General features: G+C 40.5%; 1 protein-coding gene across 2 annotated transcripts; it reads right to left on the bottom strand.

Moving 5' to 3' along the window:
* Positions 1-1,220: 1,220 nt before the first annotated feature.
* Positions 1,221-46,712, bottom strand: AFTPH (aftiphilin). 2 transcript variants are annotated; one of them, XM_071582067.1, is made up of 10 exons: positions 46,522-46,712; positions 33,572-35,363; positions 23,777-23,928; positions 22,521-22,647; positions 22,167-22,223; positions 20,487-20,609; positions 13,516-13,576; positions 11,792-11,875; positions 8,132-8,255; positions 1,221-2,429 (listed from the first exon to the last, which is right to left on the bottom strand). In XM_071582067.1, exons 2-10 carry the CDS (start codon positions 35,330-35,332, stop codon positions 2,285-2,287), a joined length of 2,634 nt encoding a protein of 877 aa, XP_071438168.1. In that variant the 5' UTR covers positions 35,333-35,363; positions 46,522-46,712; the 3' UTR covers positions 1,221-2,284. The 2 variants fall into 2 exon arrangements, with proteins under 2 accessions (XP_071438168.1, XP_071438169.1); XM_071582068.1 differs by lacking the exon at positions 11,792-11,875.
* Positions 46,713-61,722: the final 15,010 nt, after the last annotated feature.

The following is a 61,722-nucleotide window of genomic DNA, read 5'->3' as shown; positions in this document are numbered from 1 at the left end:
TCCTTGAAACAATAGCTATAGCTCTCTGCTGCAGCTATCCCACTGCTCCGGCTCCAAGGGACACGCCACAGCCATGGAAACAAAGGGACCAATTTTAACCTACAGCAGCCCAACAGCAGAACTGAATGATATAATAAGCATGCACCAAAGAATACTATGCTAAACCTGGGAGATTAGCAGAGCTAATTTTGACATGTAACAGGCATGAAGTCAGTACTGTAATGAAAATCTGCAGGAACTGCAAGCAGAAGTGACTTTGGGGCTACACAGAAAGGCAGATGGCTTTTGCATAAACCTTTTCTGCTGTAACAGGGTGCAGTTTGATACCACAGCATTGTACACTGCAGTACTAATTAGAGGGCAAAGGAGACAATTTAGCTTTTACAAATGAATTTTATCACAGGCATAGGAGCTGCTGCTCTCTCAATTCTGAGCAGCCACCCCTCACTGAAACTCCTGAAACTCACTGAAACCCCAGCACTCGTCCCTCAAGGACATTTCAAGAAGTAAAAAGCTGCTTTTTGCAAGGACATTTCTGCTTACCCAGCTAATGACATCAAACTCGAGCTTTCCTGACCCAAGTGCTGTCAGAAAATAAAGAATTCAAAGAACAGGTAAGAAAACACACTGGAGATTTCTCAGAACTAGATGTTAAGTGATGAATTGGTGATGACTACCAAGCACTTGAAGAGTTGTGCACGCAGCAAAGGTTAGACATGGGAGAGTCTGTGTCTGTGCACCCTAAAGAAATATCAGCGCCCAGAATATGCCTTACCTGAGACCCTCTGAAGAGATGCTGCTGCCAGAGCTACAGTGCAAGCTGATCTGTTAGGGGATGTCAGCAATAGCTATGTTAACATTTTTATTTCTAGATAAGAAATAGGCAAAACCAGTTGTCCTTTCTCACCTCACCATAACTGGTGTTTGTTTTAATCCCAAATCTATTTTGAAGAAGTCTCTAACCCAAAACACCATGAGCCACACTGCCCTACAAATGCCAGAAGGCAAGCTGGAGTCAGAAATGAGAAGACTAAATCACAACAGGGTAAAGAGGATAATAAAAGGAAAGTCTGCAGGGCCCTGCCAGGTGTGGTTTGTGGGACTGAGAAACACAATTTGGAAGGTCCTACCATTAATACAGGGCATCAATTCTACAATCCACAGAAACGGGACTATGGCATACATTCTGTATAAAAAGACAGCAGGCTGTACTACATATGTATCTTTTAAATTATTTTATTTTGTGTAAGCTAAAAGGAAATTTACACACTTAAATCTCAAAAGACCTTGGGCATGCATATTGACCTTTTTAGAGGTTCTTCGACATAGCTCTCTTTTTTCCATAGGAATTTCCCCAGACATTTACAACCCATAGTTTTTTACTGTATATACAGCCTAAAACCATAGCAATCTATGATTATGTCATTTTACACTGTGCAAAATCAAACAGGAATAGTGGTACAACAGAACATAAAAATTTTTAACAGGTAAATTTCATTGTAAGACATTCATATTGTTTTGGTCCTTCTTTTCCAAATCAAACTGATTTAAAAGCAGACAACCTTCTAATGACCCCAAAAAAATCAAGTGTTCAGACAGTAATCCATAACTGGAACAAGAAGTTACTGACAGCATACCTTTCAGAAGGCTATATAGTGACAGAGCCATACTATTGAAGTTTAAGAACATAAAAACTGATCAGCCAACTAATCAAACAGGGGGAGGGGATGGGGCAAAAAAGGGAAAAACACATCTTATGCTTGTTAAAACACAAAAGAAATTACTGGGTTTTAAAGAAACAGTAACTGAGAAACCCACAAAGGGCCAACATAACCTTTTGATTTTTTTTCCAGCAAGAAGTGTTTTAATATATGCAGGAAAGAAAAAGCTGCTCAATGCAATCTGAAAGTCTTAAGGGGGAACTTCACAGATCGTGAAGATTGAAGTTTTCATTATGTGTTTATAGAACGTTTTTTTTTTAACTTTTTAAAGTTTTGTAAGAAGGACACCACCAGTGTATTTCACAAAGACATAAATGTATACAGCCCAGCACAACAAAAAGAATAGATCTTCAAAAAGATTTACCCCCAATTATTTACATTTTTCTCTAATATAAATTTAGGACTCCAGTATGTAAATAAATATACATTACTATGTATACCTTTCTAGTGCTGCTTACCAACAAATCATCTGAACTTGATTTTTTTTAATTAAAGCAAGATTGCTTTTAAGACCCACAGAGGGAAGGAAAAAAATCAATAGAAAATGTCCAATTCACATCACTTTAGTCTACCTTTTCTTGGCAGCTTGTTGAAGGTGTTAATGTGGCTGGGAACATCAACACCTTGGCATGCATGAAAGTTAAGTCAGGAAGGCTAGAAATCACCTTGGCAGCCTCTTCACTAAGATGTTCTTCCTTCTTAGGCTTCCTGTTGAGAAGAAAAGAACAAAGTGCATTAATCCAGCACCTGATATCCCTGGGATCACTGAAAGAATCACTGATTGAAACAACATTCTGTCAGCTTGTCTCCCACTGACAGGCACTCCTGTAAGCTACTTGAAGGTAGTCTAATGTTATAGTACCTACCTGCCTACCAATAATGTGTTAACATAGAAAGTCAGATAAATGTTCCTGTCTATATTGTTCCAATAAGAAAAAAAAGTCCTATTAAAATTAAAATTTTTATATATGATTTTTTTCCTTTTTTTGGCAGCTTCAAGAGTGAAGAGACTCGCTTGAAGAGACAACCATGCCATATTCTAGAGATAAAACAATAGCAGCATTAGTTCTAAACTACCTAAATCTGGCACAGCATTCAAAAATAAAGTGGAAAAATCTTAAAAGGACATTCTCAATAATTTTAAAATCAAAAAGTACTTATGCTGTGTTTCCAACATGACTGTTCTCAGACTATACATCATGCACTCTACACTGTGATCCACAAACTCACTTCTCCCTCAGGACTCAGCAGCAGCAAAAGGTGGCTCACAATGTGTAGCTACTTGCTTTGAAGTGCAGTGGGATGAGGAGCCATGATGATACATACAGCAGTTTGGGAATCATTGGGTTTGCTTTGCCTTTTGCATTATTCACAAGAATTACTGAGCACAAATGAATAAAGAGGTCTGAATCCCATGTGCTTGGTTCTCACTATTATGCAAAAACCTCACACTTCCCAAGGAAAATGAAGCCTGGCTCAGAGTGCTACAGACCCCCCTCCCTTGCCCAAACACCCAGAGTTTACAGACATCTGCCTTACCTTCCAAGAACACTGCCTCCCTACTACCAAAAATACTCCATTTGCCATCAAACATTATTCCAGTTACAGAAAGGCACCTGCTAAGTCCTACAACAACACAAGAAATTCCAGCTGAATAAGCTCCATCACCTTTGGGACAAAAAGCTGAGAGAAAAGGCTTGAATTAAATAAACTGCTTTCCCTAGAACACTTCAGAAGTTTCCTTTCTTATCTTATCTATAAACTTTAAACGGAGCCCATGAGAGGGCAATGACCACTCCAATCACGAAGCAGCATGTACTTGTATTTTCTTTGGTCAGCACCATGGGAATTGCTTCCTCAGCTGATCAGAGACCAGGGGAGAGCAAGGGGCTACAGCAGGCTCAGAATTCCCTAGCCAGGAGAAGAAAAAAAGAGCTGGAGTCAAACTCATCCTTGACATCACTGATCATTGCGTTGACACTGAGCTATCATTTTGTTTTCTACTTGAAATCTCCAGTTGATGAAAGTTCTCTAGATGAGGCCATGTAAATACTAAATCTGATTTACCTTCACCAAAATAGCCATTTTTTTTTCACTGCTGCAGTGGAATTTCATGAGCTACTGACTAGGCAGATTACCAAATTCTGGAGGATGAACAAAGCTGTGTGCTGGATTTACTGAAGGGAAAAGCAGAGAGCCAATATGTGCCTCCTCTAACAACTTCACAGTCAGCTCTGTTTGCACTCAAAGGACTATCTCTGAGCTGTTGAAATGTGGTTCTCACCCACCACTGTGTTATCAGTATCTGGTGCCACTATTAATAATCACTTACCACAAGCCTCTTAAAGGTACAAACTCCTGGTGATCAAGGACTTAGAGCTAACAAAGGAGTGTTTGACAGAGGAAGCCAAAGAAGAGGCTGACTCGGAGATGTTCCTGTAATTGTTAATCAGGCAAGATGGAGCTCATACACTCCTTGCTATTTTTATGCCTTTCCCTCCCCTGCTCAACCAGGGCATGCCAAGAAATGCCCTGCTGGGTTCCAGAGGCAGTGCTGCATTTTATTTGGTGGCCACATGCAGGACCTTTACCACAGGACAATGCTACCACTCTTGCTGTACCAACATCACTGCAGAACAGGCACACTAGTGAGCCCAGTCAGGGCTGAATCTCACCCACTTACTGAGGGCTGCCCTCCTGGCTGGAGGCCCTTTAAAAGAATTTATTTACTTAACCTGTAATGTAAAAAGTATAAAGAATGACAAGCTAACACAGTAACACAACAGACTTAACTATGTTATATGTATGTAGTTACTTAACTATGATCAAGGTAGTGGTATAGATACAACCACTTGGCCATGAGGCTCAAACCCTTTTTTGAAACCATCTCAGTGCAAAAAAAGGTGAATTCTCCATTCCTCAATGGAGAAGGGCAGGTTTCTCTGCAATACAATAAAACTGGACACTGCAAGCACCCTTCTGGGTAAGAGTCAACACTTTTGGTAGCAAATATCACCAGGGCAAACCTAAAGAATTACTAAGTCTCTGAATTTAAAAGACAAAGTAGCATCATCACTGCAGACAGATTTTAGCCTTGAAACTTCCCAAACTGCCTAACAACTGTGATGCCCTTTGATAGAGGCAAGGGAAATAAATGCATTAATTTCAGTCACCACTTGTGCTGAAGATGTTCCCATTGTCAAGAGCTTCTTTTGCTGAACCCTGGTCAGTGGAGGGGACATTGCAGAGCTTGTCCTGATCATATCCTCCTAATCTGTAGATACCATGGTTTAAAGAACAGACACCCAAGTGAGCAGAGTGTCAATGGCAGCTGCAGGACTTCTGTCTGCTTTGAAACAAGAACTTTTCATTCCTAAAACATGGAATGACCCAGCCCTCACTCAAAACAAGGTCTCTGCCTCATTCAGGTTTTAACACTATCCTCCACAGCACACTGTGTCCCCATCCACCTCTTCTCTTACACAAGGTTATGTTTTCTCCCGAGAGGACAGAAAGGATGCCCCTACACAGGCAATTGTGCCAGTGCCTCTACCTGTGGGCATTAAGTTTCATTTTAAAAGGCATGTGAACACTAAGCCACAAGAAATGAGCCAGACTGACGGGCAGGAAAGCTGTTGGAAGATGATTTAGCAAGAAATAGGGAATGCTTTGTCGATGCGTCACTCACACCTCACTGTTCTGTTTTGCATTCCAGCCCCTTCCTGCAGCATTCAAGTCTTTCAGGATTTCAGTCATCTCTCATGTTTGCAAAGGGTTTTGTGGATAGTACCAGCAAGGCCAGGCTTTATCAGCAACAAGGAGCTGATTAGAGAAACGCACTTTAAAAACACGCTGTAATTAAGAGTTAGTTTGCTCCATCCAACACCGTCCCCAAGGAGCATTTTCAGTTCACATCCAGGTTTCGGCCATTTCTTGGAAAAGTACCAGTGCTCTGCTTTCCTTCAACAAGACAGCAGATAAACTTTTGATCTCTGCCAATTCTATGGAAGCAGGCAAGGCTGCAGAGTCTCTCTGGAATGCTGCCCTGGGTCCTTGACCTTCAGCACTTACTGCTGCTGTCAAGGTTTGAGGCTCAAGCTGAGGGGGAAGTTTCCCCTTCTCTCCCAATACCTTCCTTCTGGAAAACAGACTTTCTGGTTCAAGAGATGGCTTTGCAAGAAAAAGATGGAGCTACTTTAGACAAAGATAACTCCTCACATGGCATCCTACAGCTGAACAATGCTATTTTCATTCTACACATTACCCTAAAGGTCCTGAGCTCAGGCAAGCTGCAGACATGGCAAAGTCTCAGCACAGCCCAAGTTGCCATCAAAGCCACTGGTTCCATCTTCCCCAAACAGTTACCACGGATACCTAATAGTCCATATTTCCAGGCTGCTGCATGAACATCATCCTCATTGAGTTGGCTCTACCAGCCACTCCTATTTCAAATTCTACAGTTCATTACAAGAGAATAAAAATTTTGAAAGAAAAACATCTTTATTACAAAAAGCTAACATTCTGCAAACATATTTGGCATAGTGTTCAGATGAGACCACATTATTTCTCTGAAGGCTTCTAGCTTGAAAAAACAGACTGCTTTTCTTTTGAAGAGAATGAAATCAAGAAGAAAAAGAGCACTTGATGTTTTTTAAAATTCAGAGTTGACAAAAACATATAAAATGTATTAAACACTGAATGCAGCTTCTTTAAAACAGCTAATCCCTGTATGTGTCTGAACTTCACCTCCAAGCCTGAAGTCCCCTGCCTGACATATTGCTACACCACAGATCTAGTATCTCTTCCTATTGGGAAGCAATGCTCTCCAGCACAGGGGAAGAACGCTGACATCTGGATAAAGAGCTTTAAGTGCACAAGTAAGAGCTTTCAAGTGCATTGTGGAAGCACTGGAAAAAAATATTCAAACTCCTCATACCAGAAAAAACAGCAATACAGAAAAACGAGGGTCAACACTCATTTAAGCAAAGCAGACTTCTCTGGTGCTTTTTAAGTAAAAAGTAAGCTAAGACATCTTAAAGCAAGCAGGCAGGTACAAAACTATGAATGGAAATAAATAAAGGTACATTTGGAGTTTGCATGTCCTGCTGCAGTTACTTCTAAATTAGGCTTAGAATATAATACAAAAGTATTTCAACTGTATCTATGTTTTCTAATATGTGAAAATCAAACTTTTCCACTAGTCTATCTTCAGGAAGAGCACATGGACTCCATGGATAGAAAAAGAGGCAATCCAAAAGCAGAGATCCAAAATCAGCACTGAAGTGGGGAGTTCCCTCTAGTGGTTCTCGCTGGAAATTTCAGGGTTTGTTGATCTTTTTTTATTTCATATTCACTTTCAAAATGATCACTGCAGGAAAGTACGACAGTTTTCTCAGCGAAGGAACAATTTTTTTAAAAGAGCTATTGAAAATTATAGTTCTGCTAATTCGAAGCAAGCCAGCTCTGCCCCACCATTCCCATGCCTCCTCCTGGTGCCCTGCTGCAGGAAAACACATCTATCTTAGAGTGCTGAATAAACCCTACAGCTCACTCACTTATGAGGGTATGTTACTATCTGTTTGTTGCATGTTAAGGCACACACTTCCAAAACACTAATATTTTACTTTGGTGAGCATCCCTCAGTGATTCTTTTAATGAGCACAGACATTAATTATATGTTAAGACAAAGATACACATTAAAAAAAAAGAATACAAGCTTATAAATGGAGAGACTACTCTGTACCAATTCAACAGGCCAGACTTCAAGACAGACATTTGACACCTGAAGACTTTCTACAGATTCTGCTATAAAAAAGCCCAAACTACTTCACATGTGCTCCACAGAATCAGAAAGGACATCCTAAACCAACTACATGCTTGCTCCTTAACCTGCAACATCTCAAAACTAAACTGATGTTTGGTCACTTAAGTTTCAATAGGTGCTCAAAATATTTGCGAAGGGACAAATATAGTTGCAATTATTAGTCTGTTTAATGATTTTACTTGTGGAACATTCTATATTTATAAATTACAGAGGTCCAAGGAGAGTTTTCTCTCACAGTCCTAGGGCTCTGAACTGTGTGGTTCAGTTTACCCTCCCATTCTTAGGAACCAGTTGGGGTGTACAGAGTGTCACCTTCTCCAGTTCAGTCTTTGGCTCCAGCTTTTCAACTGCTGATCTGTCTCTTTCAGCTCATGAACTTTCTCCCATCTTATTTTATAGCCCTGTTGCAATTTCAAATATGAACTACAGTACAGTGTATTTCAGAGTTAAAATTTAATTATTAAATTTAAGGCTTCTAATAATTCAGGAACTTTTGCCCTAAAACCAGCACACACATTTATACCTCACATTTCACGCCACCCTTGCAAACAGAGTTAAAATGTGCAGGGAAGAGCATTGTATTTACCTTGTGGACGTGCTTGCCTTCTCCACTGTGGACATGAGCCTTGCAAACGCATCAGTCACTCTGTTGCTTGCATTGGAAGTTTCCAGTTTTGAAGTTGTCAATTCATACAACTCAGGATCCACACCTTGTAGTACAAAACAACAATCAGTGATGGTTGGAGGCAAGTACAGTCATAATTAGTCACAGACCAACTTGCTAGAGACTAATTTCTGTAAACATCTGAATCATTTATAATTTCAAGATACATGAAAAGAACACAACAGAACATGTTTGTATTTCTGAAGCATCATCCTGTCTCCCCATCCTTTTTCAGCAGCTTTTTCAATTGTACTACAAAACACACACACTTTGGATCAAGTCTGGCATACAAGGTCTCAGTCTATGAGTAAACAAAACCAATTTGATTTACTTTTTAGTGTGAAACCTCTGTAAAGGTGTCAGCTGTGTCAAGATGGATTGTTTCAATTACTTCAACTCAACTGCCTGCATTAAAAGAACACTGCATGTTAACAGGCACCAACCCTTCACTGGGAGGTTACAAACAACACTGCATTCAGAGTGCATTCAGTGTCTTGCTTTTCACTATGGGCTGTGCTGAAATCTCAGGTGAGGAAAAGCAGCTTTTATGAAACACAGAAGTGGAATGGTATTAAAAAAGTTACACACTAATATGTATAGTACTATCAAAACTTTTAGTCTGAGCTCCCATTTAATCTCTCAAGTATTTCTAAAGCATTAAGTATCTGGATGTTTCAGCTTTGAATTCCTAGTTTCAGGTATCTAAGTCAGACACTGACTTTTGACATCACACAGGCTGGGAATGGATTTCAAATTTTATCAGCAGAGGTCATTCTGAAAACACTGCACACAATGGAAACCTGCATCCAAAAAACACACATGTATGAGTTAAATTCTACCTGTTTGGTATCAAACATCACATCTCAGCAGGAAGTAGCTCTAGGCTTTCCAGATATTATGTATTATTTCTTAAAGAAAATCTAGGAATTAGAATTATCATTATATATCAAGAGGAAAGATGCTTACAACAGATTTTGTTGCTCAGAAGGATTTTGAATAGGTGATTAGAGTTTCAGGTATGTTATGCTTTGTATGTACATGTGCTATTCACAATTTGAAGTATTTTTCAAAAACTGCACAGAACTTTTGTACACAAACCCTGTGTTTCACAAACACCTGGGCCTTAAAAAAGTGTCACGCTTGTGTTGTACTTTGGGCACAAATTAATTGTTTTATTGTAAGGAAACTAAGATGATCAAAATGTAAAACTGAGAAAATCATCTAGTTAAGCTGCAGGAGGTGGGGAGATTTGTTCCATATTACATGAATTGCTTTGAAATTAATCAGCTGTCCTTTCAATATAGATTTTTTTAAGTCAGTTTGATCCAGTTCCATGCAAAATATCAAATATGTACTGTCCTGAGACCAGCATACCAAGACTTTTAGTACTGTCAGATGTTTACAGAAGTTGGAAATAGGAAAAAGCCCAAATATTCCATAAAATATCCACTTTCAATCAGGGAGAGGAAGCCTTGAAGAAACACACTTTGACTTGCAGAAGCCGAGAAATCCCATTAAGGTACAAATAGGAAAGCTAATTGAAACGAGGAGCCCTTTGACATGCAACTCTGCAACAAACATTAAATGCAACCTTGTAAGTTACATCATTTAGATATTCTCATTTCCAGCCCTGAATTCATTTTTGCTGTAGAGATGTCACTGCTCAATTTACTGTTCTTTAGGCAGTTCTTACTCAGCTACATTTATGTTAAACTAATAACACGAAATATAAAATACACTAAATTGTGGGAATGTAGTAGAAATTAGTAACTCACTGTTCATGATGCAGAATGCAAATTTTTATTAAAAAGTTATTTTGGCTACTGAAAAATCAGACTGAGAAGAATCCAGTATTGATCTATAGCAAGTAAAACTACGGTCTTCAAAGAAAGAATAAACTTCTACTACTGACAAAAGTTTCTTCTTTAAGCCAAGGGATCTAGCAATTTGTCTTTCAATTCTTATATTTATTTTTTTAAGAGTTGCATATTCTCCATTTTATTCAAATGATGCGAGAATATTTAAGGAAAGCACTGCAAAACCTTAATGAGATAGTGAAGGAAAGTTAGTCAACCAAACCCCACACAAAGCTCCTAAACACACACACAAACACACAAGCTGCAAGCCATGAAACAAATGACTTTCCCAGAAACAAGTCAGGAGGAAAAAAAACCAAACCAAAAAAACCCAACAAAACAAACAAAAATAGGCACTATAGGGCATACCAGGGAAGGTGATAATACCTGTAACTTCATGGAACAACAACATAAAAAATAAAATGTAATAAAAGGCTAACAAAGTATTCCTCCAGAAATCCCTTCCAGTGTGCACTCCACTTGCACAAGCAATAATTCATGTACTGGTGGTGATTGTGTCAGTGACTTGCACACACAAAAAAATCTGTAAGACTCAAGCACTTTGACTTTACTAGCTATGACTCCCATGACAAACCTGACAGCTTTCATCTGATAATCACATTTCTCAAGGGTGGAATAAAAAGACAATTAGATTGCCATGCCACAAAATGGCCTTCAGTGACCAGATTTCAAAACTAAAAAAGTGTGTTTCTAAAACCAAAAAATAGTAATTATAATCACTTATTTGTTTATGTGGGAGATCCCCCAATATCTTCAGAATTGATTTTTAAAATGAAAATCACTAATAGGAAAAATATCCTTCCTATGAAAAAATTGATTATCATGGTTTCAGGCATTGTACTGAAAGAGTCTTTGCCTGATCAACTTCACATGTGCACTAGAATAAATCCCAAAAATGTTAACTTAAACTCCTGCAGAAATTTATTCAAAGTGCAGGTTTTTCACAAGCTCATGTAAAATACTCAGAGCATGTCAAAACCGTGTGATAAACGAATTCAATTCCTTTCACACATTACTCAATGAGAGAGTGGTATTTTGATCTCCTTTTTAAAGGGAGTAAGTTGCAGATAAAGTGTTTTGGCTTTACAATTAACATTCATGAACTTCTAATGTCCCATAAACATGCAATTATCTCCTTTTCTATTACAAATGCTGTTAAAACACTTTTTTCACTTTATCATTAACATTAGTAGTTCACTCAAAGAAAAAAATTTATAGCAGCAAAACCCAGCAGGGCTGTGATAAACCAAGCTCTGCAAATTTATATTCACACACAGGTCCCAAACAACATCATAATCCTATAATTTGAAGGTACTCATTTAGAGGAGAGAGCAAGCCTCATATTTTAGGAATTGTCCCATCTTACACCATTTAAAAAAAAATCTCTTAAGTGCTTAGAAGAGTTAACTTCCGGGATTTCTCATTTGAACCAAGTGTTTTAACATCTTGTTTGCAAAAGCATAAAAGCCATTCATTCCTTCAGCAGCTGACAAATATGGAGCTGACAGTACCTTTTAAATACTTGTACTTGATACAAAACACCAGAAAACAGAACACAGATTAAAGGAAAAAAAATGCAGTAGAGAGACATTTTAGAGAAAGGCAATGTAAAATTTCTCCTTGTTTGTAGGAAAGTCAAGTGATGTGCTCATGCTTTTAGTAAGTCGTTATATTCTTACAGTTGTGGTTTGAACACTCTGCTGACCTGGGATGGTGGTGGTGCTGCTAGAGCTACTGTCATCCACGGGCCCAAAGAAATCAAGGTTCAGAAGAGTGGAACCTCCACTAGCTTGAAATTCAGTGACCGTGTTGGTAGGCAGCCATATAGAAGGTAAGCCAAGGGAGGGGTTTATGTGTAAAAAGGGGTAAGACACACACTTGAACATGCAAGTTATAATTAGTACTCAGTACGCAATTTAAAAATCGACATGAAAACAATGCTTACAGTATTAGTTTGTACCTTCTAGAATGTTAACAACTTAATTCAGTGCACATTTCCTCATGTACAATGCAGCAAGGAAATCAACACTAGTAACTTTAAAATAGAAGTATTTATTTCAATCTAAAAATTAAAGAGAAACCAGCACGACCCAGAGAGAAAGAGGTGATCAGTTAAAGGGAAACAATATATAGGTCAATTGATAGTTAAAATATAGTGGGCTTTTTCTCCCCTCACTGAAATTGAAAGCCATTCTTTCATCAGGAAGACTTAGCAGATCCTCAAATAGCAAAGAACAAAAAGAAAAAAAAACATTTAAAATTTTATTTAGCAGCTTTAAGGTGTTAGTTAGTTATCTTAAAGCAGTGTGACCACTGGGTAACAAATGCCACTCTTATGTCCAGTTCCTCACTGGTAAATTATACTGTTCCCCTTTAGTACTAAAACAGAAATCAAGATACATTTTAAAGTTGTTTGTTAAAAAGAAAGCATGATGATTGACTGAAGTAATAAGACACCAGACAACAGCAAAAGGGTCCATCCAGGCTTTCCTTCAGCACCATATTGCTCTCCAAACTTACATCCCACATGTTCTGAAACAACACAGTGTGGCAACACCAGTGCAGTCAGAGATGCTGCTTATCTGAGCCTGCCCCTGAAAGACTTTTGTGTCAGGAATTAGTTGCTGTCAGCAGGCTCCTCGTAAAGGTATCAGTTTCCTTATGGGTTTCTAGTCTGTCAATCAAACAAGTTTCTAAAACTTGTTTTATTTCCTTTGCATGCACTTACATTTCTGACACTGGAGGCAGTGGCACAACTCACTCTGCTATTAAAATAGACATAGGTGAAGGGTCTTTTATGTGACAACTATATACATTTACAGATACAAATAAGTTTGTAGCTACCTCTTTAATGTATCAGCTGTAATTAGCTCTTCAGTGTAAGCAAAGTGATAATGGATGAAGTCATATTTTTTAAATATAAAATTATCTTTAAATCTGAAAACTTTCAGCTCAAGAAGTGTATATTTTGCAAACAGTTTGTGGTTAAAATATTGTGCTTTGAAGTAGCCACTATACACAAGTTTGTCAAAGGATGTCTAAAGAGATAGCTGACTGGTGAAAAGTACTTTCAAGAAGTAAAATTCCTCAATCTAAAATGTTCGTTTGCTGGATTTCATTATAATCTTCAGTTATACATAATGAATGTTAATGTTGCCACCGTGTCACTAGCATATGGCAGGAATCTAAAATAATACTTAACTTAGTATTTCTCAGACTATGTAATACTTCACATTAGGGGCACTGTTAATCAGAAAGAAAGCCTGAATTTCCAAAGTTAGGAGTAAGAAATAAATATTATATATATATATTTTATATATGTGTGTGTGTATAGATTTTAAAAAAATAATCAGCAGATAGATGTTTGTCTGAACTTTGTAGCTTTCTTATCTCTAGCTCTGGTGCTAGAGGCTCTACGGAGAGACGTACCATCTAAAGGGTTAGTAAGGCCACTGCTACTCCAGTCAAACTGGACAGGTGGTAGAGATTCCTAGAGTTGAAAAGTCAGAAATCAGATTTTATAGTCAGTTCAGGTTACAACAATGCAAAGCAGTTCAAACAACAGATTCTTTTAGCATCGAAACACTAAAAAAAGACAACTAAATGATCAAGCCCCAAATTTTGGGAGGTGTGTATTTTTATTATATGCACTAAAGATTCAAAGTAGGTTTGTTCTACCACAGGAAGTCTCATTAAATTCTGAACAGTACAGATTAGGTAACTTCTAACTCAAATAGGATTTGCAAATTAGCTAAAACACATGAATTGAACAACAAAACTTAAGGCACAGTTGAAAGTTAAACTATTATTACTATTAAACTATTATAAGATGAGGCACTCAGTATAAAAGGGTATGTACACAGAATTACAGGGCAAATGTAGAATTGTGAAAGCTGTCTGTACATCCATGCTTTGTTCTGATACACTATTTACCATCAAACAGCCCATGGTTCTTCTGGTTTGTTTTGCTTTTAAGAGACATAATCCCTACATGTGAAGGATAAACTCAACACCTTCTCCACTACACCCCCTTTAAAAATAAATCTATGTGACGACTTATCCTTTAAACAATGAACTCATCCTTATCTATGTACAGACCATTAGTAGCAATGCTTGAACAAGAGGAGCATGGAAACATTGACTCCTTCTGGGAGCCCATTCTTGGCTTTTCCCTTCCTCTTGTTAAGCCTTTTGGACACAAGCAGGCAGCAGGGACCATGCTCTCTATAGGGCAGGTGTGTTCAGGTGCAGTGTAAACTTGCAAGTGCTGTTCCCTCCTGTATTCTCAGGACACAAACTGATGGGACAGTATCAGACATGTCTAAAATAAGTTGATCTTTTCTACCTCTGTGCATTACATTTCTGCTGCCTCCCCAGTGAAGTCAAGGTAGTCTTGGGAAAGGATGTGCCTGACAGCATGGAAGAAAAGCACTCCAAGTTCTCAGCAATATCACTCAAAACGCACCAGTACTTGTCAAGTTTCCAGTGGCTTTTGTAGAAAGTCAGATTTTAATTTTTAATTTTATTTTTTTGCTTTTAAAACATTCAACCATCCAACACTGATGAAAATGCAGGTTCACTAATTAAGACTGTAGCAACCTGAGCCAGCTTTGGAGTACAACTGAACTCACTGTCAAAGGCTTTTTGTCAGTGATAGATGTTACAAAAAGAAAAACAAAGGAAGACAGAGAATTCTGTATTTACTTATAGTAGATGTCTTGCCTGGACAAATCTTTGCTACCTAATGTCTTGAAAATATTTCCAGTCCTGTGCACAGTTTGAACAGCATTCACTCCATGGAGCTTAAGGAGCTGATCCTACATTTTTTACTTTGCCTTGGTAATGAAATTACTGGCACTGAAATTATTTGCATGCAGATATAATGTTAGCAGAGTGGAAGTTACACCTGATGAAGTAATGATCACTATCATCAGTAGCTTGTTTAAATTTTGTTACATCTGAGATATATTAACATTAAAACGAGTTTGTAGGGGAAAAAAAAAAGGTGGTATGACAATTTAATAGCTTTCTGCCCTGAGCAAAATGAAATCAAATTGAAACTAAGTGGCTTCCTACCAACTCTCACTTAGTGAGGAAAACACCTACTGCATTTTGTGACAAAAGCCTGAGTCAGGACTGATGAGTGTGACAGAACTGCACGGAAAAAGTGGTACCAAGGGCTGGCTAAGCTTCTGCCTTTAATGATGACTTGATTCTCAAGTTTGTCAAGGAAAGGACAAAGGATGTGATGAATTCTTCCTAAAATGAGAAAAAAGGAATCTGACTCCAAATCAGTAAGAATATACTAAGTATATTAGTCTGCTCTGTGGGATGAGGCCATTCTGCTGACTTCAACCACTTTGCAAAGGAGGGGGTAAGTAAAGCAGAACCCACCTATACAGGATGCTGCAAACCCGGGTCTATACAATAGCAAACAAAGAGAAAGGAGAAGGCAGAGGGAAAAGAAAATTAAACAGAAAGTTTTCTGTTTCAGTGACCTCAGCCCCAAGAAAACCAACTACACACTGGGACACCTGAACACAGCATTAAAATTTCAGACACTGGGAACACACCCTGCAAAGGGAATAAAATGTTTTGCCTTTCAGAGACTGTGTGGTTGCTAGACTGCTGCATTTACAATTATTATTTTAATAACATGCTTTAAGGTAAAGTACCCAATCTAAGAGAATACTGAGAAATGGGGCAAACTGCATTTACTCCTCAAGGCCTCCATCTTAGATTACAGGACATGGTACAGAAATGAAAAAACAGACTCAGCTGTCAGAGTACTAGTCTGAATGTCAAGGAAGTAAGAAAAAGGAAATTAAAGTGCCTGCTGGTTTTACTGCATCACATTTCACTTAGATAAAAGTGAGAGATGTTTTCACACTGTAATTTTAGAATGTATTATGTAAGAGCTTTTATAATTTACACAAGTAAAATGTAAATGTTTGTGTCTGTGCCAATAATTACTCAAGGAAAATTAAACAAAGGGGAAAAAAAAGGAAGCATTTTGCTGTCTTAAAGCTGGGGGAAAGATATAAAAGGGCTTGCAGTACAAATATAATGTCAATATTTAGATGGATCCCACAAATGAGCATCATAAACATTCCAAAAAAGGTTTACTTGGAAGTAATTCATACATTTCATTGTGTGTATTCATTGGCAAAATTACATCAGTTCTGAAAATTGCTCTTTTCAGACAACTCCTTTAAGCAACTGTCACATCTGATAGAACAGGAAGTTCTGTAACATCTCTTACCTGAAAATCTTTCTCTTACTCTGTCAACAAAGCTACACATACTCTTGGATCTTTCTCACATGTGTAACTGGAAAGCAGTTCCTGATGGAGCCTTTGGCTGGTGGCCAATAATACGGTAGTTTGCATCTGTCATTGTTAGAAGTCCTGATGGTCTCTTATGTAATTAAAAGTGTTTTTAAAGACTGTCACCCCACAGGGTTTAATTAAGGTTCAGTCCTAGTAGCCAGCAAGTGTAAGATACATATTTCTATTATAACCTGATCCCTAATTCAGTGGCTTACACGCAAGGGATGTGCTGCAATGGGCACCTGCTGAAAACAAGCACTCGTCATTTTCTTCTAGAAAGGTCTGGGTCACTGCAGATTTCTATTCCAATATAACTTACTAAGCAAAATTAGGCAGGTAACTATCAAAGACACATGGTCACAAATAGAGAGAAGAAGCTGCCTTCAAGCAAAAGCAAAAGAGCAGAAATATCTGAACAACTTTACTCAAGAAATCCAAGGAGAAGCAGGTAAGTAAACCCTAAAACAATGTTAATGAGAAAAGGGCACCCAATCAAGAGAAAGCAGTCATCATTAAGTCCACACAGCAACCTCTTCAACAAACACTGGAGTATATTTTAATTGCACTGCCTGAGGACTTGGCTGTGTGTAGGAGCCCACTGGAGCTGCATAAAAAAAAGAAGAGAAGGACACCTGTCTTGGGTCTCACAATCAAAGGGTGCCTATTCCAGCAGCCACTCCTCCCTGCACCTGATGTGCCTTGACAGAGCCTTTTACTTCAGCCCTGGCAAGTCTTTGAGACGTGCTTAGATCAAGGCAACAGTAATCAGGGGATTATTTCATATTCTGTTTACTGCCTTACAGTTATGAGCACAGAGGAACAGAGAAATAAACCCCTCAATTGTCAAGATAAACAACAGATCAAAGAAGAATTTAGATGCTACCTTCAAATATAAAACAGAATGAGTCTACAAAAAATCATCCTTATACAACAAACTAATGTGATGGCAAACCAGTCAGTAACTTGCTTGAGAGAATTCTTACTTTCAAAAATCTTGTCCTTACAGCTTAAATCCCTCAGATGGAAATTTAACCACTACTTGCACGGCCTAACCAATTCAGTGAGACCCTCTGCAGGGAATGAGGGCAAACCACACAGAGTTTAGATCATAACTAGGAAAAAGCATTGCAGCTCACTTACTGCTTTTTACCTCATTCTTTTTATTTCTAATGTTCTCAATTTTAAATCTCTGCATGCTTTCCTCTGTTTGCCTACAACAAAAAAAAATTTAGGAGGCATTTCTATGTTTCTATAAATGTTCTTCCCACTCCTACTTTTGCACCATTGCAGTCTTTCCTCCAAAGTTTCATTCCCTCAGCAGAAAGTCATACACGTACATGCACAGACCTGATCTGTGTACAAGTCCCATAAATGCCAGGCTTTGAACAGAGGAGAACTCTGCTCTTTTCCTTAAGCAAAGACCAGGAATCTATTAACTAGAGCCTCTCCTTCCAAAAAGAAAGCCAATATTATGAAATTTCTGAATATAAGAATGCTAAATCATCACTCTCTGAAAATGGAGAAATTTAGAAGTTTTAACTAAATAATTACACATTACACATATACTTGAAAGATATTGCACCTTAATTAGAGTAAGAAATTTCTGGCTCTACTAAAATTGCCTGTATCTCCATTGAATATTAAACAATGTTCATAGCACAGTCCTTCATGAAATGTTTACCAAAGTTTGGGCATGTCATCTTATTACCACTACAATCTGGAATATTCCTAGAAGGCAGCCTGCACCATGTGAAGTGAAGCTGGATTTTCCCAAAGCAAACAGAAACCACCAAACATTGACAGAAGATGAGACCAGTAAAGAAAGGAATGAGGTCTCTGAGGTGGAGAATTGATCGTTCATGCCCGAAACTCTCTGAATGACACTTAACTGGGGCCTCTTAGGTGTTCTTAATGGTTACAGCTCTAACCCACCTCTTCCTCAAAAGCTTATTTTAGTATTTAACTTTGAGGAAAGAAGTACCTAAGGCCAATAGTGCAGACAACACAGAAGCATCTCAGATGTATTCCTGGACCACAACTACTGAACAGAGATGGCCTTGTTAGAACAAGCTATGGGACAAGATCATCAAACTGTGACAAGTAATGGGAAATTCTGCAGCAGGAATTCATAATTAGACAAGAAGAGAGATTTTGGTAAGCAGAGGTTCTTATTTTCAGCACTAGAACTGCCAAGCAACTGAGAAAATGGCACTTGTCAGAGATGCTGCTACTTCAGGCTCTTGCAGCTCTCTGAGCTGTTTGGTGTATGGTTTATGTTTGGTGTATGGTTTACGTTTTTCCCTCTCTAAAAAGGAGTACTTTGAATGCTGCAAAAAGACAGTAAAATTTTTCTACTTTGTTCACATATAGAAATCAAACCATTGATTTCTTCAGCTCAGACTGGTTGCAGTAATCAGTTACTTTTTCTTACACCCAGTTCAGCTGCTCAGATCCACTACATGTGAAAAGCAGCATAGGAAGCAGCAAATGTGTATTGCTGCATAAAACAACATCAGCTCTGAGCCTACTGACATACTGATACTCAACAATGAGAAATTCTCCTCTGGTGCAAGCATGTCACACTTAGAGCTCTGCATTATGACAGAGAGCAAGCAGCGCAAGAAAATCACTACACTCCTAAGTACCTAAGAGAATAATTCCTTCTGGAATGCCTTCAATCAGAAGTCACAGGCACAGCAGGTAACTAGAGATGCTGGGTAGATTAAGCAAGACCTGCATCAAGGAGGGACACAGCTGATTCTCTGTAGGCCAAGCATCACAGTAGTGACTCTGAAAATGAAATATCTCTGCATATCCCATTAGCTTGTTGACAACCTCACACACTGCAAATGCAACACCTTGAGTATTGTGTTCAGTTCTGGGCCCTTCAGTTCAGGAAAGATCTTGAGGGGCTGGAGCGGGTCCAGAGAAGTGCAACAAGGCTGGTGAAGGGACTGGAGCACAAGTCCTATATGAGGAGAGGCTGAGGGAGCTGGGGTTGTTTAGCCTGGAGAAGGCGAGGCTCAGAGGTGACCTCGTCACTGTCTATAACCACCTGAAGGGAAGTTCTGGCCAGGTGGGGGTTGGTCTCTTCTCCCAGGCACTCAGCAATAGGACAAGGGGGCACGGGCTCAAGCTCTGCCAGAGGAAATTTAAGTTGGATACCAGAAAAAAATTCTTTCCAGAGAGAGTAATCAGGCATTGGAATGGCCTGCCCAGAGAGGGGGTGGGTTCCCCATCCCTGGAGATTTTTAAACTGAGATTGGACATGGCACTGAGTGCCATGATCTGGTAAAGGCACTGGAGTTGGACCAAGAGTTGGACTTGATGATCTCGGAGGTCTTTTCCAACCCAATTGATTCTATGATTCTATGTATGGCACTGAAGTGATCTAATAACATTACATCAAAACAACAATGACAATACAGCATTCATGACATTCCAAAGCTCACTGCTAAACTCCTCTGGATTCATTTTGTATCTGACTTTAAAGACAAGAAGCCAGCAAAGCAAATCTGTTCAAGAGACAATTCAAAATCTGGCACAAAGGGCAACAGAATTCATACAACCAAAAAGTCAGGCATGTATGCTAGCAATGATCACACACAGAATCTGTTTCCAGGCAGCTGAGCTGCTTTTCATGATACCCTGAAGAAGAAAAGGTAAAAGGAAGTGAACATGAGGAGTACACATGGAAATAGGATGATTCAGAAAAAGGTAGGAGGACCTCCAACAATAAGCTCTAGAAGCAGCAAATATGAAGAACTTTAGCCAGAGGTTGGATGAGTCTAATGCTGCATATAAAATTTGGGCAAGTAACTGCCCACTGCTGTGTAACTGTCTCATCAGGACTCTGAAATGCTGGCCACCATCACAGGAACTCCCTTCCAGTCACACATGAAAAGCAGATCCAAGAGCAGGACTTCAATCTGACACAAGCAACACCTGCCTTTTACATACAGGTGTCTTTGAACACACCATCTCAATATTTTTTAAAAAAAGGAAGAGACAAGGCATTCCATTGTTTCCCTCATTCTTTCTTTTCCTCTCCTCACCCTTCTCTGTTTTTTACCTGGAACTGATCAGATGCACATGTGTTCATCTCAGGTGATACAGGAGGTGTCTGTCCTATTGAAGCTATTTTTTCTGCTGCAGATATTGGTTTCAAAGGTTCCTTGGTGGGTTCTAACATACCCTAGAAAATAAATAAAAATCTAAATTAGAAATCACATGCATGCACAGACACATGTATTTATATATATTTCAAGAACTGCACATGCAGAAAACTACAACACACTACTAGGTAGTACTACCCTCAGCTAAGGGGTTGGGGGAAACCATGTATCTTTGGGATGCTTTCACTGAGAGGGGCAGGAGTAGATGGAACAGAATAGAGAATCATCCTGGGTCCTTAGGCCTAAGAAACAATTTAGAGCCAAGAACAGAAATCTAAGTGTTCAGCTGGAGCTTGCTTTCAACTTTCAATAATGTAATTTAAGCTGGAGAAAACAGTTACTTGATAAGGTGATGTCTTCTCCTCCCAATTGTGTGTAGACTATGCCAGAAATATCAAATGACCCATCACAAAGGCACAGGCACATTCATTCCATTTCAACAATCAAGTAATTCAGAAGGAACAAGTCAAATTATCAGTTTGCAGAATGCTACCAAGAACAATAATTATTGGCATGGAAATAAATGTATTAAGAAAATAATTAAATACACATTTTTAAACAAACATTCCAAAGAGAGATGAAAAATGTCTGAAATCTCTGATGTTCCTGAAGAAAACACTCACTCTCCTGAGGGTGAGCAGATCTACAGAAAGCCCAAAGTTTGCACAGAGACAGGCAAATACCCCCAGAACAATGAGAAACCTCCAAATACAACCATGGGATTTGTCAATAGAGCATTTTAAAACAGTTTCAGGAAGTCAGCTGCCAAGATCAGCTGTCCCACAAATGCTTCTTCACCGTGTTAGGGGAGCTTTGAGTTTACCCACCAGTTAAATCAATTCTTTTGGACAGTGGAGAAACACATGAAGCTGTGTGGGAAGAAAAAGCAGCAAACCACTTTACTCCTACCAAGTGCTATCCAGCTTATCATGTGCAAAAGTACATTAAAAAGTTAGGGGGTAATTAATTAGCAAACAACAATCTGTGGCAAAAAATAACTGTATTTGTTGCAAACATAGTTTTGCTCACAAATAGGAAGACAACAGCAATTGCTATGAAATGTTTTAACTATCTGTATCAGAATACCATGTTTATGTCCAAAGAAGTACATGAGCTGACCTTGATGCATCAGAAAACAACTCTAGAAACTGATTGTAAAAGTCATTCTATGGAATTAAATCAGCTTAATATATACCAAAGAAAACTTACTTTTTTCATATTCCATTTCTGAATAATCATATAAAGGCACCAATGTGTTTGTGTATGTGTATACATATATAGACACAGGTTTCAAGAAACAAAAGAACATTTATTCAGTTCAGATTAGCAAAAAAAATCACAAATGTTCTCACTGTTTTTACTATATACTTCATTCACTTACAATGAAGTATCTGCCTGCACACATAATGAAAATCACGTATTTGATGATGCTTTTCTAGCATTTCTACTGAAGCCTAAGCCAATACTGTACTCACAAAAATATCTTTCAGCACACTTGGTGCTTAAAGCCTTTTAATGTATTTCATTATATAATATTGTTGAAACTGTAACAAAATAGTAATGCTAAAAAAACTTACCAGTCCTGCTGCATACATGGGCACTATAACAGGCTGTTTCTTGTTGCCTGTAAAGAGCTGATAAAACAACAAGAAAATTTATTCAAGAGTAAATGTCAGGGATGAAAATGTTTTCCAATGTTACATAACTTGCATAAGATTAGAACCAGAGAGTAAATATTATGTTAATTATAATACAATGGTTTAAAGCTAATACAACTTAATATTAATAGGGCTTACAAAAAGTTGTCAGATGATCTGTGATGAAAAGCCATGTTCAGTGCAGCCATGCAATTAGGAGACAAGCATTCATACAAAACAACTTCCACCTGATCCTACATTTATTTAGAAAGCCAGTTTTACTGACAGACTCACAATATTTCTTGTGTCGATCCCCAAGGAGCACAAAAGCTTTTTGTTGCTGTGGGAGCCACCCCACTGGTATCTCAGTCCATGCGCATCATGGATATCCTGCAGCTCTGTCCACACGTCCATCAGTTCCCTGTACAACCCATCATACATCAAGTTATCAGCTGGAGAAACAGCCTGGCAGCCCTGAATATTTATTCTAGTTTTTAATATAAGTGACTTTTTATACGTGCCAATTAAATTTACGTCCAAGCCCAATACCCAGGGGAACTGAAACTGCACAGTGTTCTCAGAACAATTATAGTTCAGACCTCGTACTGGAAAATGGCAGACAGAACAAAGCCTACTTAGAATTCATCATCACATAAATAAATACAGTAATTTATAGTAAGTGTAACTAATAAGACATATTCTGATTAATTCAGCAGCAAAGAAGATGATTTGCTGCTAAGTTGCTAAGTGAAATAATCCTGGCACATGCAGTCACTAAAAACAAGCATTCTGCTACTGTTATGGGTTTGGCCAGATGGGCCTAAATTTAGGTTTCAAAAGTTCAGCTAGGCCTGGGAATTGTCAGCTGACTTGAGCTGGACTGAGCTAGCTAACAGCTGACTTCTTCTGGCCAATAATATTGTATTCCATACCATATTGCATCATCTCAAAAGGGGTAAGAGCTGGTGTGTGGGAGTGGTTTAGGCAGTTGCTTCACAGCTGTGGTCCCAGCAAGACACTCTGCCATCCCAGGAGGGATGGGGAGGCTGAAGCCCAGAGCACCAGCTTAACATCATCTTATCTGAGGGAAGTAAAATGTTTGTTCTTAGCTTTTCTCTCTGCTTAAGTCTGCCTCTGAAGAACCGACTTCTCTAGAATGATTTGTAGTTAAAATGGTAGAATTTGTGTTTACTGGGAAGTGGGAAGTTATTTCTTGTTATACATAACTTGTGTAAGTGTGTGTTATATTGTAGTATCCTCTTAATTTTCTCTTTTCTGTATAAATACATATAGTTAGTTTCAGCATAGACCTGGCTTTGGAAGTTTTTTTTTCCTCTCTCCCTCTTCTTTTCCCCTTAGCTGGTTGGGGGGAGGAGGAACCCTTTTCACTCTGTCTTGGACAGTTGGCGTTTTGCCAGCTCAACCCAGGACAGCTACATAGATAATTTTTACTTATAGCCTCTCAAATGCTTGAAGCAAACAATTGATTGTGAATTACTGACATATGTGTTTCAAGTTCATTTTAAGTTTGTTGCATTGTGGCTTCTTACCCAGTATTTGCTAAAGTCTCCTCAGTTGTCACCTGCTTTTCAGCTGCTTCCAACAAGTGATTCAAGGAACTTATTTCTTCTTCACTTTCAAGAACAGGCGTGGAAGGAAAACAGACTTCAAATATTCGTTCCAGACGACTTAGCAACGTTGTCTATATCAAAGAGAAAACATATGTCAAGTTAACTGCTTTAAAGATAAGAAGTTCAAAATGATAACATTAAGTTAAGGTGGAAAACAGTATGTAGCTAAGGCAAGGTTTCACTTACCACAAAATATTAACTGTCAGAGGACTACAAGACATTTTAAGCATCAAATACAGGTTTATAGCTACTAAGAAACAGTAAGGACCTTGCCCTCTGCAAAGTGAGTTCTTACAGGAATGTCCAGATCTGGTGTTACCAGTCACTTTGTTATAAATTAGCAGCAAATGTGTGGAACAAGAATTACACAATATAATGATAAGGTCTCAGAAATATAAACAGCACATATTGGTACTAATGGTTTCCAGGCATTTTAATTCCACAGCACACACTGGGCCTTGGCAGATAGATACAGTATGGAAAACAACAAACAAACAAATCAAACTATCTCCAACCCCCACAAAACCAACCAAAGAAACAAAACCACCATAAATTCCCCCCCTTTTTTGCCAAGCATACTATGGGTTTTTTCTAAGTTCTTCCCTTCCATTTTAAACTCTTCTCTCTTTTGCATTTCCATATAGACAGAATTTCAACTTCTTAGAGTTCTAAGAACTGTCTCAGACATCATAAGCACCATTCATAGGGAATATTTTTTATTTTCTGTAGTTCAGCTCCTTAAAAAACCGGTAACCATCAAGCTCTTAATATTCCAGTTGCATGGGATACTCATAAAAATGGAATTAAAGCCTTTTTTAATGTGCCCATTTTTTACCAGAAACAGCTGAATCTTCTTTCTTGCTAAAGAAGGGAGCCATATGCCTGGCAATAAGAGCAGCATTTCTATCTTTCTAGCTTAGAGTTCCTCAACAACCACTTTCCCAGTGTTCTGCTGCATCCAGCAGCTCCAACACCTGCTTTTCCACTGGGGACATGGAAAAGAAACGGAGTAGGCGGAAATCCCAGGAGCATCCCACGGTGTGTGCTGGTATTGCTGTGCCAGCAGAGCCCTCCTGTGGAGAGTCAGCATATTCCAGCAACAATGCTGAATTTACACACATAAACCTCCAAACAGGGGGGTTTGTTACAGCTGAAATGAAATTCAGAGAAGCAAGGTTGTAGGAGGAAGTCAGTCAGTCAGTCTCCATACAGTTGAGACACATGTTCATACACCAAAATATCTGCTTCACAATTCCAATAGTTACCTACATCTCTCTTTTGTGGTTTCAGCTTAAAAGTTACATTCTCTCTTGTCTCAATTAAGCAGCTCACTGACCATGTACATCAGCAAACATAACAGAGGCAAACACCACATTATCAGACTATCTGGATTCTGTATTGGAGTCTGATGATGAGTCAGGAACTGGGAACTGAATCTGTCCAGACTGTTCTCTCTATTCAGCCACTGACTGCAAAAAGCAGGAAAATAACTTGGCCTACAACTTCAGCTCTTCAGTTTTACTGTCTGTGAAAGAAAAGCGTGATAGGAACAGTCACCAGGTAAAGTAATTTGAAAAGCATCATCACAAAATGCACAAAGGATCTGAATTCAGAGCATATCTCTCCTTCGTTACCACACTGGTATATTCTGACCATAATGAGCTGTGTTCTACAGTATATAATGTTACTTTTAATCATCTCTTAATGCCAGTCATTCTGGCATACAGTAAGTTACAATACTGTGTTTGTTGACCAGAACTAAGACACTACTTTGAATTTTTTGGAAGTAAAACTAAACAGTACTCCAGGCTTCAGCCTAATGCTTCAGCACACAAAAGCACACTCTATTTGAGTTTTAAAACTTAACTTTGCCTACAATATATCACTTTCCCTTATCTTACATCAACAGGTGATGTTTACTTCATTGCTGTAATACAGCAAGAGTACACATCCTCAGGGCAAAGAAAGAGGCAGATGAAAGGCACTGGATCATGGAAACAACAAGGCATCACATTTCTTGAAAGGGATCGACCTTCAAGAACATGCTAGTGATCAAAAATATCCTCACTTAGATAATGAAAGAATTAACAGAAAGTCTCTAAGAACCAAGTAGCATCTCAGCCAACATCCTGTTTCAAATTTGAGCTTAAGATTTGTGTTAAAATTTCAGGAGCAGTTTAACTATAGCAGTCTTTATACTTCCTGTCATCTTTCCTGAATTTCCAGACATACTTAGCCCTTATTTCTATAGGAAAAAGAACTGTTTCCATAGCAAACCAGAGTCATTAATCCTGTGTGTGCAAATGAACACAGGGATGAGTGCACAAACACACATCTCCAGGCAGTCCCAATGTCAGTAATGGAAGCAGCTGAACTTGTTCTTCTAATTGGTAATGAAATCCTGTGGTCACAGCTTCCATGTATAAAGGGCATTACCAAGATTTTAAAGTTAGTGTTAAATGTCCATCTCCTATAAACCTCAATCTATTGTTTGCATAAATCACACTGTAAGAAAATATTACTGTGTATGACTAAGGTAATGTCTGTCTTTCTGCAAAAAAAAGCAGAAAACAAAAACTTTCATTCACTATTAATGTCACTAAAAGCACTTGATACCCAAGCGTTCTCCATGGCCACTTGAGAAGAATAATTCTTAAAGGCAGTTTCTGAAGACATGAACAAAGGTTAGGGCTGCCATTAAACATTAACTGTGATTCTCCAAATAGTGACAAATTCAAAGCCCTAAAGTTTCTGCGATTGCACAGCAGTTCTTTAGTAATCACTTTAAATATGTTAATTACCACCAGAACCAATCAAAATACCATAGATGTAACAGACTTACAAATAAGAATAACACAGGATTACAATTTATCTTCGTGGCAATTATACAGGGGGCATGATCCACCCCTCAGAGCTGTAGCTGGCTTACAGAATTTGTTTTTCTCCTCTTCTCCACCACAAGACTAGAGAGTCAATGAATCCCTTCAACACAGGAAATCTGCCCTGATCACCCAGCACACCAAACCCTTCCCAGCTGCCTCCACATGACAGCTCTGCCTTCCTTCAGAGCTGTGAAGAGAGAAGAATTAGAAGTTGCTATAAAAACAACACCTGGGAGCCCCACTACAGAAACAGTCGATACAAACTGCAGTTTTTGCCACCTGACTTTTGTAATGTTTCTCTGGGTGAAGTTTCAGGGAACTCTGTGTAAAAGAGAGGAAAACGCCCAGTCTTGCTTCTCTCAGTGGTTCCAATCACACATGAGCTGTGGAGCAGACACGAGAGCTCGTCCAGTGAACTCTTCAGGATGAAGAGTTGAGCGGTACTTTGTGCTTCCTCCCTCCCCTCTTTCCTCTAGGGGCACAGCCCCATTTCTCAACACAATCCCCTATTTTTCCTTGGGAAATTCCTTACAGCCCACAGCCTCTCTGTGCTGGCAGCCTTCAGGGGTGCTTTAGGAAGGAAAGAGCCAAAAGCAGAGCGTGCCCTCAGCCCTCCTTATCTTGCTGCCAGGAAAAGAGGCCATAGAGGAAGCAACACAAGCTCTGAGCTGTTTCCATCTACCAAACACAAAACTGGACGACCTAAGAAATAAAATCAGTGCAATAGTTAAATTACTGAACATACCTAGATATTCAAATGTATATGACAGATAATAAAAAAAACCACAAGAAAAGAGAGAGAAATGAGCATATAAAGGATCCAAGATGATAAATGCATAATTTATGAAAGGAATAAAGTCCATATGGACATGATTGGCTTCTCGTTAGAACTCAGAAGCTGAATGAAGGCTCTCAAAAAACAACAGAACAAAGCTCAGAAGCCAAGAAAAGAAACTGATTAACCAGAGAGATTTTATTTATTTTAAATCAAGAACTCGCTGCTCTGCAGAGTGCATAGCACAGGTATTTATGACCACTTTAACAAAATAAGTAGTGGTTAAATGAGAAACTCCCTTTGCTGGGCTGTCTTAACAACCAAAGCCTGTTTTCCAGCAACACATTTGTCTGAGGAGTTAAGTTGCCACATACTCCTGTACCTTCACCATATGTGTGTGCGTGGGTTGGGTGTGCTCGAGGTGTGTGTTTGTTTTGTTGGGTTTTTGGGGGTTTTTTGAATGAGTTTGGGGATTTTTCTAACAGACTATGTCACCATACAGATAACACAAGGGAGCTGAAAAGCTGATTTCAGTGGATGCAACTCACCACAGGGAGCACATCAATCAACTTCAGCAGGTCTCAAAATTTTCTGGACTCAAATTAAACAAAGCTAAACAGTTAATTAAATGCACACAAGCAAACAAACAGATCACTAAGTTCTTAGTTACACGGGGACAGCTTCTTCTTTGGAATAGTTTACGGACTGCTGAAACTATGAATCCATGTCCTTTTCACACAGCAACAATTTATTTCTTTGTCTGATGTGCAGGCTCTGCCTGGCAAAGGGGACCACCCCCTCAAAAGCAATGGGAGAACAGCTGCAGGCAGAAAAACTCCTGAGTAAGACAAGCAAAGCTTATAAAGAACACCAGTTTAACTTCTCATGACTCAAATGTGGTGGTTTTTCTCCACCCCCACTTGAAAAGCAGGTAAATATGAGGTGGTGCCATAAATATTTTAGATGCAGAAAATTGAACCATTGCATTTTTCTTATCAGAGGAAATTTATAATGAAAACAACACTTGTCCTAAACAGAGATTTGCAACCCAGGAAGAGGATGCCACAAGAGCTAAAAGCCTCCACCAATTTGAAGATTCAGATTTTTTTTACAATAACTTAAAGAATTAAAAAAGACAATGTTAGTCCTAAATACCCCAAACTCATTTTTAAAGAGTAACTATAAAGGATTTGAGCTCAGCTGCAAAGTAAATCTGAAAATTCAGTGGCTTGAGAAGAAAAGAACAAGACTCCTCTGCTCTTTTTACTGATTGATATGAGAGAGTTATAAAGCACAGGGAAGTTCAGGGCAGAAGTGTGAAGATGTCTCATTTTTTACTGGAAGCCTTGACCATTTATTCTCCCTCAGCTGAAGAATTCATAAAATCTTGCACATTCCATCCAGGCAAAGTGAAATTTAACAGTTATTTATTGTGCCTACATAAAACTCACTGACCATTTCAGTTTGCCATGTTGTTGTTATCTACTGATGTGTTACTAACTTTTCAGTCAGGCTCTGAGGGGAAGTACAACAGACAATACTCCTGTTTACAAAATGGGGAATAATTTGGTCCTGTGATAGACAAATGGTAATGTTAAAACAATCCCCTCTCAAACTATTTTCTTTGGTAAGATTCCACTTAGCCAGTCTGTTCTGAAAAAACAGCAATTATGGGCTATTTTAATAGTCTGATCTTTGCTGGTATTCAGCTGCACATACTTAAGAACTGTGCTATGGACTTAACAACTCCAAAGCTTTTCAGAAAGTTCTATTTACACTGCAAATTGTTACCCAACTGCCTGAACATAATTTAGCCAAATGAATTTTAATTGACCTTATATTTTAATTTACCTTAGAGGACTGGGAGGCTGAAGTCTTTATGGTCATAATTATTTTCATCCAAAAGGATGATCACTGCCCAAGACAAAGTACACTCCAAGTGACAGTGATCCAGGGTTTTCTTTGTCTTGATGCCTATTTGTGGCTTAGTAACTGTGCATCGCCCACACTGATTAATCTGAAGCGGCAGAGCCCATGAGCACAGACTCTTAAAATCCATTTGGAGGACTGTTCACATTTTCCTTCATTCCTCTCCAGAATTCCTTAACTCCTGGCTAAATCAGGTAAGACTTTTGGCCTCCCAGGCAAGCCAATACATATCTCCTCTTCCTCTGGGGATGCTCCTTGAACACAGCCAGGCACAGCCGTGTTACCCACCCACACCATTATCATGGATTGTAACTGCTCTTGTGCTTCACTGCTCAAGTCCTACATATACATCTATATCTATATATATTCTTAATGCAGCAGAGTAACCCCCTCAGCTGACTAATGTTCAATCCTGTCTCATGGAAAAAGCAGTGCTACAAACCTGACATCCCTCATAAACATAACTTATTAGTGTGCAGTGTGATCACATCAGCATTAGGTACAGTGCAGGTTTGCTCAAGGCTTGTTAACTCAACCAGTTCACTCACAGCTACATCCTAAATGTGTTAATGAACACAAAGGCACATCTCTAATGCAAACTGCAGCTACACTGAAGCCAAGTATTACACATTTTCAGCTGAAGACAGACATTAAATGGGTTAAGGTGTATGGTAGCATTCATACGGGTTCAGATAGCGGCCTGTGTATCTGTGTCCATCAGCCTTTGACACTGGAACCTTTTCTAAGGGGTCACAAATTCTTTCAGCAGGTTTAACTGAAAACACCATGCCCTTTCTCTCCTCCCCTCTACAAAGCACTACTGAATAGAAGAGGTCAGCATGTTACAAATCCTGCACTGCAGATTTTGTTCAGGATGCAGAGCCTGAGACTAAAGGCAGTGATGAAAAGGCATAATGATCTTTTGGCCACTACATGTCACTATATAAGGTCATTTTTGTGACCTCCCCTTAATTTTGTCTTTGATATTTTCTAATAAAAACTGGATTAAATATTTGAATTGAAACAAAGTCTGTTTTTTAATTAAAGATTATACCAAATTCACAATCTTTAAAGCAGTTTGCCCAACACATACTGTACAATCATGATCACATTCAGAAAGCACAAAATTTTGCTGCCACCTCCACAATCAGAATATAAAAACTAAGAAAACAGAAAGGAAAGTACATGGAGCCCTTTGGAAAGGAAACTTGAGGTACTGATAGAAAATTTTGCTTTCATGCTGCATTCTGGATAGATGAAAACTGGTGTCATTTCCATGATTAAACAGCAATGCTAACTATACTTTACAATTTTCTGCTTTTGTGAAGAATTCCATTGGGATTATTCTGCTCATACAAAACTCAATTATTTCACTGTCACATTACAGTGACTCTCCCAGCCTCACCATCACAGATCAAGTGTACACAGGAGTTTGTAAATTATCCCAGTTCACCTTTAGCCTAAGGCGAGATCTCAATTTCCACATGTGTCTCAGGTGTCTCCCACGTGCAGTATTTCTCTCCTGGACACAGCCTGCTCCCTTTGGGTTACTACAGCAAGTGCTTGTTACATCTGCCAGCAACACATTGATCTCCTCCTCCCTACCCTTCTTCAGGCAGGGTAATAAACTTGGTTAGCTTAACTCTCACAAGATTTATTCTGCATGCACGTGTTTCTGCTTTCGCATCAAATGGCTGCAGAACTCAACTTTAACTCATGGCAAACAGGAGACTGGGAAATACTTAAAATGCTGTATTTTGTGTTTTGACCTCAGTGACATCCTCTTAAATGAAAGCAAGGAAGCTGATCAAAACCTGAGTTTAATTTTACTAGAATTCTGCACTCAAAGTACTGGGAGTGTCTGCTGGCTCATGTTGACTCATTAGCTAATCTCAGTGTTTCTAACTGAGCAACTTAGTGCTTGGCTCAATGGATTAAAAACGGAATTACTATTTAATATTAAACCAAGTATTTTTTAATATACAAAGGTTTTAATAGATCATTCCAAAACTTAAAGCACTTACAGAATACAAAGTACATTTTGAAAATGTGTAACTACTGCTTTAAGAGTTAACTGAAAAAAAAAAAAGAAGTAGCAACTAACTCGTATTTCAAGACAGAGGAAACTATTACAACAAAGAAAGCATGTCCTGCTCAACTTCCTCTCCATCTTCTTTCTATAAAACATTGTCACAGTTGTACTTCCCCACTGGCAGGGGAGGCAGAACATCCCTTTACATACAGTCTCAACTGACTCTAGCATAAAGAGAAGGAATGAAAAAAACGTTTAAAAATATACTTTACAACCTAATCAAATTACCAAATGACTTCACGTAGACCTTGAGCAAAGAACTCCTGTTTTAACTGTATTTTTGTTAAGACTTGGGAAGGGGAAAAAACCAATTACAGAACCTCTGAAGGTTCTGTTTTGATAAACATCTACATTCAGAAGCATTTTCTACTGAAAACCCATCGTAAAATTACTGAAAATTTTAAGAGAAAATAAATATTTGAAATCTTCAGACTATCCCACAATAGCATTATTAAGCAGGAAAAACTCAGATGACAGACTAGAATCATTTCCCCACTCTATTACTTTGCCAGATTCTGGACAGTTTTTCAAGTGGCAAGAGATACAATGAGATTAATTGCACTAATGACCTTAGTAGTCTCCAATTTTATGGGTGAATGACTAACAGAACAGGTAACAAAAGATTTGTGCTTTCAAATTAAGAAATGGACCAACACATTGAGGTGATGATAAGCAGGGCTCTGCACAGGCACCAAAGTCTATCTGCAGGTTCACTTGGAAGTGTTTTCTTTGGCTTGTGAAATCACTGAGATGTGGAGTGTTAGTCATCACATGGAACAGTGAGCAGGAAGTGTAAGGACTGAGGGTCACTGCTTTGAACATGACAAGAAACCAGAGCTAAGTCCCAAAAGCTCAATTCTATTTGCTCACTCTGGCAAAGCTCCAGCTGGCACAGCCGCCTTCTGAAAAGCCATTTCACCTGTCACTGGCAGGAAATGGGAAGCAGCAGGGCTGTCACCAAGCAAGGGCCTGGAAGGAAGGACTTACCTCATTTCCTTTTACTGCCAGAGAGGATCCAGACCTTTCAGACACATCACCACTAACACCCGTTATTGCTGGTGCTGCTGCACACTTCAAAAACAGAGTGTACTCTAAACTACTCTTATGGGATGATGTGAATAAAAAGAAGCATTGAAGAGAATTCTAAACTCAAACTGTTGTTCAGAATTTTGTAAAAGTAGTATTAAACACTTAGTGAAAAACAGTCAATGTATGAACAGGCACAGATCTCAAAAATGACTGGTAAAAAGGGTTAGAAAGTAACTAATTAGGAATTAATAGATAGCAACGAAGGTAAAAAAGATGGGGGGTTGTAAGAAATAAACCTATTTATTTCACCCTCCCTAGAACTCCTAATCAGAAATAGCAGCAGCTTTAACAAATCACCAGTCCTATATTTGTGATGCTCCTATACTGTGCAGCTTTCCACAATTAATGTATAACAGAGACTTATTTTTAAAGGACTTTTTAATGGTTAACTTCCCAGGAGCTGAAATACCAGGGACAGAACTCCACAGGTTGTGTTTTATCATGCTCTCTGCTCTAAGCAAATGAGTGCAGCTATTTACAAATCAAATAATAATTTTTAATCAGATTTTGAAAACATGATAGAGATTGGTGATGAAAAATTCTGGGAACCAGTAATCCCAGCTTCCAGTCACACCAATATTTTATGAAAAGGCAACAGAGTCCCTCGCAAAGGAGGAGAAAAGGAAATACTATCACAGGCTTTGAAATGTTCATGCTGGCTTATTCCTTTGATCAATTTATGTAAAGGATCACATGCAATCATCAAAACAAATGTATACAAGTTCCAGCACACACTGCTCATTTTTCTGCAGGAAGTAACAGTACAAGAGCTGCAAGATCCAAACACAGCACACAGTTTCATATCAGCCTTGCTCACAAGCCACATTAAATCTCTCCTGAAAGGCAAACAGTCTACTCAAATATTTCTTTTATGCAGAAGCAGGAACCAGGAAGAGCTGTATGCACAAGAACAGAGTAAGACTGAGGAAAATCAGGAACACCCTTACCTGAACTGAAGGTGTTAGCTCTTGAGATTGCTTACTGATAGTTCCTTGGGAAGATGCTAAAGCAAAACTGTCAGTCTTGTGTAATACTGGGCCATCACTCCTCGTAGGTGCATCTGTCCTATGTGACTGCCACGTCTCTTTTCTGTGATGAGATTCACCAGCTTGTTCATCTCCAAAGGCAGCCCAAGAACAGCTGCCTTTTTGTTCATCTTCAAAAGCATTCCAGTCTGTAGCCTGGTTACAACCTGCTGAACTGAAGTCCGCAAAGTCGTCAGAGTCCTGGAAAGCAACACTCTCATCTTGAGGTTTTGGCACTGAATCAAAATCTCCAAACTCACTATCATCACCATTTTCTACCTCAGTAGTATGCTGGAAGTCTAAGACAGAAGTTTTACTGGTAGTATCACATTCTAAAGTGTCAGCAGCCCCCTTTAGTTCGGCTTGATCCAAACTTGCTGGCTGCTGAGAAACAGTACTTGTGTCCCTGAATTCACCAAATTCATCACTAGGTTTGCTAATATGTGCAGGCTGTTCAGAAGTTCTTTCCAAATCTAGATCATTTACTGATTCTTGAGGGTTCCTGAAGGCGGGAGATGCACTGCTGACTGAACCAAAATCACCAAAAACATCTTCATGTGTGTCACTGCAAGCTACAATTTCAGTACTACTCCCACCATTCTTAAGACCTTCAGAATCACCCGATTTTTCTCCTGCAGGATCACAGCTTAGGCTTTGGATCTTATCAAGCTTGGTGTCTGCTGCTTTTGAAGAACCATCAGGCCTATGAAGATCTTTGCCATTCTCCACATGACGCTGCCTTCTCCTCCCGCTGTGCTCTCCATTTTCAGTAGTGCATACTGAACTTCCAGTTGTTTGAGATGTACTAGAAATTCCAAATTCATTGTCTTCCAGTGCTGAGTGGGCCTCTTCACAACTGATTTCTGAAGAGCCAACCTCTTCTTCAATATGAGTTATTTTGTTTATTCTGTTGTTCTCCTGAATGCTCAGTGAGTCTCTTTCATCACATCTCATCCTGCATATTGTAGGCCCTGTTCCTTCTAAATGAACTGGGGTTTTGTTTGAGAATGTAGCAAAATCTGCAAAGTCTTCACCTGAGCTCAGCATTGAGTTCAAATTTTGCTCATTACTGTGGGTGCTCACAGCTTTCAGTCCCTTTGAGTCACCAACACTGTCTAGATCTTCTGTTCCCTGAGGATTTACAGGGTCTGATGCTGCAAATCCGTTTGTTAGAATCTCTAGACATGGAAGTTTCTCACCATTACAAGCATCCATTGGCTCATCCTGGCTTTCAACTGTTACACCCGTTCTAACCGGACGAGAAGAAAAACCCTCCGATTTTCCAGTGTTGTCTCTTTGTTCCCCTCTTCTGTTTACATCTTCTAAAGCAGTACCTGAAGTTCTGAACTTAGACTTTTCTTGGATAGTACTAGTAGCTGACATATCAGAAGGTTCCTTGGTACGAGCAGGAAGCTCTGCAATGCAGTCTTTAACATTTTTAACAGATGTGAAAGTTGCAATGCTGGCTACATTGTCAGAGTAATCATGAAGTGGGATGAAATGATTTGTGGGTATAAACTCTTCCTTTGGATGGCTGTAGTCTGGGTTATCAAAGTCTGCAAAAGCCACACCAGCAGTGCTTACACCAGAAAACCCTCCAAATTCATCTTCATCGTCATCATCAGCTCCATTGTCTAGTGGTGGAGGGGATGAGGAGTACATTCGAATAATGTCTGGTTCCATTGTCTAGTTCTGCTTCAGTGTTAATGTATTTCTGCAACAGGGAAAAAGAGAGATATATCAGAATTTGGCTAGCTTCTGTATTCTTATATACTTCATTTTTACAGCTTCATGCCTTATTTTAAAAGTGTGAGAGAGCTCAATGCCTGTATTAGGTATCTGAAAGTACCTCCCCCAGACCCAATTGTGTTAGAAGTCACAGAGAATCTACTGGGACTCTTCAAATCCCTTGTAAACTACTTCATGATCAAATTTCAGCAGATAGTGCTGAAATGATTGTCTTGAGCTGTTGTGCAACACACTGACACAACTAAACTCAGTTTTAACTCATCACTTCTCTACCACCCGTCACCAAGAATTCATAAAACAACCAGTGACCTGGTCAATCTCTTGCCACACTCAGCTGTGTGACAGACATTAAGCCACTTGATGGGCTATGCCAAAACAGCCACATACATGAGGGACCTTCATCAGCATCAAAGACTTTGAAAGGTGTTTCCATAGGCTCTGAAATTGTGAAGGAGCAGAAGAAGGAACTGCTGTTAGAATCCCTTGCTGTGATTTGCTGCTTAAGTTTCTTTCTACCAGTTCATGGGTTTCTGCTTGGTTTCCCTGTTCTGTGGAATTCCATGCTGTCTCCACAGCTGCTGCCACCAGCCTGCTTCTTTTCTGTCTTAGGAACCAGTTGAGAGATGCCATTATGAACACCAGCAAAGCCTAGAGCCAAACAAACTTCATCAAAGCTTATTCTCAAAAGGAGAACTGAGCACGATTATTCATAAAATATTTAAACACAAATCACCAAATCACAGGGGAAAAAGAAAAAAAGAAGAAAGTATTCCCATGGCCTAGATAGAAACAGATTAAGGACTCTCTTAACATTGCAAATCCTTACAAGAACAAGCAAGGTGTGGATGGAAAATTTTCTTTCCTAAAGAATCATCTTGACTTTTTCAATGCTGTGTACAATTAATGAAATAGTAACTACTACTATGTATAGATTCATAATTGTACTTATCACTTGACAAGTTCACACCTTAAAACCCTTAAAGCTACAACCAATCTCTTTCCATTTCAAAAACACTTGTCATGAATGAACTGTAACAACACACTAAGCCTTATCTACAGAAAAAGAGTAGGAACAGACTATATACATTAGCAAATATTTGAATTTCTAACCACCAGAGTAAGTGCAGACTTTACAATTTTAGTTCTGAAGCACAGGTAAAACATCACCCTTAAGTTCAGCATCTTCAGCGAATGGCTTTGTGCACACACCTGAAGAGCAGCACACAAAGGGTAAAAGAACAACAAATGAACTCTGCAGTTCTTCTCAAGCACCACATACCAAGCACTTGAGCCAAACAACTCTGGATATTTGCCAGGAAACTCTGGCATCCTTAAGGTGACTAACATACCTACAGTTTCTTTACAAGAGTATTTTGCAGTTCCAAGAGAACATCACGCTTATCAGATGAAATCCTGAAGTGATTTGTAACATAACAAGCAAACTGAAGAGCACAGCAAAGGAATTTTGTTTAGAATAAAGCCTGAGTTGTCAACAAGCTCCCACATAGGCTTACTCAGCACCAGCTGCTTAACAAGGTATTTGAGAGAAGAGCTTCACTCGCTTATCTGGGAGGCCTCATCTCTCAAGTGCACTCTCCCTTTCACATCACGGTCTAGCAATTGCTGTTCAGTGTCCTACATGAATATAAAGATCCTTCCCACGATGTTTGCAGAAGTGTGACTTTCTATACACAGAGAGATTACTCCAGCCTGTTTAGTTTTCAGACTTCTGTGTTTTCACTTCACTAAATACCACAATAGCATTTCTTCTTTGTAACTATCACAGCAGTTATTCCTTCTTTATATCCAAATTTACTGCAGTCAACTGTCAACACCAGGATTAAACACCCAATATATCCAGACTACAACTGCTTTCTGAATGTTTTACTGATCAACTGTGCACAAAGATATGCCCTGGGAGGTGGAAGTGCTGTTTGTTCTTTAGTAGAAAACAGACCAGTTAGGCAGATACTGGTACTTATTAGCTGTGCTTACCTTAAGGCACCTTCTCTTGGGGATAGCACTATATAAAGTTATAGGGGAGCTGCCTAAGCAGTGAATGGCACCGTGACTGGAATTCCTGACTACCAGGATCATGAATCAAGAGCTTTTTAGTAACAACACACATTTAGGAGAAAGAATATAAAACTACATCAGTGAGACTCACTCCCCTCACCACCAGTGTCAGGAAAGGGAAAGGATGGGTTTATTTGGCAATTAGAAATCACTCCTGGTATTTAAATTTGAATCTTCAGTTGAATCTTAGTAGGCAACAGACTAAATTTATTATTAAACTTTTCAAAATTTAGCAAGAGCTCTTACACCTATTTGGAAAATTCAGTTGACAGAGTATTTATCATTTTATCCCACATGACAAAAAACGAAGAAAAGGTAAATGCAAAAAACTAGTTCTTAAAACAAACAAAACAAATCTTCAATGGCAGTACAACTTAAAGGTAGGAAGCTAACACATTTGATTTTGAAACCAATATTTCTGAAGTCCACAAGACCCTTTCTTGAACCTTTTAGTGTAGTATAAGTAATAAAGATACAAGTTTAGCACCAAATAATATATGTATATATATATATATAAATATATATATATATAAACCAGAGATATATCAGATTTTTCTTTTGAAACAGTTTTAAAATAATAGAGTCATGCAAACAATCATATTGAAGTAAATAGGAAAATAAATCTAAGTAGATCAGTCTCCCCTTTCCCAGAACTTTATTTATATTGCTGAAGACTCATGAGAAGGGGAGGAAAAAGCAAAGAACAGAAGCAACCTTAAGTTTGTTTCTAACTGGCAAATATATAAACTTACAGCCCTGTATATACACAATGACCAGTGTTCTGGCTCGGTAATAAAACAAATCCACACTGCACTCCTACAGCCTAAAGTTTTCTAAGATCTGGGACAGTACTTTGCTCAGCTGCAATGCCTGTGTTTGGCCAGGAGACATCACCAGGTCAGTGGTCTCCCTGCATTAGCACAGCTTCATGGATAAGAATCAGATGCAGGAGGATGCTGATGAGCATCTTAATTTATGCATCAATAGCCCAACATTACTTAAACAAATAAATTCAAAAATGGCAGTCATCATGACTCAGGGTAAGAAACCAAGCCTAGAGTAAAAAGTTTTTTCTTGTATCTCAAAGACATATCCTAACACTGTGAATCAGAGACCTTGAAAAAACTTTTGAACTTCCCCATTAAAAGAAAAATCTGCCTGTATGGTTCACCAAAAAGCACAAATGTTTTAAGCCTTTTCATGCTTGTTTAATTTGGTTTTCACCAGAGTTACTTGAAATATCACATTCACGTCTGTATTTGTAACTACCACCTGACATCAGAGGATCTCATGCAAGAAATAAAATTAAAAAAATTCTTATCCTACACTGGCCATACATCCATACACTATCCATCAAAACAACACTACCCATTTTTTTGTTGGCCCCTTACTGTATTAGTATTTTGACCTCAGCCAAAAATAAATTATAATAGAGTTGAGAAAATCCTTAGAGGCAAGGATGATCTAAAATAACAACAGTATGCAGCTACAGAAAACAAACTGAACAATGTGAGAGCAGCAAATGCCACAATCAAAGGGACTTTACCTACAAGACTCCTTTTCTTTCCAGTTACCATAAAAAAGGGGAGAAAAGGAACAAGAACAATAAGGACAAGCACAGGACAAAGATAACTGGTGGAGACTGCATGGGGGCTGAAGCAGCCTGCCAAAGCCCAACTGAACACGCAGGGAGATCTCTGACCATTTAAAAATTTTCTCTCCTGCAACTTCTGCCTTAGAGCAGAAGAAACTTCCTTCAATTTTTCATTTCAAAGCACTTGTAAAAGATCACAGGGATCATTCACACAGCAGCAGTCCAGCAGCACAATGCTCCAGATAAGTTTCAATAACACTTGCCAAAACAGGATTTGCAAGGAGCATTAATTGTGCATTAAAAAATCTGATCATAGGTTTGAAAGTCTATTACATGATTAACCAGTTTAACACAGAAGAACCAACTACATAACCAACTGTTTGGACTTGTGCATAATTTTTTTTAATGACAACCATTTCCACTTGTGTGTTACAGCTGCATTTTAAAAGCCAAACATGAAGAGCACCAAAATGCATGAACCTGTATTAGAAATAAGTCTTAGGTTGTTATGTCAACATAATTTAATTGTTGCTTATAGAACACAAACATAAACTGCAAGAGAAGGGAAAAAGTCATCCCAGTATTCCCCCTCCTCTTGACTAATTAGTGATAAATTTATAAACTGTGCATAATCCCAGTTCTCCTCACAATATAAAACAGCGTGGGAATTTTATTGCTTTAATGTAGTTTTCTTCAGAAAGAATTTAATTATGGTCCCCTTTCTTGACTTCTGAAAGTGTTCCATCTGCCAACTGTAAACGCAATTTGTTATCGTCCACTGAAACAATAATGTGGTGAAACCCACAGGTCTGACAGAACAATGACTTTGTTCCTTAATTCCTTTAGTTAATCCCTGCTTTGTCTGGCATCTCAAATAGAGCTGGAACCAACCATGGCTCTACCTTTTGTAGTAGTTTATACCCAGCTCAGACACATTCTTGGTCAAGACATGAGGCCATATAATTTTCTAAACCTGGTATTTCAAGTGATGAACACAAAACATGATTAAACCCAAAGCAGAATATGAACAAATCCACGACCAACAATGTGGATTATGTATCTTTCCTGTATTTTTCAGGGAATTTGCTCCCAAATTTAAAGCCAGCTATGAAGTTAACATGCACTTATCTGTTCATTTAAACATTCCTTAGACATGCACTTTTTAAACAAAGGGCAACCACCAACTTTTCAGCAGACTGTACAATAAGGACTCCTATTTGAAGGAAATTATAACAGTTTTTAATTGTGTAACAGAGCACAACATACATAATGTCTATGATTTGCAATCCACAACAACCCACGTTTCTGGCATAAGACCTTACACCCCGAGGTGAAGAATCTGACACAGTTAAAGTGTTCATGTTTAGAGTGGAATACTTTAGTTGCAATTACAGATTTATGGTGACAAGTGTCAGCAATGTTTGCAGATCTCAAGAGTTTATTTTTAGACTGAAGGTGAATTTCTATCAATTGCTCATGACATGCAGTTGTCCCAATGTTTTTTTTGTAAAAAAAAAAGTTAAAGAATTGCAATCTCTTTCAGATGCCATTTTCAGTGTTTCTGGTTTTTACCTATTTGCTTGTTGGTTTGGGGTTTTTTTGACTGGAAACACCAGTTAACTTCTTGTGTCCATGTGTTTCTTTATATTCATACTCTAACATTCACTATCAAGGAATTTCTCAAACAAATTTCAGTCCTATAAATAGAAGACCACCAGGAAAGTCACAGTATAAATGCAATCCACCAATACCCTTATGAGTATACAGTGACATTTTACTTGAAACAAACAAACAAAAAAGCTGATTACTTTAGTAAGATTCAATTTTGATTCTGTTAACATTTTTTCTCAAGCCACAAGCATTTAAGAATGTAACTCAGGTTAATCTAAAAGAAGACCAAAACCAGAAATCTGTAATGCTAGAAAGGAGTAGCAGTTGACTTAAGTTTTGATAGGGCAAGGAATTGGAAAGAGAAAACACACATCCTTCTTTTGTGGTCACTAACCAGGTTTCCAAAACATTTACAATGAGCCAGGGTATCTTATTATTTGTCTGCAGTAAACAAGGAACAATACCTGCTTTCCTCATGCACAGATCACATCCTTGTTCATTACCTTTTGGTAAAGTAATAGTAACAGTCTAACAAAGACATGGTAGCAAAGGAAACAATGTAATTATACTACACAAAAAGCAGGTATAAATAGTTCCTCTGCTGGTATCTTCTAAGGCAAAACCTGAAACAGCATGTTTGGCTCTTATGTAAGACCTGAAAAATCAGGAGGTCACAAAAAGTATCTCTAAAAAAAATACTTGAGGCTTGTAAATTCAAAAGAAGAAACCCCTTGCAGAGCAGAATGTTTCCTTTAACTTAAGAGGAAGTAAAGCAATGAATAACCTCCCAGCTGTGGATTATTTCAAAAACAAAGCTGAGTTAAGCAACCCATCCCCTTAAAGCCACAGAAAACACAATCAGAAATGGCACAATCAAGATCTCCATGCCAGAAATGACAAAAACATTACAGAAGCACCCTGGAGTGCAATGGCAGGAGATGGATTCAAGTTATTAGCTGCCAGCATCTGATCTTTCCAAGAACATTTAACTCTTACTGCAAGGGAATTCCTCAAGCAGATGCCAAAAATACCACAGCAAGGACCAGATTTAGACTTCTTATTACAGCAAAACATTGGCTTCCAGTAGGAAAAGCTGTCCTCTTCTGTTATCACTTTGCCTTTTCTTTGGCTTATGAACAAAGGAAAACAGATTCACAGTCTCTCTGCACCTGAAAACCTATTTCTAGAAGGGTGGTTGCAAATGAGGAGAGCCTGTCTGTTACAACAGCATTTCTACAAGCCAAATCCACTCTAGAGAGAGAGTTGCTGTCCAGGCTGAAGTCAATATGTTCTTAAATTGGTTTAATAAGCTTACCTTTATTTTTGGAATTAGCTTGAGCAAACAAAATACAGCAAGAAAGTGTTTACTTCATAAAGCCTCCTGGAAATCAATGCTTTCGATTTTGAACCTAACGCTGTTACAGCCAGAAGGTCCATTACCTGAAACTGGAGTTTCAGAGCACTTTTTTTTCCTTGGACATATATAAGCTGAGGAAAACAATGTTCTTCAGTTCCAGTAAGGCAATCATATCCAAGCCTTATTTCTCATTACCCAACATTCAGAATTAATCAATACCACTGTACATTACTGTGGTTTCAACAAACACCAAATATGTGAGACACCTTTGTTACAAAGTGTTGTATGTGCAACAAACATTAAAGTAACAACACTCAGGAGACTCACACCAGGAATCAGGCACTTATCGCAGGCAGCTCCTTCTTCCTGTTCTCCTGCCCTTCCCAGGGTGGCATTAAACACCAGACACCCCACAACAACCCAGCCCATGCAATATCCAAATCACTTTGGCAGTGCTCTTCGTCCTCTCATCACTGACAATACAGGAAGACTAAGTCAGGTGGCAAAATGTGAAATTTAAACATGTCTTGGATATAGGCATCTTCCTTTTAAATCTCATTACACTGCATTATGAAGCAATCAAACATGTACATGCTGCTTCACTTCTCCCTGTTTCACAGAATCATAGAATCAATTGGGTTGGAAAAGACCTCTGAGATCATCAAGTCCAACCCTTGGTCCAACTCCAGTCCATTTACCAGATCATGGCACTCAGTGCCACGTCCAATCTCAGTTTAAATCCTCCAGGGAAGGTGAATCCACCCCCTCTCTGGGCAGCCCATTCCAATGCCTGATTACTCTCTCTGGAAAGAATTTCCTTCAGGCTTAGCTGGGGAATGAGAGGAAGATTTGGAAAATATCAATCTAGATGTTGCATTAGCTCAGTAGGCTCTTTTTTAACCAAGAATAGCATTACTTACCAAATGTAAAAGACCAGGTTATCTTTATAAAGTTAATATAAACAAAAAAAAGTCTGAACTCAGAATCTCCTAACGTGCTTCACCGGTTGCAGATGAAGGCACTGCCTTTACTTAAATCTGGAAAGAGACAGTGGGGGAAATGTTCATAAGAACAAGCATATTTTACAATCATACAGCCCAACACAACTGGCTGGGAAAGTCCATCAGGTTTAAAATCTGGCTCTGCAGGAATGCAATACCCGTGTCCAATGTACAGCACACAACGTGTAACGACAGATGTCGTAAGTAACACATAACTGAGATGTTTTCCTTCCTACGATTTCTTAAATTCCTTTCAAAACTGTTCAACTCACTGAGAAAAGCTATTTCTGGATGTTACCCTCAAACATGCTAGCTGAAAACCTGTTCTAAATTAAGATAAAAAGATGCTAGATTAGAAAGTATTAGAACTAGATTACCTAAGGCGAACTGTTCCCCGAGACTTATATACAGAGCAGTATGTTCTCCATCATATATAAACCTTTCAATTTTCACACAAACTACAGTAAAGAGTAGATTACAACTGCCCAGAGCTGTACTCTGATGTGAAAGGTTCTCCTGCAGCTTGGCAGAGGAAATACAGCTGCATAAGGAGAACAACCACATAGGTCTTCTTCCCATTTCTGCAAACTTTTGCTTGTTTTTCAGTGAACAGGCTTATATTATTCATCATTTATCCCACCTACAGACATTACATCATACTAAAAGCACAATACAGGGGGGACACCTAATACTCCAAAGAATAAAATATATTGTTCATCGCTTTTCAAATAAACTTGAACAAATGAACTTGAGGTTTCACATTTCCTTCCCCCTGTTACCAGCTTTCAAACCTACTAAGGTGACAACAGGATTTACCTGTCATTGTGGTTCTCACAAAACAGGGCTCATGGAATTGATAAATTCAGATTATTTGCCCTACAGAGGCGAATTTATTAGATCACCTTGCAAGTGGCACCAAGACAGAAAAACTCCTTGCAGTATCAATCGAACAATTTAATTGCTAAAGACATCAGCATGAAAGGAAGTCTACTGAAAATGAGACTGTCAGTTTTCAGACAAGGCACATTTCAAGGCTTTTCTCTGTGTGTGCAATAACAGCAGCTTGCACAGTGTGGTTTTACTGCACAAAGGAAAAAAAACCTAACAGACAAAATTTCTGACACCTGGGAATGAGTTGGATTTAAGCTACTGCTCTAAGAGGACTCTCCGGAAAAGTTCCAAGTTTTCTGAATCCCTGTGAAAGGGTAGGCATGTCACTGCACTGAAACCTTCACAAAGGAGTAGTTTAGGTTGTCAAACAACACAACAGCAGAGAAAGGAATGAGCATTCTGTCGAAAAAGATAATGAGTATCTGAAGGAAGATTATGCCGCTGAGTAGAGTGAAAACAACCACACTGAGCATCAATTTCTTTACCGCTGGGTTTCCAGCTGATGCCACCACAGATCTGCAAGGAGAGTTACATGAATATTTCAGCAGCCAAGGGCAAAGAGTTGATTGAGGTCCATCTAACCTGCTCTATTATTTCCACAGTGAAAGACAAGTCTTTGCAAAATACAGAAAGTTTCAGATTATTACTTCATTTAATTAGGGTGTTAAAATGCTCAATAAGTTACTAGAGGAATGTTTTTAAGTAGAAATGTAAGATCACATGCTGCCTTCATCAACAGAAATACGTAACACAAATACAATTCACTGTGTATAACTCAAAATTTTACAGCCTATGAAATCCTTTGCTAAACAAAACTGTGACCTGAGCAAAAATAAAATAAAAACAAACTAAGGCCAAGCTCCTTCAACTGCTTACTTATAAACAAATTAAGGAAGTAAAAAGGTCATACTTTCACACTGCCTTAGAAGGTCATACAATGTGTACCTCGTGCAAATATCATGTGGAATGAAAACACTGTAGCCACATTAGTTTTTCTACATTACTTTCTAATTTTAAGCCTAAAGACTCATATTGCCATATTTGTGCTATTTATTCCCACTGATAAAACTGTTTAAAAAAAAATCCCACAACCCCTCAGTAGTCACAGCTACTTCACCTCTTCCCTGGGCTCTCACAATTAATGTTATAATTCTCCAGGTACAGCTCCAACTTCAGGAGGAGGAACCACTGCACATGCATTAGCTGTGTGAGCCCACATGGCTACTTCTATGCCAACAATACAGCTGAACATTTTTATGCTTAAAGTGGGCTAATTGGCTTTCCAAGTCTAGTTCATATGCCCAGAGAATAAAACAAGGAGGAAATACTTTTAATTTTGTTCAGCCTCCAAGGACCAGTTCAGTTAAAAAGCAGCATCCATCAAACTCACTTTACCACAGACACAACAGCTGAAAAATTAGTTCTAATGAAGCACGTTGGGCTGCAAACCATGCATGGAAACAAAACTCATACGGACAGTGCAGCTCCTGTCAACAGTGCTCCTCTACTCACTCCATTCGTTTGTGAATGGATGTTTGCTTAAGGAGCATCACACTCCTGAAGGTTTCGGTTTCTGTGCTGAAGCTGGAAGGAAGGGGCTGGAAGGAGAGGCCCATTTACTGACACCTTGAAGGAATCCCAAGGCTTAACCTTTGTTTTAAGGCACTGTCTTCTCCAAGGAAAAAAATAGTATTTTGCTTCATCAGGTAGATATTTATAATGGCAAACTCAAGTGTCAGGACCTTATAAGCATTTGAGCGATTCTACCCCATTTGAGAATGATATTACTTATTAAAAAATAATAATAATCATAATTACATTATCACTACAGGCTGAAGCTGAGTTACCTCCAGCTGCATTTAGCAACTGATTGGCTTTGCCCCTCTTACAAGAGAAAGCTTGCCTGGAGACGCCAAGTACACAGAGCAGCTGAACTTCTCGTACCACATCCCGACCCTGTCCCCTCACAGCCGATCCCCAGGGCACCCACATCCCGACCCTGTCCCCTCGCAGCCGATCCCCAGGGCACCCACATCCCGACCCTGTCCCCTCGCAGCCGATCCCCAGGGCACCCACATCCCGACCCTGTCCCCTCGCAGCCGATCCCCAGGGCACCCACATCCCGACCCTGTCCCCTCGCAGCCGATCCCCAGGGCACCCACATCCCGACCCTGTCCCCTCGCAGCCGATCCCCAGGGCACCCACATCCCGACCCTGTCCCCTTGCAGCCGATCCCCAGGGCACCCACATCCCGACTCTGTCTCCTCGCAGCTGATCCCCAGGGCACCCACATCCCGCCCCTGTCCCCGGGCAGCCGATCCCCAGAGAACCGCGGGGCGCGCTCCACGCCGGAGGGCAACGCCGAGCCCCGAGCCCGGCCGGGACGAGCCGAGCAGCGGCGCCGCAGCGAAGGGGACTCGCGGAGCTGCCCCTGCCCTGCCCGGCCGGGCCGCGCCGCCCTCCCCTAGGGCCGAAAGGGGAAGGCCGGCGCTGTCCCGCCAGGCCACGGCCGCCGCAGCCCCGCCGAGGGGCCCCCGCTGCCCTTCCCCGGCCGGGCCCGGAGGGGACGAACCGCCCCCGCGCCGGGTCTTACCTGCGGGCTGCGCGGGGGGCGGCGGGGCCTGGGAGGGCATGGCGGCAGCGGGCGGGGCGGGGACAGGAGGGGAGGACGGGGAGAGGAGAAGGGGCCGCGGCCGGTTATCTGCGGCCTCCCGCGGCAACCGCCATGGAGGGGCAGCCGCTGTGGGCGACAGGAACCGCGTCGCTGCGGCCCGGCCCCCTCCGGCCACCGCCTCCCGCCCCGCCACCGCCTCCCGGCGGCGTCACGTCCGGCCGGGCCGGGAAATATGGGGATAAACCCGCCTGGGACGTACGGTGTTGCGTTGTGTCGTTTTGTGGTGTGTCATGGTGTGGGCCCGTAGTGGGCTGGGTTGGAACGGGCCGCAAAAAGCAGCCGGGTCCGGCGGCAAGCCGGCTGTGTTGTGTTAAAATTTAAAAATTATAGCGTGGTTTTTCAGTACCGTGGAAGCCTCGTGCTCTGGCGGGAGAGGCCGAGCTGTGCTCCGTGCGGTGGCTGCGACGCGCTGGAGGGCGGCAGTAGTGAAACTGCGAGCGGAGCGGAATATCAAAGCGCTGTCCTGGAATCACGGGGCTGGTCAGGCTCGGAAAGGCCCGAGGGCATCGAGCCCAGCTTGGGGCAGAGCAATGTCCACGGAGCCCAGCCTGGAGCAGAGCAGTGTCCGCGGAGCCCAGCCTGGGGCAGGGCAGTGCCCGCGGAGCCCAGCCTGGGGCAGGGCAGTGCCCGCGGAGCCCAGCCTGGGGCAGGGCAGTGCCCGCGGAGCCCAGCCTGGGGCAGGGCAGTGCCCGCGGAGCCCAGCCTGGGGCAGGGCAGTGCCCGCGGAGCCCAGCCTGGGGCAGGGCAGTGCCCGCGGAGCCCAGCCTGGGGCAGGGCAGTGCCCGCGGAGCCCAGCCTGGGGCAGAGCAGTGTCCATGGAGCCCAGCCTGGGGCAGAGCAGTGTCCATGGAGCCCAGCCCTGGTCAGAGCAGTGTCCACCTAAGCAAATCCTGGACTCGGCGCCAGGGTCTGGTGGACACTGCTCTGTCCAGGCCTTGCTTAGACACCTCCAGGACGGTGACTGCGCCACCTCCCTGGGACAGCCCATTCCAAGGTCTCATCACCCTTTATGTGAGGAAGTTCCCCCTGATGTCCAACCTTAACCTCCCCTGGGATAACTTAAGACTGTGTCCTTTCGTCAGGTCACTGGTTGCCCATGAGGGGAGACTGATCCCCACCTGGCTACACCCTTCTTCCAGGGAACTGGACAGTGATAAGGTCATCTCCGAGCCTCCTGTGTTCCTCCAGAGGCCACACATACATACACACCCCATATTTAAACCCACAGTAGTTTGGCTGAGGAAGGCTCAAAGCAAGTCCATTCATAGAACTTCCACTTTGAGATGGGTTTGTGGAATAAAAATGCCTCAAATGCATTTAAGAGTAATTATAATTAATATGGTAATGTAATAAGCAATAGAGAGCTTTTCTAAAGCATAGGGGAATTGTATAGTTAATGCAGTGTTTCTGTGACGTTAGGAATCCTGTTACAATACCTGATGATAATCGTGAGAGACTATTAATGAGGCTGTGTGATTAATTCTCTATTATTTCGCCGCCTGGTGGCTGTTCTCTGGTTTTTTTCAGCTTAGTGTCAGAAACGCCGAGTAAAGCTTGTGCTAACCTGGCAGGACAGAAGGAGAAGCGTGAGGGAACAGTAAATAGGGTGATTTAGCAGTCAGTGATCTCTGACCTTCAAGCAGTGTACAACAATGTGTTTTACAAATTGCAGAGAAGACCCTGTAAAAGCAGTGAAATACTTTGTTGAAAAATGACAGACCAACTAGATGGGGTTTTTTTCCCCATATGTGGCAGTAGCCATGAAGTTCCAGGGGCCCAAAGTACACCTGAGTGTGTGGTGCTAGTCCATGAAGAATCATTTTCCATTCCAACTGTGTTTAATTGGTGGTCATTGACTATGAGTGTTAGTCATCCTATTGTAAATAATGTAATTAGAGGAGGTAAAATAATAATTACCTTCTCTTTTACAGCTGCTGTATCAATAATTTGAATGATCATACAGAATAAACACAGTGCCTGTAAACTCCACACACAGCAACATGAGCTCTTGTGTTTCCAGTAAAATCAGATTCATTACCCAGTGTGCAACAAGCCAATAATTACACACAAGAGAAAGACACTATTTATTTATTTATTTATTTATTTCAGAGTTGTGCAAGCCTGGGTGCTCAGTGGTGTGTTGCAAATCATGCACACCAACTATCAAAACGTTTTACTATTTATACATTTTAGCAGAGGGATTAGTGTTAATTGGCTGCATATTCTCTTATTAGTTAGTATTCTATCTTCTATTGGCTAATGATTCTTTAGCTTCTCTGACTAATTAGTCCACATGCTAAGTCTTGCTCTTCTTTTGGGTTGTTGGGTTTCTTCAGTCAGTGGTCTGTGAGTTGCTGGTCACGATCTCCCCCCGCCACAATTACCTTTTACCCAGTCAGAGCTGATTCAGCACAGTTGCTGAGTTGGCTTTATTAGTTTCTTCCTTATCTGCCAAATGTCCTTGTGGCCTATAAATTCTGCATTCCTCGTGTCCACTATCAGTGGTACATCCTTCTTCCCATGGTTTGTTAACCTCCCCCTAGGTCTGAGATCATTGAAGCATGTCCAGTCCTAAACCTTAGCAAGGGATTCTTCCAAGTAATTTGTTTTTCTAACACCTGTCTTTTAGAGCTTACTTTTTAGGTGCAATCTGTTTAACAGATTAAGTCTCCCTTTTTGTTGATTAGGCTTGAAAGTATACAAAGATCAAACATTTAAGAACATCCTTTCTCAAGAAAATTTCACATATTCCGCATTTTGCAACATTAGCACCCTAAAATAAAATAAAATAGTGAAGCCCTTCTTGTACAAAAGTCCAAAATCACAAGCACAATCATGTGCTCCAGAGGGAGAGCCAGAAAGATCAACCGTGTCAGTAATTAGGTTCTATAGTAGAAAGAAATTTTTTAAGTCAAATTCCCAGATGATTTGGGGAACTGGCTCATATCCTAAGCTACAAAGAAAAGCAGAAAATCCCTCCAAATGGTCCCTGCCAATCTGATCAGAGGAAAATTTTCTTTCCTTTCTATTTTGATGGTATTCAGAAGTTTCTAGGACCAGAAGCTTTAATCAGTATCTAGTTGTGAGTCCGTAAAATTCATTTAACTTCAGTGCAGGATCAGATGAGAGGTAAACATTTCACATTAAAAAAATGAAAGTGATATTCACTTAGACATAGTGTGAATGACTGACAAGATTTAGGGTTTCTTTAGTCATTCCTGTGTAAGCTTTGCTGGTTGGGAGAGATTACATGTGCTTGCAAAGGCAGACTGACTCTTTATAATAACCTTAGCCATATTATGTATTACTTCTGTGAAATGGAATTCATGGGCTACAACACTAATTTCAAGGTTATATTTTTTAGCATATGAAAGTTTCCTTTAGAGAATTTCATGGATTGTAAAAACTGTATCTTATATGGAGATGTTCTATCCATTTTCAAACATATGGTGAGGTGTTTTTAGAGCGTGTACTTCCAAGGCACTTATTTCCTTACAGCATGGTGAAAAAAAAGTTGTAATTTTGATAGATTCATCTCAGTTTTGGAATATCACATCTCAAGGAAGCCCTTCTGCATAGTGCAATAGAGGTTTTAAGTCGAGCAGGGCTGGTCTTTGTAACTCCGAGGCTGATCCTTGAATTCTTGGCTGCAGCAAAGCAGCTTTATCAGTCTCTGCTACTGAGCCTTGAACTGTCAGGAGAGGGCGCAGCCCTCCCAGAAGTCTCTTATGGAAAAAGGTCTTGTGGTGTGTCAAGATGATTCAGAAAGGCTCTCCCAAAAACCTGCGTGGTCTGGAGGCTCAGGCACTCCTCTTGGGTTGGGAAGTAAGGATGGCAGGGGGAACTTGTTATGGTCTACATCCATGTCCTTTGTAAAACTTAAGCATTCATAATTCTCAAGAAAAATGAGTATGTAGTATTTACAGGGAAACAACTTTTTATTTCTCCTTTTGAAGTTTACAACATAGTTCCTGAATATAAACTTTAGTTATACTAAAAGCTGCACCATATATTGTGTAGTGTGGTGCAGAACATCTTCTGAAATATATACTACTGGTAGGGGATAGTGCAATTCTTTTTTCTTTTTAATTTAAAAAATACATTCAGTACAACATGGCTCCTGGCAGTGTAAGGTCTTTCTGGCTTCCCCACTCAGTGGAGAAGAAATTTGCTCTAATCAAAGTCTAGATAAATCTCCAAATTTCAGGCAGTTTACTTCCCTCTCTGCTGTGTCTGGCAACACTGCTGAGCAGAAACTAGATAGTCAAGAAATCCTGATTGATTTTTAATTTTTCATTTTTTTTTCTTTAGGTTACAATTGAATCAGACATTTAAAGATTTGGAATTATCCATAAAATGAATTTAAAATGGTCTTTGGAGACCTTGACAAATTAGAGGGCTGGGCAATCACCAACCATATGAATTTTAAGAAGGGCAAGTGCCAGATCCTGCACTTGAAAAGAGGCAGCCCTGGATGTACAGACAGACTGGGGAATGAGGAATGAGATGCTGGAAAGAAGTGGCATGGAAAGGAACCTGGGGGGTCCTGGTGGATGGCAAGTTGAATCTGAGTCAGCCTGGCAGCCAGGAGGCCAACTGTGTCCTGGGGGCCTCACGCACAGCATCACCAGCCGGGAGAGTAGGGATTGTCCTGCTCTGCTCTGCACTGGGGCAGCCTCACCTGGAATACTGTGTGCAGTTTTGAGTGCCACAATATAGAAAAGACATTAAGCCATTAGAGCGTGTCCAAAGAGGGGCAATGAGGATGGTGAAGGTCCTTGAAGGGAAGCCGCATGAGGAGCAGCTGAGGGCACTTGGTCTGTTCAGCTGGAGGAGACTGAGGGTCTTCAATAACCTCACAAGGGGAAATGGACCAGTGACAGGACTCCAGGAAATAGTATGAAGCTGAGTCAGGGAGCACTCAGAAAAAGGGTTCTTCCCCCGAGGGTGGCTGGGCACTGAACAGGCTCCCCAGGGAAGTGGTCACAGCAACAAGCCTGACAGAGTTCAAGAAACATTTGGACAATGGTGTCAGTCACGTGGTGAGATTCTTGAGGTGTCCTGTGCAGGGCCAGGAGCTGGACTCAGTGAGTCTCTTCCATCTCAGCATAGTCTGTGATTCTGTGGTTCTATGAAACCTTTGCAAATTCATTTTCACACAGTTTTTTCACTTTTTCCCATCCTGACATGAAAATGAATTGGTATGTTTCTCTGAAATGTTTTTAATTCAGTAAAAGGGCATTTATCTTAGACCCTTAGAGCTGAAATTACCCCAACTACTGCATTATCAAGCAGAAAGAGCTTTTCTGACTAAATTCACCAGTCAGCCTCAAAAGCTTTACTTTAATTTTTTTATGGCTGTGGTTTCATAAGATGGGCATTATCAAAGCTAGCTGAATGAATAATATGTGCTTTCTGCTGGCTTCTAAGTGGGCATCAGTTAGTAAAAGAAAAATTCTGCAGTTACTGGTAGCTGAGTTAAACAAAGCTGCAGCTGAGCAGAGAATGAACTGTTACCAAAGCTGCCTGTTATTTAACTGCACTGTTCTTTGGCATTGAAAGATCTAAAACAGATCTATGAGCAGTGGATTCTTGTTTGTTCAAGGGGTGGTTGGTGCCTTGAGCTCCATCCTGAATCAGTGCAGACTGCCTGGCTCTTCCTCAGGGCATCATCCAACCACTTCAAAAACCCCCTTGTGAAGAGCCCACCTGGGTCTGTAACCTGTTTGTAGAGCTAAAATCCCTAGGATCCCCCTTTGCTGTAGTTCTAAGACTTCCTGAATTAATTTCTGAACCATGTGGTCTTCACATGTCTCTCTGCTGTAGTGTCTGGCCTCCCTGTGCTTGGTGTTAGCTGTTAAGACAATCCCTATGGGATGGTCTCAGTTTCCTTGCAGGACTTCAGTCCCTCTCAAAGCTTTTCAGAGGCTCTGGGATACTCTAGTAAACATCTCAAATGCCCACATCTTCTGCATCACTGCTGCTTCCTTTAGCATTGACCTCCGGGCATGCAGAATGACCAGGCATTGGTTGCTCTTGTTTTGGGAATCCAACAAAGGTGTTTTAACTTTTCCCAGCTCCTCAAGCAAGGGACTGTCTCCTTTATGCAATGACATAAAATATAAAACACTGTAATACGTGTTTTAGATGGAACAAAGAGATCCTCTGTTTGGAGTGCAATTACTTTTTACAAATCTCCCTGGCTGCCTGCACTGGAGTCACAGTAGGAAGCTGAGCAGGCATTGCTACAAGAGCAGCCCATTCTCTTGTGATTTATGGGCCATTAAAAATTCCACAACTGTCCTTAAACAGGCCTGAATGTGTTAACCACAAAGAACTCCGTGTAGTTACAGAAAAAATATGAAATGGCAGTTATTTTAGAAGTTTCCTACATCTGTATGTAGGTTCTTTGGCTTTTGTCTCAGGCTTAGTTGGGCAAGAATAGGGTTGTTGCCATTCAACATGGTTTGTTGGGAAGGGTTTTTTTGGTTGGTTTGTTGCGTTGGGGTTTTTACTTTATTTTGTTTGTTTGCTTGTTTTTTCTTTTAAGGAACTCCTCTCTGAGTCCTGACCACGTTTACAGCTGATTGGGAGCATCTAATGAACATGAAGGCACATTCTTGCCATGTGAGGGCTACCCAGTGGATTAACCAGATCATGAATATCAGAACAGCCTCACTTTACCTGCCATGGTCTAGACCACATCCTCCAAGTGGTGGAAGTTAATGGCTTCAGTGTGGCAATATTATGTGTACACCTGGCCTCAACCTGTTTTTATACATAACTCATCAGCAACGTGCGCAAAGCGTATTTTAGTGTGTGTACCTACTAATGGTGGCAAGGCTTGTCAGCAGAGTCGGTAGCCAAACCAAGGTATGACTATACTTCCTAGAAGAGGGTGTTGTGTGAGTACCTCAGCCATCAGGAGGAAAGCAAGATTTCCAGAGTCCTCAGTACAGTGCAACTAATTATTTTTTTAATACAAGCTCTAAATGCAGAAAGCCAGTATGAAAAGAAAATCAAAATTACTCATTTCAAGACAGTTGCTTGCCTTTAAGAGGCATGGCTTGTGAGCTTTTTGCATTTAAGATGAAAAGTGCTAAAAATTGTTTGAGACCATTATTCCATTTTAATGAACTAATTTATTTATTGGACAAAGGTGAGGTGATTTCCATAATCATCCTCCCTCCTTGTGCCTCAGCTCCTCTCTGTCTCAAAGGGAGTCAAGAGCCTCCAAACATCCATCAGCTGATGGGAAATTCCAAGGTAGAAACTACCAACTCTGTGTATGTGACAGGCAACATTACAGCAGTCTTTGGCATACTGAGCTGTGCAGAGTAGTAGCATACATGCTTTGTAATCTTTATTAACTTCTATTTTAAGACATTTTAATTTCCAAGTAATTTTAGAGTTTGGGGATGTTTGGTTGGGGTTTTCTGAGGTTTAGGAATACTGAAACTTACCTCTGCAGGTGGTTTTTAACATATATTTTAGAAGACTTGTAATATCTCCCAGGCAGTCAGCAATAGGACAAGGGGGCAAGGGCTTAAGCTCTGCCAGGGGAAATTTAGGTTGGATATCAGAAAAAAATTCTTTCCAGAGAGAGTAATCAGGCATTGGAATGGCCTGCCCAGGAAAGTGGTGGATTCACCATCCCTGGAGGTTTTTAAACTGAGATTGGACATGGCACTGAGTGCCATGATCTGGTAAATGGACTGGAGTTGGACCAAGGGTTGGACTTGATGATCTCAGAGGTCTTTTCCAACCCAATCCATTCTATGATTCTATCTTGTTGCAATCACACAAGTTCATTTCTTTTCTGTATGTCAGCACAGTCAGTGAAATTCAGGTGCCAAATTCAGATGTTTCCATGAAGTTGTCCTCACAAACCAGTGTTGTGTGACTGGCAGTGATGCTTATCAATAAAAATAATTGGAGAATTTTTTGCAAAGATCATGTCCTTTTCTATATACAGTGAATAACAAAATGTCCATTATGCTTAAGTGAAAGCAGGACTCAGTTTCAGGTTTTAAGATGGAAATGGCTGAGGTTTTTCTGAGTTAATGACAACTTCTGTCTCACATGCAACTGCTATACAAGGATAGATGTTCCCTTCACAGATATTTGTCAAATTCCTTGTCATTGTCTTTGAGATTCATATCTGATGCCTTGTTTCAGTACCAGTTTTATCCTGTCATATTTTTCAACCACAGGTTTGCTTTGTTGATCTGTGTTTATTGATGTGTTTATTGAGATGCAAAGCATCTGGGATGTAGGCACAAAAGAAGGCTAGATCTCAGAAAAACAGTGTTGCTTTCTTGAAAGCTCTTATACAAGAAATATGTGAGATTGGCTATACCTGATCCTAAACTCCCTGACAAGGCTGTTGTCATAAACAAGAAGAGAGAAAATGCCATGCTGCAAATAGCTAAAATGTGTTTGAGTGCCAACAGAGGTGCTGTCAGCCCCAGAATCCTGCAGGCATCGAGCCTGGGCTGCACCAGCAGCCAGGGGGAGACCCTCAGGTGGAGGGATCTGTTAATCTCTGTGTCAGCCCCTGCTGTTGTCTTATCAGCAGAAAGAAAAAAGCAAGAGGTCTGACATTTGTACCAAGAACAGGCAGAATGGGGGAAGGAACAGTCAGAGGGGAGTGTGGAGAACAGGTTGGGAAAAAACAGCAGGATGACAAAGGCAAGCACAGAGACAGTGGGGCAGATGAGGAGTCCAACCTCCACCCCTTCAATATCCAGGATCAGTCAGAGACCTCTGTTTCCATGAGGAGAGCTAGGAAAGATGAGATGAGGTAAATTCAGATATCTGAGCGATCTGTTTAAATTCATTAGGCCCTAAGAAGGAACCCTCTTTCTGAATCCTGGCTAACTGGGTTTCAGTCCTGGGAAAGGGATGCTGTCTCTGAGTCAGCTTGTTGGTTCTAGAAGGCAAGTATGATCCCATCAGGCTTACATGGTGTCACTGATGTACAGGAGCCCTTGCCAGGTGTGCCTCCCCTCACCATTCTCTGCATCTCTGCAACCAACCCAGTGCAGCCTGTGGCATTTCCAGGGAGCAGAGCTGCAGCCACCCCATCCCTAAACTTACTGAACTCAAGGGGTGTGCATTAGTGATGAATCTGTCTCACAGGTTTCAGTTTCTAATCACTGAGATGAAAAACAAAGCTTAATAAGCACAATAAATCTTTCAGTTTATAGGGTCTGCTGCTTGTTGCCAGGAGCTTCGATTCCCAGCACAAGCTGATTGCCAGATATTTCAAAGGAGAATCTGTTGTCTTGATTTCCCTGCATTTATCAAATTGTTTATAATATGGGCCACAGGGTCTTTTCTGTCTGCTTGGTTGGATGTAGGTCAACAGTTCAGTGGATTTAAATGAAAGAGGACCTTCAATTGGTTTGCATGGAAATGGCATTAGGCCAATTGCCCAGTTGTGGAATGTTATAAGAGCCGAACAGACATAATTATTTCCAAATTTGGCCACAATCCATATTTTATCCATATTTATCCATATTTTGCTGCAAACAGTCTTGTCTCCTTTGGCAAGAAATCCCCTGGTAGAGAACATATCCTTAGTAACTCACTGTTTTTATACTGGGTATATACTGCTATTTCATGCTGGGTGGAATTTCCAACTCTTTGGAGAGACCAAGAGGCATAACCCTTGCTAGTGATGCAGTTATCTCCCAAAATCAGGCCTCTGTCTCCTTGGCAGCCTGTCTCAAATGTTGCAGTTTATGAGATCATTCACTGTTCTCTGAGCAGCAATTAATTCTTGATAGAAAACCTGTTTGCCATAGCCTGGTTTTTTCAAGGAGCAAAGATTCTTGTGCACATGATCATGTGGAGCAGGAGGGAGTCCCAGGAGCACTGCAGAGATCTCCCACCAGTCAAATGCTTGTTCTTCTCTTTCAAAGAGGTGGTGGGACATGAACCAGCTTTTGTTCAAAAATAACATAGCCATTTTAACACACGACTGCCCCACACAAGCATGTCCTCTTGTACCTTCTGGGATCATTTTACCTGAATTGTGCTGATGGAACTCAATTGCTGTCAGATGGCCCTTTGCAGAGTTGCTTCAGGGGTGAGGAAAATGTAGCATGAACCTGCTGTGGTAGCTGTCACAAACTGACCTATTCTTTTCTTGCTCATAGCCAGCAAGTCAGGGATAACTGGTGTATCCACTCATGGCTGCTGATCCATAAGTCTCCTGATCTTCTTTCTGTATAAATGTCTTTAGATGCAGTTTGACAGCAGGTTATACTGAGAAGATTTTTCCACTCTGCCATTCTGCACTATCAAGACAAGCTTAAATTATCCTACAGGCAGCGCCTTCAGAGAGGCCTGTGTTACTTACACATCCCTGGCTTTGACTGACACTTAAACACCCTTACTAGCTAGGCCACTTCTCTGAAGAGCCCCCGTTCTCTATCCGACAGAGATGCAGGCAGACAGAGCCACAACACTGTGCTATATAGAAGAAATCCAGGGTAATAACCCCCTACAAAGCACGACAAAGTCACTGCGTGCTCGTGTTTGTCTTGGAGCGGGTTTGCTTGTACAGAGCTGGACTGGTTTCTTCTGAGCCAGATTCTGTTATGTGCACACCACTGTGGTGCCTTTAATTCAGTTAAAGAGTGGATCAGATAGATTTCTTCCTCCTTCACAATTATTACCTTGTTCTTGCTCTCTTTTTAATGTGTATTCTGGTTGCAACACACAGCTACAAGTGTGCCCCAGGGCCTGCTGCAGTTGAGTGTCTATGGTGTGTTTTGCTCTCTTGATTGGGTAAAGGAGCCATCACTGCATTATAAACTTACCTCTATAGCTCTTCAAGGATCATTTTTGCCTGTGGGAAAGCTTCCTGTGTGAGAAGTGTCACATTTTCTGTGGGATGGGCTGGACCATTACATCCTGAGCTGCATCTTGCCATTTCTTTTTCTGCACTGGAGCTGATGAGATGGAGCAGATAGGAGTAGGTCAAAGCTGTGTTGGACTCCAGTCTAATGCTGGCCCTAGGTAAGCCTCTGCAGCAGTCTCCAAGTCTCCTTTGGAAGTCAAAAATTATGGTATTGAATGAATGAGTTCCATGAAGAACAGAAAATAATCTCTGCAGTTGTATGAGCTGGTATGGGGAAAAACTATGTAGCATTTCTATGAACTTTCAAGTACCAGTTTTATTCCCGTGAGTTCTTTTTGGCTGATCGAACACCTTGATGTTTAATTCAACCCTTTTAGCTCTGAGAAAGCAAACATGACGACCACAGGACCTCCTCAGAGGTGCTGTTTGTGCTTCCCACTGCTCTGGTATTGCTCAGCTATGAAAGAACAGAATCACTGTTTTTGCCAAGGCAATGGTTGCCAGAAGAGAGGCGTGTCCCAAGGGATTGTAGGTGACAAGTTGCTGTGCTGGTAGATTGTAACAAGCTGCAGTGATATCTACCTAACACACATATGTAGGCTTTGGACTCGATGGTGTTAAAATAATTCTGAAGATCAGCAATAAATCTGTATGTGACTGCCTCTATGGATTTACAATTTTGTTGCAAAGAACAAAAAAAAAAAAAAGAGAGGTCTGATTTTTCATTATTAAATATTGCTTTTCTCTGTGAAAATTGTTTCCTCTGAGGTTTTATGCATGGTCATTTACAGCTAATGGGCTACTCTCAGTGAGATTCTTCCACTGGATATTGCAGAAGAGCCAGCTGCCATTAGAACTGAGAAGACCCTGCCCCAGTCCTTTTTTGTAATCTCATTCTTTGACATCCATTATCTTTAAATTACATCCTTAGCACTGTCACTCTGTCAGAGTAGGATCACCCTTGCCTAGCTCTTTGACCATAGAAGGTTCAGTATACCCTAACCTAGTTAGGAATCTAAGGGTTTTCTCCTTAGGGTGTATTAAAATGGATTATCCTGATACAGAGACTGTAAAATAGGCATAAGTAAAAAAAATATTCAGGCACTGTTTCTCTTTGTTCCAAGGACCCTACCACCCTGAATGCCACTGGCAGTAAAAAATGCCTGTAAATGTAGTCTTGTATTTCTGAAGTCTCCAGGTTTAAGAAACTAAACTATCATTTGTCCCTCTGTTACTGTGGTCCATTAGAACCTGTAGCCCCAAATCTTTGATCAGTCTTTAGCCAGACAAAGTAGACAAGGAATTTGAAGTGAGTTAGAGCACATCAGGACTCCTGAGTTTAGCTAAGACTGCATATAAAAATAATATTGTCTTAGAAAGTTAAAAAGCCTCTGTCCTGCATCTGCTGAGCAAGGGGTTTCAATCCTATGAGTTTTTTTCCTGTGTGCTGGCAGATTCCCAAAAGAGGATGCATTCTGACTGCAGCTAAATAAACAGCTGGAGGAGTGTTGTCTCTGTGCAGAGCCATGGGTTGTTCCCTTTCTGTTTTCAGGCTTTCTGCCCATTCCCCATCCTTTATAACGGCTCCAGCCTTATGGCAGGGTGAGCACACTCACGGACAACATAGTGCTGGTGTGACCCGACACTGAGCTCATCAAATGATTTCTGTCCATTCTCCCACAGGTAGCCACTTAATACCTGGGATACATTTTGGTAAATTGCTCCAAAACAGGCTGAATCAGGCTTTGTGTAGCTAGTGGTTATTCATTCATCCCTGGCATTTGGCCCTTTTGGACTCAAAGGAGGTGAGTGTCCTGCCTTGCTCTGCACTGGTGTGGACTCACCTTGAGTCCTGTGTGCAGTTTTGGGCACCACAATATAAAAAACATATTAAGTTATTAGAAAGTGTCCAATGGAGGGCAACGAGGATGGTGAAGGGCCTTGAGGGAAAGCCACGTGAGGGGCAGCTGAAGGCACTTGGTCTGTTCAGCTGGAGGAGACTGAGGGGGAACTTCATTGTGGTCTTCAGTGTCCTCATGAAGGGGAAACAGAGAGGCAGGTACAGATCTCTTCACTTTCATGACCAGTGACAGGACTTGAGGAAATGGCATGACATTGAGTCAGGGACAGTTTAGCTTGGACAGCAGGAAAAGATATTTTGCCCAGAGGGTGGCTCGACGCTGGAACAGGCTCCCCAGGGAAGTGGTCACAGCACCAAGGCTGTCTGAGTTCCAGAAGCATTTGGACAACAATGTATCTGTCCTGATAATCCTGATGACTCTCTTCCATCTCAGTATATTCTATGATTCTAAGATTCTACGATAAAATGGTAAGCTATGCGCAAAACTGGGAACCCAAAACAGCTCAGGTCAGATTTGTTTGCTGCTGTAACCTCCTCAACATCTGTGGAGTAGCAGCATTGTTTCCTCTACATTCAAGAGTAGGAGACCACCAAAGAATGAAGGTTGAATATTGAAACATTTAGCATTTCTAATACTCTTTGTAAAGAATCACACCAGCCAAGAGCTATTCCATATCTTGGCTTCTAAGAAGGCACTGTCCTGTGTCTTCCTATATATGCCAGTGTTGAACAGTTCAAAAAGGACAAAGACGAACAAAATTGCACTGTTCAGTCCAAGAAAAGTGATTGTGATCTCTTGAAATATGGTTCTGCTTTATCTGGTTTTACTTTTAGTGGAACGGGAGGCACACATTGTTTTCTGATTGCCACCTGTTTCTGGCTTTGCAGGACCTGCTTGCAAGCCATTTAAAGTTCCTGTAACCAATAATAACCTAAAAAGAAACTCTGCTCTCAGCAATATGGAAAGTAATTAAAAATAAATAAAGGTCACATGTTTACAGAGCCCTTCCCACATCATTAGCACTGCTAGTTGATAGAATGTATTGTTTCTTCCTCCTGTGTGTAGAGGATGCTTGTTTTGCTTGTGCAATGCTGAAGAGTGATGTTGTGCAGGTGCTCCCTAAGTGCCTTGGCTTCTTCCAGAGCTTTTTATTCAGATCTCTTTCCAAGCCTGACAAGACAGGTGAACCCCTGTGGAAGCAAAATTTCAAGTGTCTCCTTTATTGTCTCATGCATAACCCTCTGCCTTCAGCACTGAAAGCTTCTGCTGGTTTTCACTGTCTTAGGGTGGTAGTTTCTTTCCTATTAGCAGGTGCTTAAGGAAACATGTGAAGTCACCATCTGTGGCCTGTAGTTTCCATATATTTATTTATTTAGTTAACTTCAAACACAGAGTGTGTATGTGTGTGAAAAGATCAGATGCCTACATTTGAGTGTTTGGTATTAACTGAATGTCCTCAAGGTCCACTTGTAATCATTGAAGCTAAGGCCTCTGAAAAACCATTCAGGGCATCAAAATTGTCTCTGCTAAATCATCCTCTGGAGAAGCATCTCTCTTTCCATTGCCTGTATAGGGAATCAACAGAGACCAGACCAAATTATTACTGGAAGGCTTCCAGTTTTCCCATTAATGTAGTCACTCAGCTCCCCTAAGCAAAAACAAAAAATTGCACCAAATAGCACTTTTAAATCCTCACCCCAGGAAGCTGTTGACACATGTTCGAGTCACTCTACCACCTTCTCCCAATAAATGTGTGTGTAATTGTATTTGTGTACAGTAGCTACACGTTGCTGTGGAACTTCTGGCATGCTCTTATACACCTGCATGCCAACCACCACAGCCTGTGGCTTCATGGCCCTATATGGAAGTTCACCTGTGAAGGCAACCAGAATCTCCCTTTGGATTTGTTTGAGGTCTAAACTAAGCAGCTTAGAAGATGGCACATGGACCTGCTGTGTGCCTGAGATGGGTGTCAGTCTCTGGCAGTGACCAAGTCATGGCCTTCTGTTTGAAACCTGGTTCATGTCACCCTGAATGCTAAGCAGGATGTTTCTTCCTGCCGTGCCCTCTCCAGAACAAGATGTTCCCTGTGGAGCAGTATGATCTGAGAGGCCAGGTCTGGCTGCTCCCTTCCAGCACTGCAGGTAGAAAAAGATGGCTTTAACATGAAGGAAGACACGAAAATTATCTGGAGGCTGGCCAGAGGCAGGTGGGAACAGGCTGAGGAGATGGAGGTCTGTTTGGTCTGTGAGTGGCTATGCAGATTCAGTGCCTAAAATCCCTTGTGGGGAGAGAATGATATGAAGGAGTTATTGGCTGCAGTTAATTGATGGGGAGTCTCCTTAAGACCAAGCGTAGGAGAGCTTGAAAGCACACATTTAAGCATAA

The sequence above is a fragment of the Pithys albifrons genome, chromosome 2 (assembly GCF_047495875.1).
Source record: "Pithys albifrons albifrons isolate INPA30051 chromosome 2, PitAlb_v1, whole genome shotgun sequence".
Taxonomy (NCBI): domain Eukaryota; kingdom Metazoa; phylum Chordata; class Aves; order Passeriformes; family Thamnophilidae; genus Pithys; species Pithys albifrons.
Note: the sequence above shows the minus strand (reverse complement) of the source record. Positions and strands in the feature narration are given on the sequence as shown.

Coding starts and splice junctions, on each gene's coding strand:
- AFTPH (XM_071582067.1), bottom strand. CDS start 35,332: ATGGAACCAGACATTATTCGAATGTACTCCTCATCCCCTCCACCACTA. Junction 22,648..23,776: donor GAGACTTTAGCAAATACTGG/GTAAGAAGCCAC, acceptor TGGGTTGTACAG/GGAACTGATGGACGTGTGGA. Junction 8,256..11,791: donor CAGCACCACCACCATCCCAG/GTCAGCAGAGTG, acceptor TTGTACTACAAG/GTGTGGATCCTGAGTTGTAT.